Source organism: Neomonachus schauinslandi, chromosome 1 (genome assembly GCF_002201575.2).
Source record: "Neomonachus schauinslandi chromosome 1, ASM220157v2, whole genome shotgun sequence".
NCBI lineage: Eukaryota > Metazoa > Chordata > Mammalia > Carnivora > Phocidae > Neomonachus > Neomonachus schauinslandi.
The window spans coordinates 57,904,284-57,976,372 of NC_058403.1; the positions used below are offsets into that span (position 1 = coordinate 57,904,284).

Sequence of the window (72,089 nt, forward strand, 5' to 3'; positions counted from 1 at the left end):
AGCCAAAGGCAGAATGGACTGAGCCACCCGGGCGCCCCTGGGGCATTTTGGAGAAGTCATATATTAGCCAAAAACTTGAGTCCTAACACAAGAAATAAAAGTAATCTGAGTTTGGACTAGAAAAGTGAATACAAATGTAGTACATCATCAAATATAGCAGAGTTCACCCCTCCGTGATGCTAAGATCAATGGTTCCCAAACTGGAGAATGCTTCAGAATCACATGAGGGGCTTATTAAAACAGACATTTTCTGATCAATGGGTCTAGGGTAGGGCCCATGAACTTTCATTTCTAACAAGTACCTCGGTGATCCTGACACTGCTGGTCAGGGCCATACTTTGAGACCCACTGGTGCAGCTGGCTCTGAAAGCTGATAAAGAGGGCCCAAAGTAGTGTTACTTAAAACCAAACATGCACCAATTTATGATATGGGATGATAAATATCTTCATAATGTTTCCCAAGCTTGGCTATACACTGGAATCATCTGAGGAGGTTTCTTCAAATATTGTTTGTGTCATACTCCCAGAGTCTAAGTTAAATGGTCTGGAGTGAGACTCAGCCATTGGGAATTTTGGAAGGTCCCTATGTGACTCTAATGGCAGCCAAAGCTGAGAAGCACTGCTTTAGAAAGCCTAAGAATGCAAGCTCTTTTCTCTGTGTCTTTCTCTGTATCTATTCTTGGAGTTTTTTTTAAACTACTTTCGAAGTTTATCAACAAAAACAAATATTAGCAGGATGGGTACTTAAATGTCAGTTCCACAGGTTGCCAGCGAGCACTGGTTCTCAACTCTGGCTGCACATTAAATCACCTTAAGCAGCTTCTTAAAATGTCATGCCAAGGGACGCCTGGGTGGCTCAGTTGGTTAAGCAACTGCCTTCAGCTCAGGTCATGATCCCAGGGTCCTGGGATTGAGTCCCCCTTGGGGCTCCCTGCTCAGCGGGGAGCCTGCTTCTCCCCCTGCCTGCCGCTTCCCCTGCTTGTCCCAAGCTCACAAGCACTTTCTCTCTCTGACAGATGATAGATAGATAGATAGATAGATAGATAGATAGATAGATAGATAGATAGTCATCCCAAGGGCTCAAGGTAGTCAGTTTGGTCTTTTTTTCAATGCTCCCAAAGTTGAGAATCATGGCTTTTGAAGTTTAAAGGAATATAAGGGGAAAAAGTAAACAGCCAACCAGTTGAAGAACATTAAGAAAAATTTAAGTCCAAAGAATGCATTCACATGAAATCTTGCCATTTGCAACAACGTGGATGGAACTAGACAATAGCATGCTAAGAGAAGTCGGTCAGAGGAAGACAAATACCTTATGATCTCACTCATATGTGGAATTTAAGAAACAAATGAGCAAAGGGAAAAAAGAGAGAGAGGCAAACCAAGAAACAGACTGTTAACTATAGAGACCAAACATGGTTACCAGCAGGGAGGTGGGTCAGGGGATGGGTGAAATGGGTGATGGGGATTGAGGAGGGCACTTGTGATGAGCACAGGGTGATGTATGGAAGTGTCGAATCACTGTATTGTACACCTGAAACTAATATTACATTGCATGTTAACTAACTGGAATTTAAATAAAAACGTCAAAAAATTAAAAAAAAAAAAAAGAATGCATTCACAAGCCAAGCAGAAAACTTGACATTAATGGTATTAAAACGGTTTTATAGGGGCACCTGGGTGGCTCAGTTGGTTAAGCGATTGCCTTCGGCTCAGGTCATGATCCTGGAGTCCCGGGATCGAGTCCCACATCAGGCTCCCTGCTCAGCAGGAAGTCTGCTTCTCCCTCTGACCCTCCCCCCTCTCATGTGCTCGCTCGCTCTCTCTCTCTCAAATAAATAAAATCTTTAAAAAAAAAAGTTTCTTATTAAAAAAAAAAAAGGTTTTATATTCCAGACAGGGATAGTATTTATTAAAAACCAAGCTTCAAAAAAGTACAATACAGATGGAAGAATCTTCAATAATGCAAATGAATACAGATGACTTCATGTAAATAAAATCAGTGATACCAGAGAAAAATTATATTTTTGCCACCACAATGAAGAGGCCCAAATGAAAGTTGCATATGACACTTCGTAGAATATGAAAAACTCCAGGAGGAGGGACAGTGTTGTCTGAGAAAGTTCCCCAAGTAGTTTCAATGTGTTTCCCCTGCCCTACTCCCACTACACCAGGTTGAGAATTTCCATCCCAGTGAAAGGACAGAGATAATTTAAAAAGCAAGTTAAAATAAAAGCCAGTGTCTGAGAGCCAAACAGGTGCTTTGAAGAAAACAACCCTGGGGCACCTGGGTGGCTCAGATGGTTAACCGTCTGCCTTCAGCTCAGGTCATGATCCCAGGGTCCTGGGATCGAGTCCCGCATCAGGCTCCCTGCTCCTTGGGAGCCTGCTTCTCCCTGTTTCTCTCTCTCTCTCTCTGTCTATCATGAATAAATAAATAAAATCTTAAAAAAAGAAAAAAGAAAACAACTCTGAATGCGTAGTAGATTCAGGGCGGGAAAGTTGACAGCAACCTTTTGTACTCATTTCTGTTTCAAACACTATATCAATGTTACTGCATTTAGACACGAGCTCTATGAGCATTATTTATTTGATGTACATTACCATTATTGATGACATTGTCACATTTAAAGCCTGTATAAGAATTTTATGATAGGGCGCCTGGGTGGCTCAGTTGGTTGAGCGACTGCCTTCGGCTCAGGTCATGATCCTGGAGTCCCTGGATCGAGTCCCGCATCGGGCTCCCTGCTCTGCGAGGAGCCTGCTTCTCCCTCTAAACCTCCCCCCTCTCATGTACTCTCTCTCTCTCTCATTCTCTCATTCTCGCTCTCTCAAATAAATAAATAAATCTTTAAAAAAAAAAAAAAAAAGAATTTTATGATATATACAACCACTCTTATCTGCATAAACAAATATAAACAGATGTTCCCACACCTACTTTTTAAAGCTATACATTCCACTCAGTGGAAAAAGCCATGGACAACAGTAACTTCCCTCCCAAAAAGAAATCAAAGGGAGTGTTAAATTTTTCTGAAAGCCAGACTTTAATCACCCAGAGCCATTTTATTGTAAGTTACATGCAAAGCAACTTAATTCTTCAGAAAAAAATAAAAGAAAGAAATCATTTAAGATATACTAGACCAAAAAAAAAAAAAAAACCTGAATAAAGATAAAGGAAAAAATGTGTTACTCAGCAAAACTTTACAATACTTATGAAATTATTAGAATATAAAACTTCAATTTCCCTATAATCAAAATTTTATTCACAGGAGGTTGTACATTGGTTAGTTGTTGGAAATTCATTTGAAAAGATCCAAGATTTAAATAATTTTATTCTTTGTTCCATAAGTACTAAGTTACAAGATCTTTGTAGGTTTTATCTAAAAGGACATGAAAACTTGAAAGCAGGAGCAGGGAAACGGGAGTGGAAGCTCAAGAATATACTACTGAAAAAAAATTCTGTACAACTAACTTCACTTATGACACGTGGGTAGAAAGAGCAAACCAGCCTTCTTCATTCTGTTTCTCAATCTGTTGAACAAAGATGCAAGACGGATTTAGAATCAGAAACATGAGCCCATTTAAGGTTTATAATTATTTAGACCAAGTACACAGAAGTTATCCTTTGTCATCAAATGGTACTGAAAATTAAATTGCTACTGGCAGTTTTTATTCTCTAAAAGAGCCACTCCCAAATAACTGATTCCCTGGTCAACAGGTCCCCTGATTGATTGAGGAAACCTAATTTTTAAATAAAGGAATTTAAATTCAGTATTTTATACAAATTATAGGTACAACTTTTTAAAAATAACTTTTTAAAATAAAGTTATTTGATCTTAGTAAATTAAAATTGTTACTAAATTCCAGAAACTAAGGGCAAATTATATAAAACAGCCTCTTTAAAACTTTTTTAGGGGCGCCTGGGTGGCTCAGTCGGTTAAGCAGCTCAGATCATGATCTCAGGGTTGTGGGATGCAGCCCTAGGCTGGGCTCCACACTCAGCAGAGAGTCTGCTTGAGAGTCTCTCTCCTCTCCCTCTGTCCCTACCCCATTTGTCTGTGTGCCTACGTGTGCGCTCTCTCTCCCAAATAAATATTTATTTATTTATTAAAACTTTTTTAGGATATAAGAAACAGCAAAGAACAAATCTTCTAGGGCTAGACAATGGGGATATCTGAGAATATAAATTAATCTGGGCTATAACTATTCAATATTTACTGAAGCACTCACTATTTGGTCTAATCTACAGCAAATCAGAACACATGAAGAATATGTATGACATTGATTAACCACAACTTCTCTAACCAGTGGCACACTCAGATATAGCATACTAGGTTAAGTGACAAGGAAAGTGGCCCCAGGGCTCTGGATAACCCAATCCCACACAGCCACAGCAAGCACTGAGGGAACCAATATCTCAGTGTAACTACTACTTCAAGGCACACCTGTATGTCCTGCCACATTATTAGAATGCTTTGCCTGAAACCAGTAATTTCCAGTCTATGTTGAAATCTTATTGAATTTTATCTTATTCCTTAGCTACCCCAGAACACAAAAGAGACTATATGGCTTAAAGGTTTTTTCTAGTAAAGGTGAATTAGGAATTCTTTTCTTCTGAGAATTTTATGTCACCTGTAGGATAACAAGAATTTAATTAAGAATGGAAATCACTAGGGGCACCTGGGTGGCTCAGTCGTTAAGCATCTGCCTTCGGCTCAGGTCATGGTCCCAGGGTCCTGGGATCGAGCCCCGCATCAGGCTCCCTGCTCCGCGGGAAGCCTGCTTCTCCCTCTCCCACTCCCCCTGCTTTTGTTTCTGCTCTCACTATCTCTCTCTGTCAAATAAATAAATAAAATCTTAAAAAAAAAAAAAAAAAGAATGGAAATCACTAAATCAGCCACCTTCCCCCACCCCACTCTCCTGACCCCTACACACATTTCACAATTACATTTTATCACATACCTTTGCTCTTGGATTAACAGGTGTGAATCGCCCACTTCCTGAGGTGGCGTTTAATGGAGAACAAGAATTACTAGTAGCCCCTGAAGATCTATTTACGAGAAATAAAAGAGAGTGGGAGAGTGATCTATCATCATTAACCTTCAAAAAATTATATAAGACTGACAAATCTCAGTATTGGCAATGGCTGAGTTAGGTCCAAATGAGGTAAATTATTTGTAACATATTTTTACCACCCTAAGTTGTTTTGTTTTTTTTTAATTATTAGACTTCCTTTTTTAGAGTAGTTTTAGGTTTACAAAAGGATTAAGTGTAAAGAACAGAGAGTTTCAATATAGCCCTCAACTCCCCCACACAGTTTCCCCGAATTATTAAGACCTTGCATCACGTTGCTACATTTATCACAATTGATGAGATAATACTGATACATTATTAATTACATCCATAGCTCGCATCAGGGTTCACCCTTTTGTTATACATTCTATGGGTTTTGATGAGTGTATAATGACAATATCCACCATTACAGTATCATGCTCTAACATTTCTAACACTAAAGGGGAAAGATGCATGTGCAGGGGCGGGGGGAAGGCCCGGCAGCAGAAGAGTAAAGAGCCCTGAACGGCAGCACAGTGTCGAGGTAAGTACAGAGAGTGGAGACAGAAGAGCCAGGTCCATCCTCAGTGCCACCCTTTACCAACCATGTGACCCATCTAAGCAAACCACCCAATTAGCTCAATGAGCTTCAGTTTCATTTATTGTAAAGGAGAAAAATACTACTGGTCAACGTACCCCCGTCATATGTTATCTCCTAATTTTATAACCTATAAAGCACTCTATATATGTGCCATTATCCTATTTTTGTCCTCAATAGCCAACCCACACTGTTCTACTTAAGGCTTGTTCCTCACTCTTTTTTTTCCCCAGAAATTCTTCTCTCCAATTGCTTTATTTTCTCCACAGGAGTGAGTCTGTCTGAACCTAAGTCAAATACTGTGCACTTCCTTTTTTCACAAAGAGAAAGAAACACCACATTCTTGATTTTTTAAAATAACTGTGCATGTTGTAACCCTACCTTCTTGTATTTATCCCACTGGTAGGAGAGATAGTACTGCATTTTGAGCTTTCTGGGGCTTCAGCTCCTGGAATAGATACTTCAATTGTCCTCTTTCCTCCTTCTAAAATATAAAAATAAATATTAGTTTCATTATCTTTCATTAAAATAAAATAAAAATTTAACTTGATTTCTATCTTACTGCAAATTTCACATTACAAATTTGGAGATTCTTTCTATATTTTCATTATGGCCCACAGACACCCTTGAAGGATTTTTTTCAAAATGAACTGTGAGACAAGAAACTTTAGTTACTAGTGTCAATTCAGTAGCATGCCAGTTCATAGAAAGCCAGAATCTTCAGACAAGTGGTATCATGTCAGATCTGGAAGTGAAAAACAGAAATTAAGAGCTAGCCCTAAAAATCTTAAGACTTTTGTCAAAAACAGCTTATCTAAAATTTTCAAAAAAATTAAAAAGAAAAAGGAAAATTTCTGAAGTCATTCAATAAAACTTTAAATCCTCTAAATCTACTATATTATTAGATTCCTGAAGGCACTAACTTAGGAGGGGAAAGTTGGCTGAAGAGTTCATATGGCCAATGGCAAGTATAACTGTGTTCATTTTCAATATTTCACAAGTTAGATTATCAATTAACAAATATTTACTAACTATCTACTAAGACTTAATGTCTATACTAGACAGTTTCACAGAGGCTCTTATGAATCACTACTTAAAATCAGTGATCTTCAGGGCTTTAGTGCGTAATGAAACCGTATTTAATTGTACAACATATTCCTCCATTACCCTAGAAACCAAAGAGGTTTTGTATGGCATATGATTATATCTTTATCATCATAGCGCACAAAGGTACCCGTGACACCAAGAATTTTACTTTTAAAAAGGAATATCTTGGAGATATTACCAAAAAGAATATTCTGGAGATATAACCACTGGAATGAAAAGAACACAGTTTGCAAATTTACCAATTTGCTTTAGAACTTCAGAAAAATCACTTAACTTCTTTTCCCTCAGTTTACTTACATATCAAAAAGCTATAACATCAGCTCTGTCTACTCTCAGGGTGTGTTGGGGACTAAATAAGATAATAGACATGAAGTACTTTTAACCTTAAAGAACGATTGAAACAGAAGATGTCTAATGTAATTACAAAATTATTTTTTTTAAAATATTTTATTTATTTACTTGAGAGAAAAAGCAGAGGGGAGAGGTAGAGGGAGAGGGAGAAGCAGGCTTCCCGCAGAGCAGGGAGCCTGACGTGGGGCTCGATCCCAGGGATCCAGGATCGTGACCTGAGTCGAAGGCAGACACCCAACTGACTGAGCCACCCAGGTGCCCCCCCCAATTACAAAATTATTCTTAAGAGTAATTTGCTTTATTCTTCTTCATTGCACTTAGCGCCACCTAACATTATCTCATAATGCTGGACAGGGATTTGTCCTGTTCAAAGCAGTTTCCCCAGGGCCCAGAATAGGGCGGCAGGTAGCAGATGTTCAAACGTATCGAGTGATTTAATCAGAAGTTGCCTCTACGCTTCGTGACTATGAAGAACAGCAGACTAAGCTGTCATTTGAAGAAGCCTAGAATAGCAAAGAGAAAGGGCCCTGGGGAAATGCATTATCTGTCATTTTCCAGTAATTTTTAAGAGTCTACTTTCTAGGTCTGAAGTTTCAAAAAAGAATGATTTGTAACTGAGAGAAAAAGTCTCATGAGGGAGGTGGGTGGGAGGATGGGTGAAACAGGTGAAGGCAATTAAGAGCACACTAAGCACTGAGTAATGTATAGAAGTGCTGGATCATTATATTGTACACCTGAAACTAATATAACACTGTATGTTAATTATACTAGAATAAAAAAATTTTTTAAGTCTTATTGGCAGATACCTTAAAGAAAGCCTACTTCAGCCAGCCTCAGGACAGATGAATACCTCTAAAACACCAATACTTGAGCACCTCAAGGAACATACTCCTTACTGATAGAATTATTTTCTATCCCTCACAATTAGAACCTTCTTTTATACTGGGCCAAAATTAGTCTCTCTATAGCCTTCATACAGTTCTATCCCTTAGGGTCTTAGTAATTCAATTTTTGCCAAAGAACAACTTAAGATCTACTTCATTTCATCAATATTTTTTTGTATGTAAATATTATGACAACCAATTTATCAGTTACTATTCTGTTATTCAGAATCCCCTCTAGTTTATCACATTCTTAAGAAAACAACAGAATGGGAAGTTTAATTTACAAATGAAAATGTTTTAACTGGTTTTAATAAAATAACTTGTAATTTGTTGCTGATGAAATTCTAAATTAACATTTTGATGCTGATGTTTTATACTTAGCCACTACATAGGTCCTAAGTGAATCATACACTGTAATGAATCCCATTTACACATCAGGCAACTTAAGAACTTAGACACCAAAGATTAACTGCAGGCACCATGGAATAGCTTTCTGCCAGGAGATTGGCCTTCTAGTCTTATTTCTGTCACTTATTCTGTGACTTAGGTCTGTTTCTTTCTATGTAAAATTGAAGGCACTGAAATATATGCTTTGAGATTTCTTTCAGCTCAATATATACTCGCACAATCAAGAAAGTGAAAACTCCCATGTGCCTGGCTCTTAAATCATGAATTTGTGACCAACCAGTCCATGCTCTGAGAGGTGATGGAATGGGTGACACCAGTGGAGAGGAAAGATTCAGGCCAATAAGTTTCTGCTGCTCTATTAACTGCAAGAGTTTTCCACGAGCCTCCATACTCTGCCGATTCAATTCTGCAATCCGTTCCTCCATGCTACTTGGTGTTAGAGGTTGTGTTGCTGGAAAAGTCTTAAAAAAAAAAAAAAAAAAGGCACAAATTCCACATTAAAAACAATCCAAACAATTTTGACTTTTTGTAAAAATTAACTTTTCCACTAAGAGCCTGCTAGTTAGTATTCACAGCCCTTACTATATGTAACCTTGAATAGCAGGCAAAGAATAAAAGTCATTTAATTGAAAAATTAGGGCTAAAGGAAAGGGATACTAATCCTTCTGATACTCGTACCACATAAGCCCTCTAGTCCCTTTGTCCACGAGAATGTCTGTGGGACAAAGCTTCCCCGAATCTCTTCGGGTCTGTTGAGGTACACAAAAGATCCCATGAGCAAAGACAGTACTGCTAGTGACCTGCCTTCTAAGTAACAGGTCTATTAATGATAGATCTGTGGTTTGAATCTCAATACAGAAAAGAGGATCTGCTGTACTCGAGAGATGCTTCTATCATCCCAATCGTCATATATGCACCATGAGTTATTTGGCAAAGATTTCTAGGAATCTTATCACTCTTCTTGACCAGGGGTCAGCCGCCCCAAGCCATGTTTGGCCTCAGATATCTAATTTGAGAAATGTGGTGACCAGAAAGGAATATGAGAGGTAGAGTAAAAAAGCCACCCAAGGAATATAACAGAAGTTTAATATGAAAATTCCTGAGAGGAATATATGTGTCATTCTTGATTATTTCATTTAGTTAAATATAACCCTTTGGGATAAAACAATTCCTAATAGAAATCACTATTTTATAACTTATGCACATTAATAAAAAAAAAGAGATAAGCAAAACAGTTTAAATTAAAGATCACTCTGAAATTCAGATTATGACAAAGAGGGTGGTGAGGACAATAATAATAGATTGTCCTCACTAGCCTGATCTATATACGAATTAGAAAAGCAGGCAAGCTCAATTTTTAACTCTGTTGCCTTTTTAAAAACCGAGAGTTACCTGTTTTGAATAACTTTCAAAATTCTGCAAACACAGAAATGCCTCCAATGACTCAAAATTAAGGCAGTCTGTACTTACACACATCTACACCAATGGCTGCTGCCTACTCCTAAGACTTCTTCCTGGTAAAAGACTACCAGTCCCTTCTGTGACTCCACACTCATACTGCCCTTACTTCCTATGAGCCTGTGCTGACAGAGGTGGCCTTTATCCTCCACCCCCACCCCTTCCTAAACTTCCTCATGAAAGCCCTCAATCTACCATTGGTAAAGCCCTTTATAGAAGCAATCACCTCTGGAACCCCTAATCCATAAAGCTGCCCAGCTCCTTCCCACTGCTAAAACACTCTTCCATCTCCTATCAGAACCCTGACAGGAGCCACTCTGGCTCACAAAGGGGTAAAAGGAAGTATCTCCCATCACTGGCACCAGTATGAGAACATATGTTATAAACACTCCCCAGCTGGAATTTAGAATCCCTTTTCTCCCCACGAACGAGAAAATGAAGATTTAAGTTACCAGGTTAGCCTACAAAATCCCTTCACTATAATAAGCAGATTTTTGCTATTCAAAGTATAATCCTCGGTCCGGTACCCTCTGGGAACTTGTCAAAAATGCACAGGTACCATCTCAGAACTGCTCAATCAGAAACTGCATTTTAGCAAGATCTCCAGATGATTCATACATAAAGTCTGACTTTAATAATCCTTTAAAACATCATTTCTATAGGAAAATGCATTCTGTGTCCTAAAAAATTAACTCCTCATGAATTGAGGGCCAGCTACACTTAATCCTCTTGTATGAGCCCCTGTAAGAGTAAAAATGCTTTCAATTAAAATGTAGTTGTATGGCAGGCTTTCAACTCATACTAATTCTGCCTTTTATATTTATAATTTCATTTGCAGCTTAATTTCAGCTTTCCTACACATTTTACCTTTGTCCTATTTTTCTCATTCATTTTCCTCATTTTCTATTTTATGTTGTCCTCTTTTACTGTATGTGTTAAATAAACTGATAAATAACTTTTCTTATTTCGTAATGAGGACAAAACAAAGCATAAGCCTTCTACTAGCAGCCTTGAAGATATCCAGGATCACTGTGCTCCAGCAAAGTACTTAAATTCCTAAATGTCCCTAGTCAACCCTTAACTGGTACTCACTGCAGTCATGTCGCTCACGTGACTTGTCTCTTGTTTGTTTAATTCCCGAACTCCATCCCCTTGCTCTCCTCCTGGCCCAATATTATTCAGATGTGCCTTGATAGCTGAATTCTGCAGTGTCAACTCAGCAATTCGTGCCATGATGTCTTTTCTTTGTATTAACGCTTCATTTGTTCTAAGCTGCTGCCCGTCTCCCAGTACCAGGGGCTCTTCTGAGAACTCGGGGATTCTGGCCTGCTGAGTGTTTGAATGGGAACTACAGAAGGGCTGTGAGAGGTTAACAAAAGGAGCCTGGGCTTTGTTCTCCAGATCTTCCCCCATGTGAGACACCCTCCACCTCTGAGTGAAGAGACGACTCTCTTCACTTGAATTCTGATTGTCTGTGTCAGTAGGTAAGGTCTTCTTTTCCCAATTTTGTTCCTTCTCAATTATTTCCACAGTTGGAGGAATTCTTGGAGCAGGACGAGTTTGAACAGTCCTCCTCAATACTGTAGATAAAATTAAAACAGAATAAACATGCATCATTTAGCCACAGACTGGCACCACAATCATCTCATTATTCATCATGGTAGTTAGAAGTGTATTCCAATAGAAGGGTCTGGCTTCTAAATGCCTAAATTATTTTAGCAGGGAATATACCAGCAATGCCACATCAAACAATCAAATACAGAGACTTTTATATTCCTTAAGGCTTTATTGGTATCCTTGTAAAAAAGTCTGCCAAGTTCACATTTTAATACATGTATTAACTCATATCTGGGAATCTTGGGGGTGGAGGGAGTATAAATACCTACCGTAAACTGAAGATGATCAGGAAAGGCATCTCTGAAGAAGTAAAATTTTTAAATGATTACATATGTGGCAGAAAGCAGAGCAAAGAACATTACAGGCAGAAAGAACAACATATGTGAACTCCCCAAAATAGGAAAAAGCAAAGAAGTGAGGCCAATTTAGTGTAACACAGCAACAAGGGAGAACTGGAAAAATATGAGATTGGAGAGGTGTACAGAAACTATTTCATACAGAGCTTTTTAAGCCATGTTAAGAATTTTATAATTTAATCCAAGAGCAATGAAACATGGAGAAGGTTTGGCAATGACTCAATTTATATTTCTTAAATGCTGTGTTAACTGGAAGATCCAGGAATGGAAGTAGGGAGACCAGTAAGCCATTGTGGTAGTCTAGGAGAAAGATGATGATAGCTCCAATGAAGGTATTTTGGCTACAGAGATGGAGAGAAGTGGGTAAATCTGAGAACTATTTTAGCAAAAGATCTAAGAGTGATGAACTACAAGTAGGGAGTAAAGGAAACACACAGATCAAGATGGCATGTGCAACTGAGTGGGCAGTGATAAGATTTATAGAGATGGAGAAGGTAAGAACAGATTTAGGGGAAGGGAAGCTATCAAGAATTCCACTTTGAACAGGATAAGTTTAAGTGCCTGATGATTTATCCTAATATCCGTCTAAGCAGATAGACTCGTGAGTCAGAAACTCAAGAGAGTCATCTAGGCAAAGATACAAAACTGGAAGTCACTGGCATATAGACAGTACTGGGAGCAATGAGAATGACTGAGATTATCTAGAGAAAAAGAATCAAGTAGGAAAAGAAATCAATACTGACACATGAGGAAGTCAACATGTAGAGCTGCACAGAGAGGAGAAGCTAGCAAAGCAGACTGAAATGGAGCAGCCAGAATGGTTAGAGAAATACTACAAGAATGTAGTATGAAGGAAACCAAGAGGGAGTGGTTATCCATATATATTACCGTAAGACCTAGAAACACAAAGACAGAAGAAAAGTACACTGGAGTTACTAACCTGGAGGCCACTGAAGCCCTTAGGAGTAGTTTAGGCGAAATGACCTATTAGGGAGAGAATTGGGGAGACAGAGCTCCTAGTTCAAGACTACAGACTCACCTCCTTTCACCGACAATGAGGAAATTAAAAAACAAATAAACCCACATCAGTAAAGATTATGGTCTAGGAAGAGAGTCATTAGCAAAGGACATATTTAGACACATTTCTGGAAGACTGAAAGTGGATGGGAAGTGTATGAAAGAATGAATTGAACAAAAGCCACAGTTCTGAACATGTATATGTTATAAGGAAGCTACAGGTAAAAGCCAGTCTTTCTGGGAGAACCCAAAAAAGGCTGCTAGCTCAAAGCTGACTGTACAGAGGGAGAAAGTGAGAAGTAGGCTAAAAATTGGAGAATAACTTGGAAGTTCATCTACCTTATAGTTATGTTGGTCAAGCGGTGCTCACTACTTGCCCCACCCATTCTCAAAAGCAAAAAAAACAGCATTGGGGAGAGCAAATGTGGTAGCCCCAGTGAAATAGCTGGATACTACTTACATACCCTAAAAGGAAGCCTGCAGTTAACAGAGCATGTCCATATATACAAAGCAACTGTTGAAGGGAAAGCCTATTGGGAAAACAGACCTAGATCGACCTACACCCCAGAAGAGAAAACCTATGCCAACCACCTATAACATTCAGTCTAGTCATTTATTCTTAACTATGATGGGCAATAAAGAATCACCAGACATACGAGAAAAACCAACACAACCAGCACAAAAGAGAAGAACCAGGATAGGAAAACAGAACAAAAGACTAAGAAGAGAAGGAAAATTCAGATCAGAAGATAATAAAATTCTAACAGGTATACTCAGAAGAGAGTTCCTGGAAGATAATGCAATGTTTTTGTTTGTTTGTTTTTATTTATTTATTTGAGAGAGTGAGAGAGCACACAGAGGGAGAGGGACTCGATCCCAGGACTCTGAGATCATGACCTGAGCCAAAGGCAGCCACTTAACCAACCAAGCCACCCAGGAGCCCCAAGATAATGCATTTGTAATAAGCATCAAAGAAAACAGGACAATCATGGGCGCCTGGGTGGCTCAGTTGGTTAAGCAACTGCCTTCGGCTCAGGTCATGATCCTGGAGTCCCTGGATCGAGTCCCGCATCAGGCTCCCTGCTTGGCGGGGAGTCTGCTTCTCCCTCTGACCCTCCCCCCTCTCATGTGCTCTCTCTCATTCTCTCTCTCTCTCAAATAAATAAATAAAATCTTTAAAAAAAAAAAAAGAAAAAAGAAAACAGGACAATCAAACACCAAAAAAGGTCTCTTGCTTAGAAATTAAAAATATAATTTGGTATAATTAAAAAAAAATAAAAGACAGACTTGACTATAAAGTGAAAAAAATCTTCCAGAATATAAGAAGCAAGATATAAGGCTTATAGAAAATGTTCCAGAAGATCAATATACTATTTTCTAAAACTGCAGAAAGTCACATGTCTTCAAGTCCAAAAGCTCCCACTGGTGCCTCATAGTGCAATGAGAGGAGAAAAAAAAAAAAAACATATTTAGACACACCTTATGCAAGGTCAGAATAAAAATAAAGGAATCCTAAAGCTTCCAGAGAGAAAAAGTACATCACATACAAAGAAATAAAAGTTAGATATTACATCATACATCTCAACTGCAACAGCAGATACAATAGAACAATGCCTCGAATTTCTCAGGGTAAAGGATTATGGACCTAGAATTCTATATCTAGCCAAATTATCAACCAAGTGTAATAGAAAAGTAAAAATATTCTCAGATTTTTAAGAACTTAGGGTTTACCTTCTATACACCCATTCTGATGATTTCTTTCAGAAACTTGAGGGAGAAAACCAAAGAGGAAGAAGTGGGATCCAGGAAATAGTAGATACAACCCAGGAGTGTGACGTTAGCAAGTCCCAGGATAAGAGGTGTGCAGTGGGCCCAGCAAGCAATCAGTGCCGACTGGAGCAGGGGTCAAAGAGCTTTGGGAATTATCTCTGGAATGAAAGCGGATTCCATGCCACAGACAGTAACTAAAGGACTAGAAGATATTATTCATGTGTAAACAAGAGGGTAAAAGCAATTCGAAACTCCGGGAAAAACAAAAATTGAACAAGAAAGTCAGTATAAATATAGAGCAAACTTAAATATTCTGAGCAACTGATTAAATGAAATAAAGGAAATTCACTTTGATCTTCATACTAAGAACTTTTTCCTTCCTGTGGCACAAAGATTGATAGGACAAAACAGTAATTTGTTTTCAACTTTCAGTATCCATCTATAGACAAGACACAGAAGACATAATTGTGGTAATAGAACAAAGTAAATGTCACCAAACTTGATACGGTAAAAGGAAATGTAGGCTGAATGAAGGTGAGAAATGGAAGCAAAGGAGAGCCAGAAGGGAAGCGGCTCTCGTAGAGGAAAGCCAAGAGATACTGCATAGAGTTAACAGAGAAGACATAGAAAGTATTTGAAGTCACAAAGTTAAGCAACAGAAGAATTAAGCATTAAAATATAATCATCCAAATTAGATAGAGAAGGGAAGTAGGAGTTAATATTCATTAAACCCTCTTGTTTAATAAAGGACAGTCTATAATTATTGTCTAAAGTTAACATTTAAGAAAAAATATATAAAAATATTTTATATTAATTATGGCAACCACCACAAGATAAGTAGAAATCAAACTGGGAAAAAATGCATCCCTCTTAGGACAGGCCTAAAGATGAAAGAGGAAGAGACCTTTGTATGTGCTTTTTTTAACCACATGAAAATATAAATTAGAGCTGATGCTTGAAAATGAAGAACGGGAGATAAGAAAATGAAAACAGCATATATACACTATTCTTTCAAAAAGTGTGGCTGTAAAAGAAAGTAGAAGTCAAACAGTAGCTAAAGGAAATGATCTATAATGGGAAATTCTAGAGCAATGCTGGCCATTATAACAGTCTCTGGCCATATGCAGTTATTCAAATTCAAATTCATTAAAGTTAAATAAAATTAATAATTCAGTTCTTCAGTCACATTAGCCACATTTCAAGTTCCCCCTTATGCTAGTGGCTACCACAATAAATGGAGCAGACACAACATTTTCATCATCACAGAAAGTTCTACTGGACAGAGCTGTTCCAGAGCATAACCAAATAACCAAGGGCCCGATGTATCTCCCACCTTTATCCACATGTTCAGCTTAACTCAACAATTCTTTATACGTGAGCATTCTAAATAAAATGCCGAAAAATATGATGACAAAACTTCACCAACTAAGAATACATGTTCAAAGGTTATTCCATCTACACACTGTGAAAGAAATGTGTGGCATTATTTTCAACACAAATCTGCTAACAAAGGGGTGTCTATAACAGTCCCCAAATAATTTGCTTTAGTGAACATTTAGCATATTTGTAATCAGAGTAAAAATATTTGTGGTAATTGTTTCTTTAAAAAAACTTAGGGGTGCCTGGGTAGCTCAGTTCGTTAAACATTCGACTCTTTGATCTCAGCTCAGGTCTTGATCTCAGGGTCGTGAGTTCATGCCTGTGTTGGGCTCCACACTAAAAGTGGAGCCTACTTAAAAAAAAAAAAAAAAAAAAAAGAACTTCAAGTTATCTTACTATCACCAGTGGGAAATAATTTACAATACCTCAAAAGAGATCATTAGACAAGCTTATTAATACCATGTAAACATTTGAAAGATTACTTTGAGGAATGAAAATCTAACCTCAACAGAAATCAGAACTGAAATCATATTTCCTAAATATTTCCTAGCCAGAGTTAGTAATACTCTCTAGCCTCTGAAGAGGAAATACCAAATCACAGAACTGTATAGCTGGAGGAACATTAAAGATAAAAGAAAAATCTCTCATTTTGGAGCTAGGAAAATGAATGCAGAGAAGGTAAGTGTCTTAGCTCTAAGCCTCCCAGATAGTCATCGGATGGGCCAAGAGTCTAGCACTTCTGACCCTCAGCCTAGCACTGTCTCCTTATACCACAAAGATCTGACAGACTTTACAATTGCATAATAAATGCCAAAACAAATTTTATAATGGCAAGGACTTGTCATTTTCTTTAACCCTTATGGCCTCTTCATGTCCTTTATTGAAAAGGTACAGAAAATCTGACCAAATTTCTAAGTTCCAATGACAGTAAAAGTTATTACTCTGTTCCCCCATGTAAGAAAGTAAACACTTGAAGAAAATAAAGAAATAAAAATGTATGCAAATCAGGGCTGAATAACATTTTTCTAAAAACAATGGAGGTGAGTCTAAGGTAGTTTTTTTGACTGAAGAATTGTTTTGAAAATGGAAAAAAAAAAAAGGCTCTATAGCTCCAGAAAAATGCACAGGTGGACAAATAAACATAATTTTCCAAAAAATGAAACACTCCATGGTACTTCTGAAGACCATCCAGGAGCCCCCAAGTTAAGAATCTCTGGGCTAAGGATTAACAATAAATTTTTTAAATTTTATTCTAAACTCTATATATGTCCTGCAAAAAGTGACCTGAAAGCTATTTTTAATTGTCCATCAACTTTCATTATAGAATTACCTCAACTGACTAAGCTAAACAAGTTTCAGTGATAAAGAGGTTAATAACCAAATCTGATTTACAAAATCCTTATAGTCACAGTTCCTATCTTTCCTTAGCTAAACTTTCATTACTCTCTCTCTGGAGTATAATCTGTTTCTTACCCTTTCCTATGCTCCTGGACCATAGGGAAAAGAGGATTTCCCTTACTCCACATTTCAATGCTGAGGACTTTGATCTTTTGGTTTGATTTAGTATTTACAATGTCTAATAGAACAGATACTTAATGAAATTTAATGTGACATTTCACCATAGGTATAACACACATGATAAAAATTACCCTGAAAAATCCTCCTTTAGCTTAAAGGTTATGTGTGGCAATCAGTATCTTTCAGAATTCCGTTTACAGGGTAACAATGGACACCATATGTTACATATATAAAGCATAAAAAAACAACCGTCACACAGCTTAGAGGAAGCCTGCTTACCGTATAAAGCATAAAAAAACAACTGTCACACAGCTTAGAGGAAGCCTGCTTACCGTCCTGCAAGGGAGAGAATCCAGAGTTGCTCTTCTGCCTGGGTGGTGTTAACAACACAGCCGGTTCAAATATATGCGCTGGAAAACTGTTGGTCAGATTCACACTATCTGGGGGAGTTGGCACCTGAGACAGTTTAACAGGCAAGTCTTCCTGTGCGAATTCAGCCAATTCTTCCCCTCTGAACACCAATGGCATGGAGACATTAGCATTTACAACAGGGCCCTCTGAAGAAGATGAGAGGCTATCAGCACTTACAACCATGGATACATTGCAGGTATTTATACTTACATGCATTTCCAAAGAAAGCAAAATCACATGGACTCTAGAGCCTTCACTTTCTAGGCCATATCCTCCTTTAGCTGTAACTCACACCCAAAGCTCCCGAGGGGCCAGCACTGGGAAGAAGAGGCTGTTTTTGAGAAAAGCACTTAGTCCTTGAGACCTGCCCCAGCCACTGAGTTTCTCTCATCCAAGTTAAATTTTAGTCAGCCACTTCTTAGAATCCCTCCTGAGAAAACACTCCTAAATACATAAAATACTTACCACACATAGATACTCATCAAAGTATTACTTAGAAGCAAAAAACATGAAAAAGCCTAACTGTCCTTTTCAGGCTCTGACATAGGGATGGCACAGGAAGTGAAGAAAGGCTTTCCAAACATCACCACAAATGAACAAAAGTTGTGCATTTCTAAAACTCAGAATTTCTTTTTCTTTCCAAGACCATCTCCTCTCCTCTTGAACCTGGTGCACAGTGATGAAAAGTGTTGGCACTAAAGCCCCACTAGTCTAGGAAGCAAATTCTGCTACTTACTAGTTGTGTGATCTTGCTAAGCTACCAACCCTCCCAAAGCCTTGGTTTTCTCATCGTGCAAGTAGGGATAACAGTGATACTTACCTCATAAAACTATTATGAGGACTAAATGAGATAATACACATAAAACACTTAAAAAGTGCCTGGCATAGAGCAAGTACCCAATAAATATTAGCTGGAAATAGTGATGGCAACTGTCATAGTGACAATGCTATATATGTATATGTGACCAATAACATGTAAGTTTACAGTTTTGTTTACTCTGTGTTTTAATACCAACCTGGGATAATAAGACCACACTCACCAGGATTGTCTATAATTTTCCTACTCGTGGATCCCCTTTCTGATGCCTGACATTCTTTGTTGCTTTTTATCACTGGACAGTTCTTCATGGCATGTGTGAGCGATATAAGTTGCTCATCTGTTGTGACCATGTATTGCTGAAGTCTTGCCTGGAGAAAAAAGAATGAAATAACATCATTGGCATACCAGACATCAGATCATCACCTAGATATGTAGAACTGTATCATTACTTTAATTACTCTAGGAACTCCGGACTTTCATTCAAATACTAAAATCATGCATTTGTAAGAACACATAATCATAAATGTTTTAAAAGTCCCATGACAGAGGAATGGTTAAATGTATCATGGAATATTATTAATTACTAAATACACTACAACAACAATAAGAATTAACCTTTTTACAGGGCTTCTGATCTATAAAACCTTTTTAGATAAATGATATCAACTGACTCAAGATAATTTAATAGAATATATAAACATGACCCTGTAAGAATTTATGTAATGTATATAAAATAATGTTAAGAGAAAATATATACATAGAAATAAGAAATATTATACACACATATATATGTGTGTATATATATCCATGTATATATATATATATATATATATATCCCTGTATGTGTGTGTATATATATATGTATATATTTCCAAAATGTACAGACATTTGATAAAAATCACAGATGGTCAGAAGTGAGAAGGATTATTAGTGGGACTACTGAATGAAGTATACTAAACAATTTCATACCAGCCCAAATTTTTCCCAAATTCCACAATCATTTCCAATGACCTACTCAGCAGCTCCATCTAGAGATGGAGAACTCACTCACATAGGCTTCTCAAACTTAACACGTACAAAACCAAACTCCCCCTGAACATTCCCACCTCATCAACAGCAACTCCATCCTTCTAAATGCTCAGTCCCTAACTGTGGAATCACCCTTGACTCCTCTCACATCCTCTCCTTCACCCCATATCCAACCCATTGGCAAATCCTACTGCTTGCCTTTAAAATATATTCATAATTTAGTTACTTTTCACAGCTTCTCCCACTTCCAACTAGACCAGACTGCCAGATCACCTGAATTGTTTCAATTACTCCTATGTGTAACACTCTGCTTCTATGTCTAACCACCTACAGTCTAGTTCTATACTGTTCCCAAAAAAGCTTGAAGCACTTTGGGGCACTAGAGTGAACTCACAGGGGCACCACAGGACATTTTAAATTTTTGAGGAAAACACTGCTGTTCAACATCTGTCAGGCACCAGTGAACCAGTGAACCAGTCTGAGGTAGCTCACAGCTTCAATATTAGATCAAAATACATTTCTTTTGATGATGTCGGATCTTCATGAAACAGGGTTTTCATTAGCTGCCATGCTAAAAAGCAAGACTGTGTAAAAATTATTGTGGAATAAGAAATAAGAGTGACAGTATCCAATACGATTCCGAGCTTTGATCTTTTTTCCCCCAACAGTCTCCCTTAATATTTCTTGCAGGGCTGGTTTAGTGGTCACAAACTCCTTTAGTTTTTGTTTGTCTGGGAAACTCTTTATCTCTCCTTCTATTTTGAATGACAGCCTTGCTGGATAAGTATTCTTGGCTGCATATTTTTCCCATTCAGCACACTGAATATATTCTGCCACTTTCTTCTGGCTGCCAAGTTTCTGTGGACGGATCTGCTGAGAATCTGATCTGTCTTCCCTCGTAGGTTAAGGACTTTTCCCCTTGCTGCTTTCAGGATTCTTTCCTTGTCTGTGTATTTTGTGAATTTGACTATGCTATGCCTTGGCGATGGCCGGCTTTTGTTGAATTTAATGGGAGTTCTCTGTGCTTCTTGGATTTTGATATCTGCTTCCTTCCTCAGATTAGGGAAATTGTCAGCTATAATTTGCTCGAATAAACCTTCTGCCTCTTTTTCTCTCTCTTCATCTTCTGGGACTCCTATGATACAAATGTTACTCCATTTTAATAAGTTACATTGTTCCCTAAGTCTACCTTCATGTCCATTACCTTTGTTTCCCTCTTCTTTTCAGCTTCATTATTTTCCATGATTTTATCTTCTATATCACTGATTCGTTCCTCTGCTTCGTCCATCCTCATTTTTATGGCATCCATTCAGGGCTCCATCTCAGTTGTAGCATTTTTAATTTCTCCCTGACTAGATTTTAGTTCTTTTATCTCTGCAGTAAGGGATTCTCTAGTGTCTTCTATGCTTTTTTCAAGCCCAGCTGATATCCTTATAATTGTTGTTTTAAATTCTAGTTCAGACATCTTACTTATATCTGCATTGAATAAATATCTGGCCGTCATTTCTTCCTGTTCTTTCTTTTGGGGTAAATTCCTCCATCTTGTCATTTTGGAGTGGGGGGAAAAAAGCAAAATAAAACAAAGTAAAAATTAAAAAATTAAAAAATTAAATTAAAAAATAAAATACATACAGGAAGCTAGATGCTAGGTGTGTTTTGGTCTGCTTGTTAGGAGAAGCTCGATAGAAAAAGGTAGAAAGCAAGAAAAAAAGAAAAAAAATTTAAATTTTTATATATATATAAAATAATAAATTGCTTTCTGTATCTAAAAAACAAACAACAAATAAAAACAAAGACAAAAAACAAACACACACACACAAAACCCCAAAGGACGCTAGATCCTTTTTCCCCCAAAGCTGAAGCTTTGCAGCACTCTATGATCAGTAGACTCGGTGTGGCTGGTCTTCTGGGGAAGGGGCTGCGGCTCAGATTCTCAGGTGGAATTGCCCTAGTGGAGATGTGCCTGCATGTAGCAGGGGGGCGGGGCTTAGTGTAGCAGCTCCGTTCTCCACTTGGTGGCACTGTTTATTTAGCTCACTGAGGTGGGTCAAGCTGGTGGGCATGGGGAGAAGATGGTTCTACCCCGTTCTCTCCTCTCCAGAGCAGGAAACGCAGGCCACCCCTCTTCAGTAAGCCCTCACAGACGCTAAAACAGCAACCCCTCCTGTGTTCGTGGTTTCTGTCAGATCCCTGCCTTCACCCTGTGTGTGTCCGAGCTATCCACTGCCAAATGGTGAAGCACTCTTGTGTCTTATCTTAGACTCAGCTGTGTCTCAAAACCCCACACTTCAGAGACCCCCACAGCACTGACAGGCACTGATCCTCTGGAGGAAAGTCTCCCTGCATTGTGACCAGTGCCAGCTTGTCCCAGAAGACAGCCTACTACTCTCCCTTTCCCACATTCCACTCCAGTGGTTTTTTAGCTCAATGGCCATGCTTCCACCTCAAGACCTTTGGACCTGCTGTTCTAGACTGCCTAGATTGCTCTTCTCTCAGCTATCACTCACTTCTTCACCTTCTTCAGGCCTTTGTTCAAATGCCACTTCCTCAAACAGGCATGGCCCATCCCAATTACTATTCCCCACCCTAGGTACTTCCTGTGCCTCTTATCTGCTTTATTCTTCGTTACAGTACATATCACCATCTAACTTACAATATACTTCACTTTTTTTTTTTTTAAGGATTTATTTAGAATAAGCTCCACAGAGCAAAGATTTCTTCTTTGTTCATGACTGTATCTTCTGCACCAAGAACAGTGCCAGGCCCAAATCAATAAAGATTTGTTGAGTCAATTAGTACATTTTAAAGCTGCTCATCTTTCCAAGAGAATTGATAACCTAAGTTCACACAAATACTTGTACATGAATGTTCATAGCAGCATTATTCATTCATAATACAGAAAAAGGTAGAAACAACTCAAATGTCCATCAGTTGATGAATGGATAAGCAAAATGAGGTATATCCATATAATGGAATATTGGTGGGCAACAAAAAGGAATGAACTACTGACATGTGCTACAACATAGTTAAGCCCTGAAAACATTATGCTAAGTGAAAGAAATCTGACACAAAAGATCACATATTGCATGATTCCATTTATATGAAATATCCACATTTGGCATATCTATAGAAACACAAAGTAGATTTCTAATTGCCAGAGACTTCAGGGGGCACAGAATGAAGAGTGACTGCTAACAAGCTTGGGGTTTCTCTTTGGAGTGAGGAAAATATTCTGGAATTAGATAATGGTGCTGGTGTACAACTCTGTGAATATAGTAAAAACCACTGAGCTGTACACTTTAATAAGATAATTAAATGGTATGTGAACTGTATAGGTCAATAAAAAATTGCATTATATCTAATGTCCATTGATACAATACAACTTGCCTACTAACTATTGCTTTTCCAGTCTCTTTTGGCTGATAAATAAAAGTAATAATAACTGTCAATGGAGAACAAAGAGATGAATAAAACCATCTCTGCCCTCCAGCAGCTCAGTCCTTTTTTTTTTTTAAGATTTTATTTATTCATTTGTCAGAGAGAGAGAAAGCACAAGCAGGGGGAACAGCAGGCAGAAGGAGAAGCAGGCTCCCTGCTGAGCAAGAAGCCCAATGCGGGACTTGATCCCAAGACCCTGGAATCATGACCTGAGCCGAAGGCAGACGCTTAACCGACTGAGCCACCCAGGTGTCCCTCAAGCAGCTCAGTCTTGATGACAGGTATACATGTATGTTTAACATAATTTGGTAAATGCAATGAGAGCAGTATCCAGAGAGTACCAAAAGGGCACAAATAAAGAATATTTAATGCAGCATTGAGGCAGTACGATTAGTTTCTAGAAGAAATACTGTGTAGTCTTTAAAAAAAAAAAAAGGAGCAATTAGCTAGACAAGTGTCAAAGAGGACTTATCTAATAAATATGAAGATACTGCAAACAACTTTAAATGGCATATGATTACAGGAAGCTTTCTAAATGGTATCCTCTGCTGTTTTGAAATTAAAAGTCGCTATCACAACATTTACTTCACATTTTGGATAAACTGCTATAATATTGGTAGTTACCATTTAAATGTACATTCTGTCTTCCCCACTAAATAGTATGTTTCTTAAAGATAGCAGACTTATTCTGCACATTATTTGTAGCTCAAGTTTCTACTATAGTACCCCCAATATAATAAATGTTCAATAAAAGCTACCATTGATAATAAAGAAGTGATAAGTAATCACATCAGCACAACTAAACCAAAGGCAACTAAAAGAGAATCTTATATATTCTTAAAGATGTTTTATTCTACTAAACACAGAAAAGTTTGGGATCTCATCTAAGTACCTGGGTAGCAGTATTTTCTTCTCTAAGAAGAAGAATTTCAGCTGTAAGAGCATCAATGAGCTCCCGATGATCACCCAACATTTGCTCCAGTTGCTGCCTCGTCTCTACTTCTTTACGCAGTTGGACCTCACTCTACCAAAAAAAAAAAAAAACTTCCATCAATAATAAGATAAAATTCCCATCCAAAAATAAACTCCCATCAACAGCATAAAATACTGAAAACTAAGAGTTTCTACTCAAAGCTGTCAAAGAAAATACTTATGAAGTACATATTGTGTGACAGTAATGAGAATTACATATTTTTATTAAAAGGTTTATATTGCATTAAAACGAAATGTTGTGGGGCGCCTGGGTGGCTCAGTTGGTTAAGCGACTGCCTTCGGCTCAGGTCATGATCCTGGAGTCCCTGGATCGAGTCCCGCATCGGGCTCCCTGCTCGGCAGGGAGTCTGCTTCTCCCTCTGACCCTCCTCCCTCTCATTCTCTCTGTCTCAAATAAATAAATAAAATCTTTAAAAAAAAAAAAAAACGAAATGTTGTGTCCTTTTCCCTTCTTTATATAGAACACAATGAACAGAATGGTATACAGACTTATATAACTACAATTTTTGTCGAATAAAGTGGAGGGAAGGACAAACATATTGCTTGAATATACACAGAGCATCTCTAGAAGGATACACTTGTATCTCATAATGATAGCTAGCTACAAGGAAGCAAACCGGTTAAATGGAAGTTAATGGTGGGAATCAGAATTTTCATCTATATCCTTCTATTTCTTTTAATTTCATGCCATGTGATTATAATCACCAATTCAAGAACTAAGTTTGTTAAAATAAAATTAAAAATAAATGACAATAGGCTTAAATGGTTTTAACTTTGTAAAGCAAGTGATTAGCTAAAAAGTGGAAGCTACTAAACTTGTAATACTTTCAGAGAGCCAAAAGTACACTCCTGGAGACTCCTAACTTAAGGATGGAATAATGGTAAGACTTTCATAAGTCTGACAGTACAATAAATATTTCACTAAAAAGTAATTTTAGGAAGACAGCTCCAGAGAAATTGAAACATCTGAATTAGAGTGATGAATCAACTATTTTATTTTTTTCAAGTTTTTTTTCAAGATTTTATTTATTTATTTGACAGAGAGAGAGAGCACAAGCAGGGGGAGAGGCAGAGGGAGAGGGAGAAGCAGGCTCCCTGCTCAGCAAGGAGCCTGACGTGGGACTCGATCCCAGGGCCCTGGGATCATGACCTGAACCAAAGGCAGATGCTTAACCGACTGAGCCACCCAGGCACCCCTGAATCAACTATTTTAATAGTAAAATTTCCTTGAACATTTTTTGTTGTATTTGTTTAACAAACTTAAATTTATAAAAAATAAGTAAGTTTAAATAGATTTTTTGAAAGGTGAAATGTAGAGCTAACTCTAATCCCACAGCATTCTGAAGGCTGATTATTCAAAAATGAATTACAGAAATAATTCTTGCTTCTCTTATAAATTATTTTCACAACAAAAGATCTTCCACTTCAGACAAAGCCCAAGTAGTCACACAGATAACATGAAGAATTTCCCCCATCTGTGTCTACAGATTACAGGCATGCCACTCTCCAAACTAAAGTGGGAGTAGGAACACAGAGAAAAGCAATAGAACAAGGACACGTTTAGTAGTTCTATTGAATTTAATACTGCCAAACAATAATATTCAATGTCAGCAATGATTTCATTTATAGCAGATTTACCTTACCAATTACAATTTACTAAAACTCATATTAAAATCAACATCACTTATACTAGATGATACATAAATCAGCATGTAGAGGAAAATTAAGAGGATAAAGCTTTACTGCAGATAATCTAAAACTGAGGTATTTTAAACAAAGCTATTCAAACTTGACTATATTTCATTTGGAAATTGCAATAAATTAAGTGTAGAGGGAAAAAAACTCTGAAGAGGAGACTCTAATAACCTCTTGCTCTTACCTCTTTCAGGTACCGAACCAGGCGACAGAGGGAGCTCACCAGTGACAGAGTGAAGCCTGTAAGGCCCTGACTGCGCTGCAGTCCCTTGACCTCACGTCCTGTCCATCGTTCATATTCTTCCATTTCATGTTCCACTTCATTTATCATGTGTTTGAGGACATCCAGGCTGGAACTGTTGCTATTTGGTAAGTCTGTGGAGGCTGTGCTAGCTGTTAACATGTTCTTCTTCTGCTTGGAAGGAGCATGAGAATCCGCTTTTCCTTTCACTGATAATGACAGAAGTCATTCTATTAGAAGACCAAGAAAAATTATACCAGCAAGCTACTAGAAAAACCACTGACTGTTATTCACAGTTTATAAAAGGTTTCTATAGAAGTAAAGAACACTTTACTTCTATATAGTACATGGCTTGGTCCTTACTGGTTTCTCTCTCCCGTGAAGGAGGTTGTCCTCGGAACACTTCACTGAAGTAAAGTGTTCTTTACTTTTCTTTACCATTTCTCATAAAAAATCCATACAGTTTAAACCAAGTTTACACTATCTATAATGAATGTACTAGAACCATCTAGTACATGTTATATTTGGAGGCATTTCTTAGCTACCATTCAACAAAGTCTTAATTAGTTGGCTCCATCTGGATGAGTTTACGGGAAAAAACTTAACTAAGAGATTAAGGAAGCTGTATCAAGTTATGTGCTTAATAATTCATCTTTGTAAATTAAGGGACTGAACCTTTCTTTAACAACTGTTTTTGCTTCCTTGAGTTCAGCACTTGTCCCACAACATAACTTGAGTCTAGAGTCTCAGTAGATTCTTCAGATTGAAGCCTGGTCTGGATTCTCTTGACAGCATTGGTAGCATTCAGAGCAGCTAAAAGAAAAAATATTTCCAAAAGAATCTCAAGTGAACAACAAAAAAAGTTTTAAGCATTCCAATTAACAGATCAATCAGTATTTCATTCAATTAGGTAAAGTCAGTCAAAACTCAAATAACAGTCCTTTAAAAATTACTGCGTTTAAGAAAGAACATAATAAAACAAGTCACTATTCTGTGAGAAATAATACAATGGGGGAAAACAAACCTTTTTGTTCTCCTGATGGAGCAGCAGGTGATGGAGTTCCTGGAGGCGTTTGTGACTGTGTTGATATTTTCTGCTGAGTATCAGTCCACAGTTTATTAATTAACTCATAATTATCTTCCTTTAGTTGGTGGAGAAACCTATAAATTATGGGGCAACAAGCTATATTAGAATTAATAAATGCTATCATTTAAACTGTTCAACTGCTTACATGTTTGATTGAGGGCACTTTTAGTAATTCATAATCAAAGAAAAAATACATTTTGCTTTAACTGATAAGACAGCTAAAATGCCATTCTTCTTAGTGTTAGAAGAAATAATTCCATCTTCCTCCCAGTTTCCCACCTACCTTGGCTCCTACTCGCAGGAGCAATTTCCCCTTTCTGAGTTTTGTGGTAGGGGCCCCATTCTCCTCTCTCTTTCCCAGAGAAAGTACATGGCTTGGTCCTTACTGGTTTCTCTCTCCTGTGAAGGAGGCTGTCCTCAGAACACTTCACTGAAGTAAAGTAACTGGAGCAGACTCTGCCCTGAGTCTCTGGGAGCAGGGAGAAGGAATGGGAAGAAGGGCTGCAGCGTAGGGAGTTAAGCCTTTGGCTATAATCATCTTTCTCATTGATAAGGCTGATAATTTAATCTCCAACCACGTGATTCCTTCATCTATTTCTCAATTGGACTGAGACTTAAAAGAGGTAGGTGACAAAAAAGTGGAAACAACCCAGATGTCCACCAATTGATGTGTGGAGAAGTAAAATGTACTACATCCACACAACCATAAAAAGAGCCAGAAAACATAGCTGAGTTACGTGGAAAGCAGAACTCGTAAACAATGAACTTGGATATTTAGCTGTGGAGATTTCCAAGCAAAGTGTTGAAGGTGCAGCCTGCTTCTTACTGCTGCTTAGAGTGAAATGCAGGAGGAGAGAGATACACTGCGGGAAGAACTATTAAGCCAAAAGGAACCAGAACTTGAGATTTGGGAAATTTTCAGCCTCCCCAGAATGCAAAAGATGCTCAAATTAGGCGACACTACACTGTTAGGAAAGCATGCCCTGGAGAGAAGGACAAGTGCATTGCTAGACAATGTTTTGCTAATCTGAAGAGATTAGGCATCTGACTCATGGATCCCCTCAATGATCTCAGCAGAAGCCAGCAACATAGATGGGATTATCCAGGGAAGATCTCTGGAGGGACTCTTGTCTAATGGCATACAACATACAAAGGAGACACACAAGGTCTTTTGAGAATGTTGTACCAGCAGAAATACTGCAGCTTGGACTGAAAAGGACAGAGATAGGATAAAATGAAGGAAGAGTCAGACTCCCAAAATTCTAGAGTCAGCCAACAGGCTGATAAAATTACTCAGCTGTAAACATGGGCTTCAAGGAAAAGGAAGACTGACTTCAAGGCCAGAGCTGCAGATACAGAGGCCAAACCCACGGGTACCCAGGCTAAGGCCAGAGCCACAGGCACAAAGGACGGAGCCATGGACCCAAAGGGTGAAGCCTCAAGACATAGAAGATTATTACCAGGCTTTGAAACCTAATGGAATTTGCCCTGTTGGGTTTCAAAGTTGCTTAGGACAGGTGACCCCTTTCTTCCTTGGATTTTCAAATGGGAATGTCTATAAATTATTATCCTATGCTTGTTCCATCATTGCATTTTCAAAGCAGATAACTTGTTTTCTAGTTCCACAGGATCATATATAGAGAGGAATACTGCCCAGGATGGGTCTTATTCAGAGCTTACCCATACCTGCTTGAGACGATAAGATTTGGTTTGGGCTGATGACATTTAGATGAGATTCTGAACTTGAGTTTCATGCAGAGACACTGGGGAATATTGAAATGGGGGTGAATATAAATTTTGCAGGTGGGTCACTGAGCGGACTATGGTAGGATGTGAAGATATGTCCATGTTCTAAGCCCTGGATCCTGTAAATGGCCAAAAAGGGTCTTGCAGGTATGATTAAGTTAAGGATCTTGGGATGTGAGGTTATCCTGGGTGGGCCCTAAATGGGATCATGTATATTTTTATAAAAGAGAGGCAAAGGAAGACTTTAACATACACACAGAGGAGAAGGTGATGTGAAGACAGAGGCAGAGGCTGGAATGATGCAGCTGTCACAAGCCAAGGAAGACCAACAGTCATCAAAACCTGAATGAGGCAAAGAACAGATTCTCCTCTAGAGCCTCTGGAGGAAGTGTAGCCCTGACAAAACCTTGATTTTGGTCCAATGAAACTGATTTCAGATTTCTTGCCTCCAGAATTGTGAGAGAATAAATTTCTGTTGTTTTAGGTTATACAGGAATATATATTCAGAGAAATTTTCAAACCAGAAGGCATTTAGTCTCCAGATACCAAGTTTAATGCATCTTCTGATACCTCATGTTTAATAGTTAACAAGTAACATTTTGAGACATAAGGTATTCAAAACTGGAAACCACCTATTCACACAACCAATGGGATAAAACTAACTTTGCCTGACCAAATAAAAAAACAAAAATTTGATTCAAATGTAAAGAATAAAAGCAATGTTGGCACAAGATTAGTTATATTTGGGTTCTGAAAGAAAAAGTGGCTTAAAAGATGATACATGTTTCCAAGTGTCCTTAAGGAAACAGTGACCAGCTAAATTTGAATCACTCCACATATCTTCCAAAACCCACTAGACAGGGCAACAAAAAGAGCAAAAATAGCACATAACCCATACCTTCTACATTATTGGAAGACAGAAAATACTACTAACTTCAAATTATCTGTAAGTAGAAAAATACACACTGAACTCCAGCAAAGATATTTCTTGAGCTCCTGTCAGAAGCCCTAGCAGGAAGGGAGGGCAGTTGAAAATGACCAAACAGGGAAGAAAGCAGAGAGCCTAATGGTGACAAAATCACCTCCAGAAAGAAAAAGTCCACTCTAAGTATGCAAATACTTAAAAAGGAAGGAAACACACATACACACACACACACAAACCCCAAACCTGGGCAGTCAAAATACTACCAAGAAGTGTGTAGAACCCAAGGTGGTAGGTCTTGGAAACGCATCACTTCTTGATGTGAACAGGAAGAAAGAAGAGTTCTTAGGAGGCTGAGTGCTGAAGGCAAAAAAAAGAGTGTATTATCGTAACACACTTAACTAGGGAGACCAGTTCAAGACAAAAAAAAAAAAAAAAACAGTATTGGAGGACAAACCCAACTTTCACCCACTGATACTTAAAAAAAAAAAGGCATCCATTAAAATAACTGTGCTGCACTATAATTGAGAGAAGACCCACCCCAAACTCCCAACCCTCTCCACAAAATGTACAAACTAAAACAGTCTACACCCATACAAGACAATATAACAAAACAGAAAATGTAATTGAAATATTCCAACTAATAAAAATTTCTCCCCTCCCAAGAAAAAGCAGAAGAAACAAACATTTTAAATGGAATTAAATATACTTAAACAAGCATTTGAAGATATATATCTTGAATCAGAAGTTCTAAAACTAAGAGCAGAGGTGGACAAAAAGCAGGAACAAAATAAGAATTGATTGGACTCAGAAAAAAATACGAAGAAAAAGAAAAACTCAGAAATAAAGATTAAATTACAATGTGCCCAATGGATAATTGTTAAATAAACATTTAATAAGGAAGACTGAAGAATTACAGGAAAATAACAACAAAAAATAAAGAATAAAAAAGGTTAGAGATAAAGTACTTGAAATAGAAAATAAGGGGCACCTGGGTGGCTCAGTCGTTAAGAGTCTGCTTTTGGCTCAGGTCATGATCCCAGGGTCCTGGGACTGAGCCCCACATCGGGCTCCCTGCTCAGCAGAAAGCCTGCTTCTCCCTGTCCCACTCTCCCTGCTTGTGTTCCCTCTCTCATTGTCTCTCTGTCAAATAAATAAATAAAATCTTAAAAAAAAAATAGAAAACAAGAAACATCACTTTTATATATATATGTAAAAGGAATCTCTGAAAAAGAAAAAAAAAAACCAATGATATCAAACTAATATTTGAAACCATAACCCAAGGAAACTTCCAGGAAAAGAAAAAATAAGAAAGAAAGAAAAGAACTGAATCTACACACAAAAAAAGCCAACTGTGTTGGAAAAACTGACCTGAAAAGGTAAACTCAAGACACAGCTTAGCCATGTTTAAATTTTAAAGATAAAAGAAATAAATTTTAAATATAAAGGAAATCAATACATAAAAATGCCAAATTATTTATAAGGGCAAGAAGATTATTCTAGCATCAGACTTGTCAAAGCAACATTCAAAGTAAACCAAGAGTGGAGAAGCATTTTCAAAAAAGTTAAGGAAACAAAGCATCAAAGATTTTATATCCAGCCAAGCTGTCCTTCAAATATCAAAGCTATAGAAAAACTTTTAAGCTTTCAAGAACTCAAAGAATAAAACTCACAAACCCTACAGCATGAGTTTGTCTAAATGAGTGATCCAACCAAGAGTTAACTAGGGAAACATCATAAAAGGACTGATGATGAGCATTTAATATATTTAACTGTAGCTCCAAGACTAAAACAAAAATAGCAATACACAGGGAAGAATAATATGTAAATGTTTTATGTCCTGTCAAAGCAAAAAAAAATGCAGCTAAAAGAGAAGAAGGACAGAGGGAAAAAAGGAAAGAATGAGAATATAGAATAAATTATTTGTGCAAAGGCCATAGGTGGAAGTCAAAGCATACCATTTAAAGCTAACACACCTGAAAGCAAAAGGTTAAAGAAAATAGGGGACTAAATGGCTCTATAAATAGTAGATATAAAGGCAACCAGCCAAAACAAAATTACAAACTTCCTAAACACCAAAAGAAATGTTTAAGAGAACAGAAAAAACATTACATAGAGAAGGAAAACTATTATTATAGTATAATGTACATAGTACTATAAAATAATATGATGAAGTTGACATCAAACACATCAACTATATCAATAAATATTACAAGCTTACTTCACCAATTAAAAAAAAAGATTTTCAAACTGGCTGAAAAGACAAGACCCAATTCTATGTTGAATACAAAAGATACACCTAGTACACAGTAATTCAGAAAAGCTAAAATAAAAGAATGAGCAAAGATGAACCAGGCAATTAGAAACAAGAAGGCAGAGCTTTCATTCTTGATATCAAAGTAGAACTGAAGCCAAAAGGCATTAAATGTGACAAAGGATACTTTATAATGCTAAAAGCCATAATTCACAATGAAAATACAATACTTATGGATATCCATGTACCAAAAAACACACCAATCAGGATGGAGGTATTTACCTTCAAACAGAATTAAATATACTTGAACATCATATGCAAAGAAAAATAGAAACACACTAATGGATGGGCGCCTGGGTGGCTCAGTTGGTTGGGCGACTGCCTTCGGCTCAGGTCATGATCCTGGAGTCCCGGAATCGAGTCCCGCATCGGGCTCCCTGCTCAGCAGGGGGTCTGCTTCTCCCTCTGACCCTCCCCCCTCTCATGTGCTCTCTCTCTCATTCTCTCTGTCTCAAATAAATAAATAAAATCTTTAAAAAAAAAAAGAAAGAAACACACTAACGGAGCCTTTAATACACTACTCTCAATATAAGATAGTGACAAAAATAAGTAAAGACACAGAAGAAGTAAACAACATCATCAATGAAGTAGATCTTAAGGATACACATATAGAACTTTATACCATGTTAATATAGAATATACCTTCTTCTCAAGCACACAAGTGGAACATTTACAAAAATTTAATCATATATTAGGTCACAAAGAAAACATCATTAAGTTCCACAAGTAGAAATATTATAAGCACATTGTACACCTTAAACTTACACATTATATGTCAATTATATCTCAATAAAGCTGGGAAACACAAGAAATGGCCTTGGAAAAAGGGAAGCCCTGTAGATATTTATGCCATATATACATACCTATCTACATTCATATTTGACTGAGAGTTTAGAGAGTTATCCAATTCATTCTCACTTTCTTCGGACTGGCTGTTACCAGTTCGTTCTTCATCATCATCTACTTCATTAAGAGCCTTTCTCAACATAACAATAAAAATAAAAACACAAGTTGGTCATATGTACACTCATCCTTTGTTTCTTCTTGTCATTATAATAGAGAGGTCCCTCCTTCTACCGCTAACATCTCCACAAGTGCTCTAGGACCTAAACCCTCTCACCTCCTTCCACTCCATCAAGTGCCCCTTCCCTCTCCTGCATCTTCAATCTCTCTATACTGGCTTCAGCTCATCCGCATTTAAATGTGAACAAGTCTCTCTCATTGTATCTTCTCTCTTTTACCACCAAACTTCTTGAAAGAGTCATCCCCCACTTCTCATTTACCACCTATGCCCTACAGCTTTGCTTCTGCCCTACCATTCCACTCAAACTGCTGTCTATAAGGTCAACATCCTTTTTTGATTTGTTCCTAAATAAAATATTTTTCAGTCTCTGCCTTCCCTTACTTCTCTGATTCATTGGACATTAATGACCATTCCTTTCTTTCTTTCAAGATCATCTTGATACATTCTTCCTTTTAACTGCCAAGATACCATATTTCCCTGGTTTTTCTTCTGTTCTTCTGGCTCTTCCTTCCCAATCTCCTTTATTGGTTCTTTTCTTTCTGTCCTTTCTTAATATCTGGTGGGACTCAAGGTCCTCCCTTTGGACCTTTTCTCCTCTCATCTGACTCCCTTTCCGAATGATTATATCTAGTTCCAAAGCTGCAATTACAAGTCAAATGCTGTGAGTTCTCAAATTTCTATCTTCACCCAGATTTCTCAGGAGTCCTAGACAATTATATCCAACTGCCTAAAGGATATTCCTAGTAGACATCCTACACACATAAACTAAACATGTCCAAAACTGGTCATCTTCCTAAGCCTCTCCTATCATTCTTCCAGAAGCTTTATTCCTGCCATATTACCTAAGACCATGAACAGCATCACCATCTACTGAGAAGCTCAAGCCAGCAAACTGGGAGTTATGCTTCTTTCTCATCTGTCACACCCAATCAGCTACCAAATGCTGTCAATTCTATCCCTTTTTAATCTCTCAAACCTATCCCTCTTCCCCTCTACCTCCTTCTCTGCCATTGCTTAGGTTAGGCCCTCCCACTTCCACTAAAATTCTAACCTAGTCTTCTAACCAGATCCTCTCACCAGTCTTGTTCTTTCCCAAACCCTGCCTCCACTCTACAGTTGATTTCATCATGACTCTACTCTTCCTAAAATCCTTTGGTGGCTCTCCTCTCTTTCTGGTTCTTTAGCCCTAGCTCCTCCCTGTCTCTCTAGCCCCAGCCCTGCCATTCCCCCATTCCCATAATAGAGACCATGATTATCTGAAAGCTAACATTTTTACTTAAGTGCCAAAACATAATGGCTTTGGCTGGAGATACGGCTAATGGGTTTTGGCTATTTAAAACATGTAACATTCTACTTAATTGCCTTTGTAAGCAGAAAACAGTAGACTTAAGATTTTTTTTTAATGATTCTGGACTTTGTAATTCCCTAGGATCATCCCTCTAATTGACGATTCTCCTTTTTTCATAGGACATATAAATAACCTAGGAAATGGCACTAAACAGGTATTGAGTCCTAGTCAGTCCTAAGAAGTTGTTTTATTTTAATATTAAATTCTTCATGAGCTTTTAAAAGATGTTTCCCATTTCAAATTCTAAACATTTTAATTAAGTTTCAGTTAGATTAGGATATAGCTAATTAACATTTTACTACAATAATATAATTTTCCCACGTAACTGGTCAATAAATTCCAAGTTTCCTGGGTAGCTACTTTCTAAACACACTATTAGAAGAGACTAACATTTAATGAAGAACTAGTCTCTGGAATTACACTAGACACTTTACATAACTTATCTCCGCTCATCCTCACAACAACCATAGTGAGTATATTCTATTCCCATTTAACAAAAAATCAACTCAAGATCCAACAACTAGGACTAACAGAATGTAAACACAGATCCGCCTCACTCTACAGTGGAAGTGAAAAGACTCCCCACTGTTTCCATAATGGCAAATGGAGCCTCAATTTGAATGCCATCTCTGATACTAACTAGCTATATGATCTTGGACAAAGCACTTAATTTTTCTGAACCTCAGTTTTTTTTATCTGCTAAATGGAGGTCATGATAGTACCTACCTCGTAGGTATTATTATCCAGTCCTATCTGTTTGGTACAAACATTACTCACCGAAAGTGCAATATGCTTGAGTAAGAACAATTGTAGCAACCATACTTGGTATTTGTTGGTATTTAAGTTTTTGAAATGTTTACCACAATACCTACATAAACTTAATTTCAACATAAGCATGATGGCTATAAGGACAGCACATTACCTGAGGCTCCATGATGGATTCATTAAGAATGGCCTGCGTGACAGGGTCTTGATTTACCAAAATAGGACCCTGAGAGGAATCAGGAGCCATAGTTACATTCGGAAACCCTGCAGAAGGAAAAGAAGTATGATGATTTTACTTCATTTAATTAAATTGACTTCGCAAGCACTATCCACTGCCATAGGTTTGTATTAGCACATAAAAATCTTAAATAATAATAATAGCAGCTCACACTTAGATAATGCTTACTATATGTCAGGCACTGTTCTAAATGCTTTTACATATATTAAATCATTTTACCCTCACAAAATCTGATGAGGTTGTTACTATTATTATTTTATAGATCAGTAAATTGAAACTCAGAGACATGAAGCAAATGGCCCAGAGTCACATTAATAAATGGTTAAGCCAGGATTCAAACCTTAAATTAAAAACAAATGATCTGTTTTTAGGGATTAAAATAAACAATGGATTATATACACATTAAAGTGAATAATGCTATGTATCTGACAAGAGAGAGACTGAAGTAGCCTTAGGCTTCAAATTAAGCTTTACTCAAGTTTTATATAAATAGATACTTTTGTGGTAACTTAACATTAATAACCTGGAAATTAAGTCATATTTACAATAAAATCTTATACATTGCACCATAAAGTATACTAGTAAACAATAACAACTTACCTTTGCTTAGCTCTGTAATTTGTAATAGTTAATATTCTTAGTGAAAAGCAAACAAATTATAATGAATCTATGCCAAACAACTCCTGTATGCTATCCACTCCAGACTACTTGTACTATAAGTAATGTGATGCCCAAAAAAAGATTTAAAATTCTTCCAAACAGCCATTGTGGGCTATGATTAATAAGAAAAAGAAGCGTTTGTTTGAATGAAATACGTTACCTGTGCGCCTACGGGGAAAATCAACAAACAGATCTTTTGCTTCAGCCATCAAATGATCAGATTTTTCTAATACATCCTGCATCTGGTATTGATCAGAAAGAATCTAGACATGTGTTAATGATAAATATTATTATTCAGAAAAAAATCTATATATATACTATGAAATCACAAAGGAAAAGTCCATACAAAGGCACAGAGCATAAAAATAACCATAGGCCACTATCCTCCTAAAATCCTTCAGGGGCAATATCCATAAGTACCAGTAGATGGGGCTATTACAATAATTAGATTTCATATGCTTGGCTGCAATCCAAGTTAAGAAATATATTATTAAACTGTGACCCAGCATACACACAAATGTAAATGTATAACAAAATAAAAGTCTTACTTAACCTTACTTTTTGAGAACCACTCTGATATTCTCTTTTAGTTTCTATTCTATTTTTTAAAATAATGGCTACAACACACTAACTCAATTTCACAATCCACTAACAAGTTGTGATCCACAGTCTGAAAAACACTGATTAAAGATATAAATCTCTGAGCCATAAACTCAGAGGTGTTTCAACCTTTAAAGTGATTTCATAATCCGCTAATGGTTCATGATCAACAACTTAAGAGAATATGAGGTAAGATGTGAGTTTGGGGGCATCAAACAAAGAAGTAACACTTCCGTATTTACAAACAAGCTGGATTTTTATCCTGGAGGGATGAGAACTCAAAAAATACCATAACAGTAGTTCCTCTAATTAGGCACTTTCAACTTAGGAACTTTCATAATTATAAGCAAGGAGACACAAGCAAGTCAACTCTAGCCACCACCACCAGATGGCATTCTTAAATTGAGAGGCGTCACAAAATTGGATACTCCCCAGTTTCCAACACTGATTCAAAGCAATAGAGAGGAGCATCTGGTAACAAATGCTCTCACCAGAATCTCTCTAGCCCATGGAAACAAGTATATAATATGACTTCAGTTATTGTTTCAGGACACCGAGAAAAGTAACAAGAATCACATTCTGACTTTTTCCCTTTCTTCTGCTGTAGCCAATCTGGTTGGCTGGCTCAGTTGGTGAGAATCAAGTCCTGAATTTGTTCCTTCCACAAAGAGTAAGTTTTGGAATGGTATAAAGCAAAGAGCACATTCAGAGACAGAACACTGGGATCCCAGGCCCAGTCAAGGGATACTAAGCAAAATCCAATCTCTTTAAGTTTAGGTTCCTAATATGTAAATGAAGATACCACCACCTTCCCTAACCCAAAGGGGTGTTACAAGAATGTGGACACACTGAAAACATGTACCATTCTAGAAATATTTGGAATGTTGTTACAATGTAAATTATATTATCCTATGAACCAAATTTCTATCCCTGGTTAGCGATCTTGCAAGTACACACAATTAGAGCTTAGGCAAGAGAGTAAATGGAGCATTATAATCTATCATTTAAACTAGAAAAATTACACACAGAATATTTCCTAAAGGCAGTTTTGAGTTTACCATTTAAAAAAAAAAATTACTGACCTTCCATCAAAATAAAGAGATATAACTGACAGAAGCAGATTGAAGAGGAATAATTTTATCATCTCAAGACCTGATGATCAAATATAATGAGGTCTCCAGGAAAGCCGCTACCCTATTGCACTTTGCCAGTCTCTGCCCAGCCTTCTTGGGGCAGATGGGTTGAGAGGCCACAGATCAGTGTACTGGCTTTCTTTTGCCCTCTCTAGATTTATTCATCACTTCTTTCTGATAAAACTCATCCTCTTGATAGGTAAACCAATCTCTGCAAGCCCATCTGTATACATTACTTCCCCAGATGGGTTCACAGAGCACAAAATCAAACTTATGAATAGTGGTACACATCTTGGATTTGCAAAGGATCAGCCAAAGGTCCCTTCAAAAACATTATCAAAAACTTTTTACCCTAGCAGTTCTGTTCTCTGATAATAAAAACCAGATAGAAACAGGAAATTACAGAGAGATTTGGGAAGTTATTATACTTTTAGAATTTATAAAACTTTATCAAAGTTTCCCTCTCTCTGAATTTGGACCCTCATTTGCTGATTCCCATGACATGAATGCATCATACAGCAAATGATTATGCTAGCCAAAGAGCTTTTCTCTTAACTTTGTTAATCTAGGACTCCAGCTCTGGGGGATGCACTGGTAGCTCTAATACATAATGATACTGCCTAGGTGAATATGCCCAAGGAGGCTTCTTCATTTGGTCCCATCACATCCCTTAACATAGACATTACAAATTTAGCAACATTGAAACAATAGATGCACATATCTTTGACTCAGCAGTTCCACTTTTAAGAATTTATCCTACATGGGTGCCTGGGTGGCTCAGTCAGTTAAGCATCTGCCTTCGGCTCAGGTCATGATCTCAGGGTCTTGGGATCAAGTCCCACTTTGGGCTCTCTGCTTAGCGGGGAGCCTGCTTCTCCCTCTCACTCTCCCTCTGTGCTCTCCCTGTCTCTCTTTCTCTCTCAAATAAATAAATAAAATCTTTTAAAAAAAGAATCTATCCTATAAATATAGTTTTACATGTATTTAAAAACATATTCAAGCATATTCATTGTATTACTTACAGTGACAAGGCAGGTAACAATCTGTGGGTGACAGACCTGCTACTTACCCACCAATGTCCCCTCTTTTAATTTTCCTTTTAACAACAGAATTCCCAAGTTTTAGCCAAGTACACAGCTAGATTTCCTAACCATCATACTAGGTGAGAATGGTCATGTGATGAATTTCTGGACAGTGGGATATAAGCCAGAATTTCTGGGTGATATGTAAAAGGAGTAGCATGCATTCTTTTTCCCTTTTCATGCTGGCTGGAATACAGCTGAAGGAAGCTGGAACAGCCATTCTCTACTCAGTGATGGAAGTCCTGGAATAAAGGACCCCAGAGATCCTACCAACTACCAGTTACCTCTGAACTGTTTCATAGAGAGAAAGAGATTTCTATTTTGTTTAAACCACTATATCTTCTTAACCAGAAGCCTAAACTATAGTCCAGTACACTTCCTAAGTTTGCACAAATAAAGCACTGGATAAATACATTGTGGTACATCTGTATATTACCTGGCCATTAAAAAGAAAAGGTAGATTTCTAAATACTGACATGGGATAACCTCCAAAATATATTGTTAAATGGAAATACTTATCTTAATAATAGCAGAGGTTCTCAACCCTGGTAAGGAATTAAAAGTACATAAAAACTGTCTAAAAAATACCTAAGTGGGGCCATATCACATGTCCACTATATCAGATTATCTGAGTACAGATATATCTGAGTCCAGATATAGTGATTTTTTTTTTTTTTTTTTTTAGATTTTATCTATTTGACATAGAGGGAGAGATAGCACAAGCAGGGGGAGCAGCAGGCAGAGGGAGAGGGAGAAGCAGGTTCTCCACTGAGCAAGGAGCCCGACATGGGGCTCGATCCCAGGACCCTGGGATCGTGACCCGAGCCGAAGGCAGCCGCTTAACCGACTGAGCCACCCAGGCGCCCCTACAGTGATTTTTTTAATGGAAAATCTCAACACTGACTGATCTAATGTGCAGTCAGCATTGAGAACCACAACATCAGAGCCTGAGGAATGGGACTGAAGGGAAGGCAGAGAGACTTCACTCATCCTCTCCCACCACTCTTCCTTCAATCCCTACTTCAAACACATCCATTCCTTCAGGACATGAGCAATTCAGGACATGAGCAGGAGCCACTAGAGATGGGACACAAAAGCCCAGAGCTGCCTCAAAGGGGCTGCCTTTTTTCCTGGTCACTGAGAACTACTACATAATATTCAAATATGTATACCTTGTCCAAGATTATCAAAAGATACTTATCTGTAAAGAACCATATGGTCTCAATCTACTGGTCTTTTTACAAGTCCATGTAAACATTTATTTGGGAGACAGAATTCTTCCTCATGAGATATAAGATTAAGACTTTTACCTTTCACTAACAAGCCTAATGAATTCCTCAAAAGACAGAGTGATTTAAAGCTGCAGTGAAAGGTCACCCAGACAGCCAAGTGCCATAAGCTTCAACAATGAACAAGAAGCAACACTACAAAGTATATTTCTTTTTCAATGATTTCATCCCAAATCAAAGGTTTTTTGCTGTAGTTTCCTCTTATTTGCCATATTATTTATTCCTACACATCTGATTACTTATTCAAATACCCTACATCTGGCAAAAGATTAAGCCAAAGACAAGTGGCTTACTAACTTGTTGGACAAGCACACATTTTTTTTTTTGCAAAGTAATCAATCTAATAGCACTGTGTGTGAACTGAGAAAAGTAATTATAGCACTATATATATATATACATATATATATATATATATGGCACTAATTATGTGCCAAATGATGTACTAGTCAGTTTGTTAGTACGTATCACTGAAATCTCATAACAGTACAATCAGGCAAGTCACATAAACAGTAACTTTCCGTGCTGGAATTCAAACCTCCAAACTAGACCCTAATCATCCCTCTGCTGCTTTTTTCAGAGTCCATGTGTACATCATTGTATAAGGATGCAGTCATTTACTAAAGTCCTTCCAATGTGAATCAAATTTGGGAGGGAAAGAGAGAAATCTATTTATCATTTTCTTCTCTAACTCTAAAGATAATGCAGTTTAGCATTACCTCCTTCATTATAGACAATCTTCTTCTCTCAAGATTAGAAATTTCTGGTTTCTGCCTCTTCCATTTTCTCTTCAAAGCTTTTTCTTGGAGTTCCCAGTGTACTAATGCTCTGTTCTTTGATTTGTGTATTTCATGACGACGTATCTGTACAAAAGAAAAAAATATAAAAGAATGCTTCAGGAAAAAAGAAGTTGCCTATTCAGATGGTGGGACCACCTAATCTAGTTCATCTTTAAAAAATTTTTTTCTTGGGGCGCCTGGGTGGCTCAGTTGGTTAAGCGACTGCCTTCGGCTCGGGTCATGATCCTGGAGTCCCGGGATCGAGTCCCGCATCGGGCTCCCTGCTCGGCGGGGAGTCTGCTCCTCCCTCTGACCCTCCCCCCTCTCATGTGCTCTCTCTCTCTCTCTCTCAAATAAATAAATAAAAATCTTAAAAAAAAAAAAAAAAAAAAAAATAAAAAAAAAATTTTTTTCTGATCCAACATGTGTATATTTATACATATTCACAACCAAAATTTTCAGTCTTCTAAATCTTCAAAAGTGATTTAAAAAAAGAAGAAGTATCTAGAACTAGTAGACCTAGCAAAAAGACAAAATGAAAAAAATATTAATTTCTACTTCCTTTGTACAGACAATCCAATAAAATGTTATTTTCCAATCTATAGGCCAGGATTCATTTAATGGGTGGTAAAATCAATTAGTGGGTCAAACCAACATTTTTAAAATAAAACAGAATACAGAGTAGAAAATATTAAGAGTAAATCACACATAAGAAAGTTAAGAATTGTTCTGTTAAACTTTTCAGTTACACATGTTTGTACTGTACAATTACATACACACACACACACACTGAGTACAATGTAAAAGGCACAAAGTCCACTGACTCATCTTTGGCAAAGACACACCCATTTCGTAATACACACGTCACCACCAAAAACTTACAATGCAGTACGTTTATAGCCCTGCAATGGCTGCATTTGGAAGTGGGTCACTGGAAATGCAGAACTCCAGAAAAATGGAATTCCTGAAGCAGAGATATGAGCCACAGCGTAAGAGTTGCAGGAGAAGAGCTCACTGAGGCGGCTAAGGAGTAGGAGCAGACACTGGCTGTACAAGCACTCTGGTATTCAGAGCTATGAAGATGAATAAAATGTACTGCTTTGTTCTCACCATGTAAATAAGAAACCAGTCCATTAAGGGACCAACAACCAAATGCTATGTAAGGGTTCTGAACACAAAAAGCAAATGAAGATGATATTTTTGAGATAATTGGGGTAATATGAATATGGACTTGGAATGAGACAATACCAAAAAATTATTGTTACTTTTGTTATGTGTGATAATGGCATTGTGGTTATATAAAAAAGTCTATATTTTTAAAAATGCAAACTGAATTATGTTGGCACAAGATGACATGTTCTCTGGGATTTGCTTCAAAATGCTACAGTGAAAGAAGGAAAGGGTATGAAAAATGAAGAACTATGGCAAAATTTTAATAACTATTATATCTGGGTAAACAGTACCTGGGAGATCTTTATACTTTTGTCTCCATTTTCATGTAAATTTGAAATTTTTCATAAAAAAAAATTTAAGTCAGTAGGGCATCATTATTATCCTCAACAAATATTTAACAAGTAACTACTAGGATTAAGATTTCTAGGTCCACAAAGACATACAAGATATAGCCCTTATGCCTCAAAAGCATTAACAATCTGCCCAGGAAGATAGGGCACATACGGTTGACCCTTTAATGACACGGGTTTTAACTGCACGGATCCACTTGTAAATGGATTTTTTCCAATAAATACATAGTACTGTAAATGTAATTTCTCTTCCTTATGATTTTAATAACACTATCTTTTCTCTAGCTTACTTTTTTGTAAGAATACAGTATATAATATATATAACATACAAAATATGTGTTAATCAGCTGCTTATGTTATCAGTAAGGCTTCCTGTCAACAGTAGGCTATTAACTTTTGGGGGAGTCAAAACTTATACAAGAAATTTCTGACGCAGGGGGTGGCACCCCTAACCCCCACATTGTTCAAGGACCAACTGTACATATAAAGATAAATGAAATGCCTTAGATAACACATACACAATGCCTCATATAGACAGTAAGTATGAGAACAGTTTAGAGGAGATACCAATTGTTGGGCAGCTTCAAAAAACTTCAAACTTAGTACAAAACTATAATAATCAAGACAATGTTGTGTGGCATAGGATGGACACATAGATCAGTGGAATAAAACTGACAGTCCAGGGGCGCCTGGGTGGCTCATTCGTTAAGTGGCTGCCTTCAGCTCAGGTCATGATCCCAGGGTCCTGGGATCAAGCCCCACATTGGGCTCCCTGCTCCACAGGGAGTCTGCTTCTCCCTCTCCCACTCCCCCTGCTTGTGTTCCCTCTCTCTCTGTGTCTCCCTTTGTCAAATAAATAAATAAAATCATTAAAAAAAAAAAAAAAAACTGACAGTCCAAACTAAACCCTTATGTTTACAGACAATTGATTTTCAGCAAGGGTGTCAAGATAATTCAATGGAGAAAGGACAGTCATTTTAACAAACAGTACATGGACAACAGGATATCCATTTAGAAATGAATGAAGATGGACCCCTATCTCACTATATACAAAAATTAACTCAAAATGGATCAAAGACCTAAATATGAGCTAAAACTACAAAACTCTTAGAAAGAAACATAGGTGAAATTCTTTGTGAATCTTGGGCTAGACAATGGTTTCTTAGATATGATACAAAAAGGACAGTTGATGAACAAATAAATAAACTGGAGTTCATCAAAATTAAAAATTTTTGTGCTTCAAAGAATACCATCAAGAAAATGAAATGACAACAAACAGAATGGGAGAAAATATTTACAAATCATATACCTTATAAGGAACTTGGACCCAGAATGTGTACAACTCAACAATAAAAACACAAGTAATCCAATTTTTAACTGGCTAAGGAATCTGCATAGACATTTCTCCAAAGAAGATAATACAAATGGCCAATAAGCACACAAAAGGATGTTTAACATCATTAATCACTAGGGCAAATCAAAAACACAATGAGATTCCACTTTACACCCACTTAGGAAAACTAAAACTAAAAATATGGTAATAACATGTGTTGGCAAGGGATATGGAAAAATTGGAACCCTCATGCCTGCTGGCAAGAATGTAAATAGTGAAGCCACTTTGAAAAACAGTTTGGCAGCTCTTCATAAAGCTAACTGTAGAGATACCATATGACCCAGCAATTCTACTCCCAGGTATACAACAAGAGAACTGAGAACATATGTTCACACAAAACTTGTACACTAACGTTCAGAACAGCCTTATTCATAACAGTCAAAAAGTGAAAACAATCCAAATGTCCAGCAACAGACGGGTATATCCATACAATGTAACAGTATCAGCAATAACAGGGATGAAGTACTGACACATGCTACAACATGGAGGGGCCTTGAAGACATTATGTTAGATACAAAAGGACACACATTGTATTCCATTTACATGAAATGTCCAGAATAGGGGCGCCTGGGTGGCTCAACTGGTTAAGCGTCTGCCTTCAGCTCAGGTTATGATCCCAGGGTGCTGGGACCGAGTCCCACATCAAGCTGCCTGCTCAGCAGGGAGTCTGCTTTTCCCTCTCCCTCTGCCCCTCGCCCTGCTTGGTTCATGCTCTCTCTCTAAAAAATATATAAATAAAATCTTTTAAAAAATAATTAAAAAAAAAATGTCCAGAATAGACACATCCATAGAGACATAAAGAAGATTAGATATTGAGGAAGAGGGGCATATGGGGCATATGACTGTTAACAGGTACAGGGTTTCTTTCAGGGAGTGATGAAAATGATCTAAATTAGAAAATATGAATATGAATATACTGAAAACCAATGGATCATACACATTAAAAGGGTGGATTTTATGGTATGTGAATTGTATATCAATAAAGCTGCTTTTTTTTTTTTTTTTTTTTTTAGTCTATAGCAGAAACCTTTTTAAAAGTAACACTTGAACTAGGGTAAGGGAGCAAAGTAAGATTTGAATAGGTAGACAAGAAGGTAGAGAAACTGTTCCAAGTAAAGAAAATCACATGAATTGAGGCTCAACTGTGGAAATATACATGGCATATTCAAAGAATAAATTAGTACATTGACTAGACCAGTATGCTTGCATACGGAAGTAACAATAAATAAGGCTAGAGATACCTACAGATAGTAGAAGACAACAGGTGTATACAGGGCAATACTGGAGAGATTTGAACAGAGAGATTTGAAACCAAACCTAATAAAATTTTAATACATGCTAAGTGACATTCCTAGGTAAAATCAGGAAGTCCAGATGATATGCTTTTCAATTTCATATAGACATAAGCAAGATTAAATATAACTGAAGAACTTCCAGGAAGTACCTCTGGTTTCTATTCTGAAGGTCAGAAACCCAATATCAAATAAAACATTGAACAAATCTTAACTTTTGATATTAAACTTACCAGATCTTCAGGAGTTGCCCGATGAACTGTTAGGTCATTCACAGTATTCTGCAAAAAAAGAACTTTCTTTAAAGAAAAAGTTTTCTTACAAAATATTAGGATATACTGGATTTTTTTAAAAATAGGATTTCAATGTTTATTCACTTTCTTTGGGTAATTTTCTTACAGGAAAAATTTTCTTTAAACTAGGTTAAAAACATTTAAAATCAATTTTAGTTTATTTTTGATAAATTCATTTTCCTTTTTTTTTTAGAGGCCTTTTTAAAATTTTTTTAACTTTTTTTTTTAAGTAATCTCTATGCCCAACGTGTGGCTCAAACTCATGGCTCTGAGATCAAGAGTTGCATGCTCTACTGACTCAGCCAGCCAGGCACCCCTCAAAAGCTTTCTTTTATTAGTTTAAGCCTGGTACACCTTTTTTCTCCCACATGCCAAATGGGCCTCAGTTAAAAAATCATGTACTTAACTAAGCATGCTAACCTCCAAGAAACCTTTCTTTGAAGAGTTAAGGGATTTGTCTGATCATCACATTTAGCAAGATAAAATTGCTATTTTAAATTGAAATAAAATTATTTCTATTTTTACATACTATATAAAAGTGTTTATTTAAATTAAAATGAAATGTTAGTTTTATTATTCAAACTTCTTACCATATTTGTTCACATTCTTCAGAGAGTTATGTCACACCTATGAACTTACATTGTTCATTTATATGTGGTCAGGTATGAGTACATACTAGATTTTAAAGGCTGAAAACAGGGGCGCCTGGGTGGCTCAGTCGTTAAGTGTCTGCCTTCAGCTCAGGTCATGATCCCAGGGTGCTGCGATCCAGCCCCACATCAGGCTCCCTGCTCCGCGGGAAGCCTGCTTCTCCTTCTCCCACTCCCCCTGCTTGTGTTCCCTCTCTTGCTGTGTCTCTCTCTGTCAAATAAATAAATAAGATCTTTAAAAAAAAAAAAAGTCTCTTAAAAAAATAAAAATAGGGACGCCTGGGTGGCTCAGTCGGTTAAGCGGCTGCCTTCAGCTCAGGTCATGATCCCAGGGTCCTGGGATCGAGTTCCACATTGGGCTCCTTGCTCAGCAGGGAGCCTGCTTCTCTCTCTGCCTAAAGCTCCCCCTGCTTGTACTCACTCACTCTCTCTCACCTATGCTCTCTCTCTAGCAAATAAATAAATAAAATCTTTAAAATAATAATAATAATAAATAAATTAATTAAAATTAAAATTAAAAAAAACAGAGGCTGAAAACAGATTCAAGTCCTGGGATGAAAAAGACTTCCTGCCCAGGAACCAGTATTCTCAATTTAAATATTAATATGGATTATTTTTAGTTTTCTTATTAAAAAATAATAGGCTAGGGCGCCTGGGTGGCTCAGTTGGTTAAGCGACTGCCTTCGGCTCAGGTCGTGATCCTGGAGTCCCTGGATCGAGTCCCGCATCGGGCTCCCTGCTCAGCAGGGAGTCTGCTTCTCCCTCTGGCCCTCCCCCCTCTCATGTGCTTGCTCTCTCTCATTCTCTCTCTCTCAAATAAATAAATAAAATCTTTAAAAATAATAATAATAATAATAATAGGCTATTTTTAGGTATCTTACAGAAAATAAGCACTAAATTTACCAAGCAGGCATATATTATATTAAAACAACGAATAAAACAGGGTAGTTATGTAATTCAAAATGAGTAAGTTTAACTAAAATTGTAGTTTTCAAACTGCATTCCAGAGAATGAGGCACCTCTAAAGATTCCTAAAAGATAAACTGTTATCACTATAGAGGGGTTAAATTTGTGTGCATGCAAACAACTTAAGCATAGAATATATCATACATAATAAGGGATAACGTTTGAGGGCACTGTATAATTTCATAAAACGTGAAAACAGTCACTTATGTAAAAGGCACTAAACCAACATGGCAGGTCTACCACACCCCACAACCCCAGGAGCTACCATTATTATTCTGGTCCATGTAAACAGTACCCCTTGGGATTGTGCAATGCATAACCTACACAGCTTGAAGTAGCTGCCCAGCAATCTGGCCCTCTCCAAAGTGACTTCAGCCATTTTGTTATACAGATTTGGTAAGGCAGGAAATAAAACAAGTTAGAGTTCTACTTCCAACAGATACACAGAGAACTGGATCTGGTGAAATAGATTCTGATATATTCAAAGACTTAACTTTTTGGCCATAGTTTATATTTAGCTCAAGGGTTTTCTATACTAAAACTGTTATTCCTTTCATATTAATTTAGAAAAGCACAAGATATAACCATAAGATCTTGAGATTTTTAATAATCATAATAAAATTCAGGCATATAAGGGATATGCTTGGACTTAGTTCTCATGGGCGAAAATATAATTTCATTAATACTACTACTGCTTAAAATGATTTTCTTCTGAAATGGCTTTTAAATATAATTTATAAGCCATTTCAAAAACCATCTCACTATTTTTATCAAAATAGTATTATTCAGTTTGATCTCTCCTCCTTCATTTACTATTTACTCCCAATGACTTAAAACTACTTCCAAGCTTAGTCTACAAAAAACAGATTTTTCCAGCACTGGAGATAATAAAAAGCAAATGAGGAAAATGCAATTTCAAATGGTGGGTTTCAATTATATTTTGAGCAATAGCAGCAAATCAAAATAAATACTAAACTTCCCATAGTAACCACTCTGAAGTGGATAACTTTTAAGTTATCACATGCATTTTTTTCCTTTTAATCAGTTTCATTGCCTTAGAATCACACCCTAATAATATTTTATAGCCAATCAGATGACAACAAAGCAATATAAACGTAGGTTAAGTCCCCCTGAGCCACTTCAAAAAGGCTGTCAGTTTGCCCAGAAGTTTCCAAGTCCAAAAGAATCCCTGAGATCCAAAGTAGTCCCTAACTAGTTGCTCTCCACAACAGAAAGAAAAGACACCTAAAGTGTCACGGTTCAAACTAAAGTACCAAGCTGTGAAAGATAAAGATCCCCTTGATAATACCAAACAGTAATCAGAGTGGGAGCCAGGGATCATATCTCCCAGGTACTTGAGACTTGTCTTACATCTTAAGAGAATCTTTGTACTGAAACTGACCAGCTTCTGGAGGTGAAAAACAAACAGTTCAAGAAGTAAGAGAGCAAGAATCACCCGCTTTTTCAGCCAAAAATGCCGCTCATATGATTATGATGTCACTGGTTGCTATGGGCAAATCTTTAAAAAGTACCAAAAAAAATTCAGACTTCAGTGACACAGGTTAGCTCCAGTTGCCTTAAAGCAGTGTGTTCTCAAAGTGGAGGACAGGGCGACTTTTTAAAAACATACTCCCCACCCTCTTAAGATTCCCTCTTCAAAAGAGGTACAGGTTATGACCTTGACATGTGGATTCTTAAAAAATCCCCGAAGGATTCTGCTCTTCCTTCCAGGATCTGGGATATTAACGCGCCCAGAAATCCATTCCACCCTATCACATTCAGAGCACTGTCTCAAGTGACCAGGGCCATGTCATCACATCTATTCCTCCAGAGCAATCTGACAGGTTTATTATCCCATCTACACTTACATCCCATTCTTGCTTCACTGATGTTTTCTTCTTCTTTACCTTCAGCACTTTCCTTCCTCCTCCCCGAGGACCATAACGGTTCACTCTGACAAGTGACATCTAGAAGCAATAATCATAACAAATTTTTAAAATACAAGAAAAAGTGGTAATTAAGTATCGCTGGATGGGGACAAAGACATCTAGAAAAATAAACTTTAAAGTGTCAGAAGAAAAATTTAAGCATAATGAAAGAACCATCTACCAAAATACTTGGTTCTTTCACTTCACAATTAGAAAGCTGTACTGATAACTATGATAAAACAGGTTTCAAGTTGATAACTTATGTATATTTGCTTAATAAAGAACTCCAGGAATACAAATTATGACTTAAAGCACAGACCTACGACAACAGGCATAAGCTTTGTCATCAGTTACAAACTTCACAATTAACAGAGAAAATGTCAGTCACAGGCTAACAATCTGAAAGCAAAAGGAAAAAGGCAAAGAGCACTTAAAATCACTACCAGATACATATGTGTTTACCTAAAAAAAGGTGGCTAAATTTTAGAGAACAAATGAGTTATATCATTTCTAGTATATTTCCACACAATACTAAGTGGGGGTAATTACTGATACTAAACTAGCATTTGGAAATTGCCAACATTTGCTTGGCACTCTTAAAATAGCAATGCTAAGGACACTGCACTAAATATCACACAAAATTAGAATAAGACTCATAGTCCCTGTACACTAGGATTTTACAATACATATGTGTGACTTTTAACAAGCAACACATGTACATGACACCCTTTCTAAAACTTCATTACACACTTTCATTACAGAACTTTCGAGCTGACCCCCTTATTCCAAATTATCCTAAAATAAAGATGGTAGTATCTTCCTTAAGTACATTTTTAAAAAATGATTTAGTAATTAAAAACATCTAAATGCAAGTATTTTCAAGAGCTTCTCCTCAGTCCTCTTTGCTTTGTCTTGTCAATCACATTGACTCCTCAAACATGTTATCTGTTCTCAGGGTTCACAATCCGGCAAAAGAGATAAGTGACATTTGAGAATAACATTTAATTGGCTTATGGTGACGGTAATGAGGACAGTGGAGGTGGTGATAATGATGGCATTAGCTAACACGAGTCAGGTACTGTTCTAAGCAAGCTCTTCCCACACAGTATTTCCTTTAATCCTAACAGTAATTCCATTAAGTATTTACTATTTATTTTACAGATGAGAAAGCTAAGGGACAAAGAACTAACCAACCGTGAAGGTCACACAGTAAGTGGCAGAACCATAAATGCCATTTTAAAAGATACGGAATAGAGGAGTGCCTGGAACAGAGGCTCAGTTGGTTGGGCAACCAAATCTTGGTTTCCTCTCAGGTCACGATCTCAAGTCAAGAGATGGAGCCTCGTGTCAGGCTCCACATGCTCATCGGGGAGTCTGCTTAAAGATTCTCACCTTCTACCCCTCCCCCCACTCATGTGCGTGCATGCTCTCACTCTGTCTCTGTCAAGTAAATAGAAATACCTCTTTTTAAAATAAACAGGGCGCTGGGTGGCTCAGTCAGTTAAGCATCTGCCTTCAGCTCCGGTCATGATCTCAGGGTCCTGGGATCAAGCGCCTCCCCCGCTTCGGGCAACCTGCTCAGTGGGGAGTCTGCTTCTCCCTCTCCCTCTGCGCCTTTCCCCTGCACGTACTCTCTCTCTCAAATAAATAAAATATTTTAAAAATAAACAAACAAGTAAAAGATACAGAATAGAATAGAACTAAAAATCCAAAACAAACCCTTCCATTTATGGTCAGTTTCTTTTCTTTTTTTTTTTTAAATTTTTTATTTAAATTCAATTAGCCAACATATAGTACATCATTAGTTTCAGAGGCAGTGTTCAATAATTTATCAGTTGCGTATACCACCCAGTGCTCATCACATGTGTGGTCAGTTTATTTTCAACAGAGGTGCCAAGAAACAATTCAACAGAGAAAGAACAGTCTTTTTGATAAATGGTGCTGGCACAACTGGAGATCCATATGAAAAAGAATGAATTAAGACCTCTACCTCACAACATATGTAAAAATTAACTAAAAATAAGTCACCAACTTCAATGTAAGAGCTAAAAGCACAAAACTCCTGATAGAAAACATAAGCATAAATCTTCATGAGGCAATGGTTTCTTAGCTATAACACTAAAAGCACAAGAAACCAAAGAAAAAATAAAGTGGACCCCATCAAAATTTAAAACTTTTGTGCTTCAAAAAATACCATCAAGAAAATGAAATGACAGCTAACAGAATGGGAGAAAATATTTGCAAATCCCATCTGATAAGAAACCCGGATCCAGGATATATAAAAGAAACTTAAAATTCACCAATAAAAACACAAATATTCCAATTTTTAAATGGCTAAGGGAGCTAAATAAACATTTCTCCAAAGAAGATACTACAATTGGCCAATAAGCACATGAAAAAATGATCAGCACCATTAGGCTTTAGGGAAATGCAAATCAAAACTACAATGACCTACCACCTCATATCCACTAGAATGGTTATAATCAAAAAGGTGGAAATAACAAGCGTTGGCGAGAATGTAGAGAAACTGGAATACTCATTTGTTGTTAGTGGGAATGTAAAATAGCATGGCCATGTTGGAAAACAGTTTGGCAGTTCCTGAAAAAGTTAAACTCAGTTACCAGAATTCTAGTCCTAGGTATATGCCCAATAATTGAAAACTTACGTCAATACAAAAACTTGCACATGAATGTTCATAGCAACATTATACTCTTAATAGACAAAAAGTAGAAAAATCCCAAATGTCTACCAGCTGGTGAATGGATAAATAAAATATGGTATATCCATACAATGGAATATTACTTAGCAATATAAGGAAGTAATGATATATGCTATAGCATAGCATATGAACCTTGAGAATATTAAGGTAAGAAAAAGAAGCCAGACACCAAAGGCCATATATTGTATGATTCTATTAATATAAAATGTCTAAGGTTAGGCAAATCCACAGAGACAAAAAATAGACAAGCTGTTGGCAGGGTCTGGAAAGAGGAGGGAATGGAGAGTAATTGCTAATGGGTATGGGGTTTCTTTTTGAGGTGATAAAAATGTTCTAAAACGAGCCAGTGGTAATCAATGCACAACTCTGTAAATTTATTTAAAAGCTCTGAACTGTAGACTTCTAAGGGGTAAATTTCATGGTAAGTTATATCTTAATAAAGCTATTATTTTTAAAAAGACATGGAAAAATATAACAGTTGTTCAGAAACAGTTTCTAATGTATTTTACTCTTTAAATAATGTATTTTACTTTTTAACTCTTTTACTCTTCAATTTACTCTGCAGAAATAAAGAAGAATCATAAAATGTCACTAAATCTGTTGGATGAATTATACATCCATTAAAACTGTATTAAGAAAAATGTTTAGGGGTGCCTGGGTGGCTCAGTCATTAAGCGTCTGCCTTGGGCTCAGGTCATGATCCCAGGGTCCTGGGATCGAGCCCCACATCGGGCTCCCTGCTCGGCGGGAAGCCTGCTTCTCCCTCTCCCACTCCCCCTGCTTGTGTTCCCTCTCTCATTGTGTCTCTCTCTGTCAAATAAATAAATAAAATCTTTAAAAAAAAAAAAAAACTGAACAAATGCCTGAGTATTATTTGTGGGAACGTGAACAGGTTTCAACTTTAGCATAAGAAAATGTAACATCCAAAAAAACCCCATATTCACTGACAAAAACAGTGAATGTGTTCCCCCAAAATTCATGTTGAATCCTAACCCCCAAAAGTGATGGTATTAGGAGGTGGGGCCTTTGGGAAGTGGGGCCTTTGGGAGGCAGAGCCCTCATGAATGGAACCGGGGCTGTCATAAAAGAGGCTCCAAAGAGCTCCCTAACCCCGTTCACCATGTGAGAACACAGCAAGAAGATGGTGGCTAGGAACCAGGAAGACGGCCCTTACCAAACATGACCATCCTGGAGACTTGATCCTGGACTTCACAGCCTCCAGACTGTGAGAAAAAAATTTCTCGTTTATAAGCTACCTAGTGTCCGGTATTTTGTTATGGAAGTCTGAATGGACTACAACAGTCTACTACTGTTCCCTTTTTTTTTTTTTTTTTTTTAACTTCAATTGAGCCTAGCAAAGCTGGCTGTGGTTACTCTAAGATGAAATGCAATGAATAATGCCATCGTATGATCCCTTACCCTTGAGTTTGGACAGGATCCACGATTTGTTCTGGGTTTTTTTCCCCCTGTGATTTGTTTTATCCAATAAAACAAGGCAAATGTGAGAAGAGGTCATTCCTATGATTACATTACGCTATACAAGTCTCTGTCTTACGAGAGCAGAGCAAGAGAGTGTCTCCTGCTGGCCGTGAAGAAGCCAAATGCCACAGTGACTGGCTGTGAAAAGGACCACAGGGCCAGGAACTCAGACAACTGTGGGCAGCCAGAGGGGAAAGTCAGTCAAGAGACCCCTCAGGCACACAGCCCCAGGGAAATGAATTCTGCCAAGAACCTAAGTGAGGTGAGCCTCGAAGCAGACTTTTCCCAAGCTGGGTTCTAGATGAGAATGCAGACCACCAACACCTTAATCAGAACTTTGTGAGACCCTAAGCACCTTACCCAGCTAAACCATGTCCAAATTCCTGCCTCACAGAAATCGTGACATAATTAATGAGTATTGTTTTGAGTCACTAGGTTTGTGGTAATTTGTTATACAGCGTAGGAGACTAATATACTGGCCAACTCTAAATTCCAGCCTGTGTGTGCTAAGATCACAAAGGGAGAACTAAGCTGTAACGTGGGAACCACCCTTGCATTGAGAAGTGTTCTCTTAAACATCATCAATACAAATGGGCATATTTTTCTTAACCCAGGATCAGACTCTGTGGTCTAACAAAGAGCTTTTGAGCTATTTACAGAAATCAGATATCGTAAGGGAGCTATAGTTTACATGCTTAAGTGTGAGACTGTAGAGATATTCTGATGGTTTATAGTACTAAGGAATATAAAATCAGCACAGCCCAGAAAAATCTAGGCCTATTTGAAAAAAATCTAAAATATTAATACTTTCCTAACTGATAAAATTATTGGAAAACCCTTTCCAACTCTAAAGACTCCCACTCCTGTTTCCACGACACTCTTTCTCTCGGTTTCTCTCCTATTCGTCTCCTCTTTGCAGGCTCTGTTGGCCCCTCAGATACCACATAATCAAAAAGCTGCACACAGTTCTATCCCAACCCTCTTATCTTTCCATTGGATACCCTCTCTCTTCATCCAATCATTGTTTTTGAGAATCTATCACATGCCAGACACTGACCAGGCACGGGAGATAAAACAGTAAACAGGTCTAATATGGTACAAGCTCTCATGGAGCTTACTAGAAAGTAAGAAAGGAGTTCACATCTTCCCTCAGTGATCTCACTCATACCCTTGAACAAAGCTACAAATGCACTGGGCACATAAACACACTGTGAAAATGAGCCCCAAATTAAGGATCCACATTTTTCCTCAACACACCAAATGCTCATTTCCAACTGCTTTCTGTGTCTATCTCCCAAATATCTCACATACAATGTAGTCAAAAATACAGCTTATCATCCATGTCCCCTCCCCACCAACCTCTAGTTCTTGATATATAATTGGCATGCTCAGTAAATGTCTGAACTCAACTGAACTTACAGAATTACCATCCTTCTGGTTGCTCCAGTTTAAAACCCTAGCATCACCTTCTATTCCTTCTAGTCTGTTAGCCAATCAGATACCGGAATCTCTTCATTCTTTTCCTGAAATACCTCTCTCATCTGTCCCCTCTTCATCTCTACTACGAATGTTTTTGTCCAAGCTCTTTCTCCTAATTGAACTTCTTCACTCATTTGCCACTTTATTACCCATTATTTCAACAAATATTTTGAAAGCACCTGCCAAGAACCAGGCACAAAATACAACAAGAAAGTAAAATAGTCTGCAATATTTTTTTCAATATATTTTTTACAATAAAAAGGGAGTAAATTCAGTGTCATGTTAATACCTAGCTTACTCTACACAGTAAGAAAAGACCACTATATCCCTCTAATTGCTCCCAAAATGTTTAAGCTGAGAGCTAAAGTATGAATAAAGCTAGAAGTGGGGGAAAGAATGTTCCAGGAGGGAGAAAAGGCATTTACAAAGGGTTTGAGAAGTTCAGTTTGACTAACAGATTTGAAAAGGTGAGAGGCTAGAAAGAGGTTACAAAGAAAGGCAGAGGACAGATCATGGCCTTCTAAGCTACAGCAATTTAAACACTATCCTAAAGAACCCATAGGAAGCCACTGGAGGATTTTAGGTAAGGAGAGTTACGATGAGATTTAGCAAATCCACTCTGGCTAGTGGAAAACCGACCAAAGGGAAACAGGACCCCTTTCCAAACACTGTCCCTGCAATCAGTATTTTACCCCGATATAAGGATAGAGTATAGCCCTCGGCCCTTTACTTTCTTCCCCACAAGATTTTAATGGCTCCCCCTACAGAGAGAAATCCAATATGCACTCGGACCCTCTGCCCTCCTTGTGGTCCGGCTGACCCTCCTTAACAGTCTGTGCTCCTCTCACCCTCCCACACATAAAACTCTCGCCTTTACAAGTCGTTCCACCCATCCTTTCTGCTCCGCGTGGAACACCCTTCAGATTTTCACTCCCTTCTCCAAGCGGTAACTCCACTCACTAATCAAAACTCATTCCAGCGGCCCCTCCTGATAAACTCTTTCCTGACCATCCAGTCGACTAACATGACCCTCCCTGTCCCCAAGTACCCTGGGTAGCCTGTCTCCTGCTAGCCTGCAAATTCCTTGATAGCTACAATACGGTACCCCCCAACTTCCAGCTCTGTGCACAAGTTCCCGACAGCGCTGCGCACACTCAGGGTGCGCCTAAGGGGAGCGCGCTAGACACCAACACACCCAGACACTCATCCTGACACACACAAACACTCGCAAAACACAGAGTCACGGCGCGCTTTCCGATGTAAGGATCCTCCACCCAGGCGCCTAGAGCCCCAGGGAACAGAAGGGAGACGCCACCACCGTTTTCCCCGCCCTGCAGCCCGGTCCCTAAGGCTCGCAGGGGCTACAGGCTGCAGGCCTCCGCCACGTCGTCTCAACCTGCCTTGCCGTTTCCCGACGGCCTCCTCCACCGCCACTAAAACTTCAGGCTCCAGAACCGCCCAGCCCGCCACAGGTTAACGCAGCCCGCAACTTCCGGGATGTTGCCTAGGCTACCCGAGCCCCGCCCCCACTCCCTGGCGTATATCCGGTGAGGCCAGTGCGCAGGCGCCTCCCAAAGTCTGGCAGAAATTATAAGACGAGTTGGCTTCTGTGCGTCCTTCTTTCTTCCCCGTGCTCTCTGCAAGATTCAGGGCAAAGCTGTGGAGGGGTCGGCATGTAGCACTAGCCAGTTTCTCGTGAATTTTGTAAAAGACAGATGTCGCTCTCCACACCAAGCTTCACATATAACATTTACTTTCACCTTTTTTTTTTTTTCCCCAAAAATGTTTATACTGTCTACATATGTGCCACAGACTATGGTCGGTCCTGCGGGACCTAAAAACAGTCAAGATCCCTGTCCTCAGTAGGCTAACTGCATAGTAGTAAACAGCTATCAATGACACTAATGTAAAATTAGAACTGTGACAAGTACTAGAAGATACTTACTAGATACTAAATTTATAGGAGTATTTGTAGGAATTATTCAGGAAAACTGAAAAGTAGATGAGTCAGCTACCAGGGAAGAATAAAACATCCCTGCAGAGGGAGGCACATATGCGAAGCTGTGTGGCACGTGCAAAGAACTGGAAGAAGTTCTGCGTATCTGAAGATGAGAGAGCAGTGGGAGCTTGGTGTAAGGGAAGCTGATTTAATAGGCTAGAGCCAGGACAGGAAGAGCTGTGTGGGCCATGTGAAGGACTTTACAAGCATTTTATTTGAAAACGGAGTTAATTTGCTCCAATATGACAGCTTCCTTTAGTCCCTGGTTTTCTACTGTTAAGACACATCCATACAGGGATCAGCAAATACATATTCAGCACCTTCTAGATGCTAAGAACTGCCTTCTAATAGTTTCCACTCTGATTGGGAAATAGATATTACATCTATTGATGTAGATATATTTGCTAATGAATCAATATAATCATTCCCTGCATACATCCTCAACTCCCTTCCCCTCTCTGAATTACTGTAATACTGGGCAAAGCCACAATTCTGGCCTTAGCAAAACTACATATTAAGTGCCTGCACCTTTGCAACTGAAACTGGAAGAAGAAAAACACCCAACCATGTTGACTTTAAATTCATGATCACTAATTTTAAGTGTGCCCTTTAAGATGCCCAAAAACCATATGAAAGTTCCCCCTCCACTGATTTCTCCTACCTTCCTACATGACAACTTTATACCTTCTATCACATCCAACATATAATCCTCTATCCTCAGTCTCAGCCAGTGATCTTGCTTCCTAATTCATTGAACACTGAAGCAATCTGAAGAGAATTTCCATAAGCTCCCATTGCTAATTCAATCCTTCTATCGCATCTTTACTCACAAACCTGCCTTTCAAAAGCTTAACAAAACCTAAACACAAGAAAGATGAAGAGCATTACATCAGTGTACATAATAAATTACACATTAATAAACAGTGATAATAAAAAATTTTAAAGCACTCAGAGAGAAACATTACAGAGAAACAAAAATAAGGATAACATATTTCTCATTAGAAACATTGCAAGTGAGAAGACAGAACAGTTAAATATATTGAAAGGAAAAAAAAACTGTCAGCCTAGAATTCTATATCTGACAAAAATATCTTTTTTTAAATGAGGATAAAATAAAGATGCTTCCACACATAACTGATAGACTTTATCACCAGCAGATCCTCACTATGAGAAATGTTAAAATAAATACTTCAAACAGAAGGACAGCAATACCAGATAGAAATCTGAATCTACACAATGAAGAGCACTGGAAATAGCTGTAGGAGTAAATATATACAATTATTTTTCTTATTATTTTAATTCTTTAAAAGTAACTATTTAAATAAATATAATAAAAATGTATTGTGAGGTTTAAAATATATGTAAAAGTAAAATGCATGGCAACAATTGCATAAAGGCCAGAGGGGAAAAATGGAAATCTGCTACTATAAGATTCTTATATTATTCCTGATGTGTATAATATTACTTGCAGGGACACTGTAATAAGTTAAATATGTATATCATAAAACCTAAAGCCACCATTAAAACACTAAATACTAAAAATACTAAAAATTACTTGACTAATCTAAAAGTAGGCAGAAAAAGTCCAAAAAAAGGAAACAAAGGGGGCGCCTGGGTGGCTCAGTTGGTTAAGCGACTGCCTTCGGCTCAGGTCATGATCCTGGAGTCTCGGGATTGAGTCCCGCATGAGGCTCCCTGCTCGGCAGGGAGTCTGCTTCTCCCTCTGACCTTCCTCCCTCTCATGCTCTCTGTCTCTCATTCTCTCTCTCTCAAATAAATAAATAAAATCTTTAAAAAAAAAAAAAGGACACAAAGAACAGGTGGGAGAATACAAAACAAATAGCAAGATGATAGATTCATATCAATTATTACATGAAATGTAAATGGTCTAAATACCCCTATTAAATGGCAGAGATTGTCAGATTAGATTTTTTTTTAATTGCTGTCTATTAGAAGAAACATACATGAATATAAAAACTGAATTTTAAAGTACAAAGATGGAAAGATATATCATGCCAACACTGGTCAAATGAAGTTGGAATGGCTTCATCAGTATTACATGAACTAGTTTTCAGAGCAAAGAATATTACCAGGGATTAAAAAAAAAAAATCATTTCATGATGGCAAAGAGGACATTAAGTCAAAAATATATAAAAATCCTAAATATTATTCACTTAATAAGAGAGCTTCAAAATAAATGAAGCAAAAACTGATGGAACTGCAGTATAAAATTAAAAGTCCACAATTACAATCAGAATTTTCAATGCCCTTCACTGAACAATTTATAATACAAATAGGCAGAAAATCAGCAAGGTTATAAAAGACGTTACAACACTATCAACCATTATGACCTGATTGACATTCATAGAACACTAGTCCAACAACCAGCAGAATCCACATTCTTTTCATGTACATACAGAAATTTTGGCAAGATGAACAATAACCTGGACCATAAAACAAATTTCAATAAATGTAGAAAGATTCAAGTCATAGTAGAAATGTCCTCTGATTACAATGTAATTAAATTAGAAATCAGTAACATAATGATTCTTGTCAAATCCCTCAAAATTGGGGGAAAAAATAGTATACATCTTAAAAAGCCATTAGTCAAACAAGAAATCAAACCAGAATGTATTTTGAACTAAATGAAAATGAAAATACAGGATACCAAAATTTGTGAAATGTAACAGAAATAGTACTTCAAGAGAAATGCATGGCACTAAACACCTATATAGAAGAAAAAGTCTCAAATCAATGACTTCAGAAATTAGATAAATTTTAAAAAGTTAAATCCAAAGTAACAAGAAGAAATAAAATAATAAAGATAAAACTGAATCAATAAAATAGAAAGGCAAAATAATAAAGAAAAATAATGACAGTGATAGTTGAATCTTTGAGAAGATTAATTAAATTGCTAAACCTCTAAACAAATTGATCAGGAAAACTACCTATAAATTACCAATATCAGAAATGAGAGAGGTGAAATATTCTACAGACACTAACAGAATGTATTTTGAGCAACTATATGGTAATAAATTTAATAACACAGATAAATGGCCAACTTTCCTGAAAGACATAAATTACCAAAGCTTTCTCAAGAAAAAAAAATGGATAAGATGAATTGCTCTGTAACTATTAAAGGGAGGAAACAGGAGAGAGATATAAAGGAGGAAAGAAACTTTAGAGGGTAATGGATATATAGATAATGGTTTCACAGATATGTATGTATATAACACAGGTGATATGTGCACTTTAAATATGTGCAGTTCATTGTCAGTTATACTCAAGAAAGCTGTTTATATAGATTTCTCTGGGTGGTCCAAATATAAGCCAGATGTGCTCCCCAAACCATAAGATGTCCTGCTTCTACTTAGCCTAATTCCAGCTTCCCTATTCCAACTTCTAATCAGTGTTTCTGAAGTCTTTCTTTATTTCACTATAAATCTTTTTCACTCCCCTCCTGTCTTTGAGTCTCTGCCAAATGTAAGGGATGGTGGCTAAAATCTTTCCTATATTAAGTTCTGAATAAACAATCTGTTTATTCTCATGTCAGTAGACTTTGTTTCCACAACTGCTTATATTTTTTAATGACATTGATTTTTTTTTAATATTAGCAAGATTTATAATAACACCTGATAAGATCCCTTTCAGTGAGGTTCAAGAGCATTTTTTATCCAATGTCTCTTCCAATAGATGAAATTGCCTGGTTGATGACCATAAAGAGCCTATTTAAGATTTATTTATTTGAGAGAGAGCAAGAGAGAGAGAGAGCACGTGCGAGTTGGGGGAGGGACAGAGGGAGAGAATCTTCAAGCAGACTCCCCACTAAGCAGGGAGGCCAACACAGGGCTCAATCCCACACCGCATGAGATCATGACCTGAGCTGAAACCAAGAGTCGGATGCTCAACCAACTGAGCCACCCAGGTGCCCCATAAAGAGCCTATTTAGGAAGTGTTGTGAGAAGCTGGCCTTAACTTGTTCATGGGTATAGTACATGATTCACTTGCAATATTTTGCCACATCTCCATGCTACAGAGAAGAGTCTAATATCAGGCATAAAATTTCTAAATGTATGGGCCTTCCTGTTAACACTTCAGAGGGACATAACCAATGTGTCTCTGAGGGAATGTATCATATGGCCTTATGGACTAGCAGGAGTACCTTTAGCCAAGGGACCTCAAGGATTTCTGAAAGTCTGGCTAATTTTAATTTAAGGATGACATTGGTTCTTTTGATTTTTCCAGAAGTTTGTGGGTGGTAAGAACAGTACAGCTTTTGAGAAGGGGTAATGCCTTACAAAGTTCTTTTAAAAGGTTTTATATAAATTGTGTCTTGGTCATTTGATATAAAAATTGATATACCCTAGGTTGGAAACATAAAATCAAGCAGGTTTTCAGAGACCAAAAAAAAATTACAAGCAAAGGTTTTCAGCAAGGAAATGCTTTAACCCATCCTAAAAATAAACAAATCCTGTGGAGAGTGGAAACTGGAAAAAATTCATCTGAAGGTGTTTAAAGGGTCCTTGAGGCTTTGGCTCCCACCATGCCTCATCTTTACAGTTTTCCCAGGTTGTGCTGTTCACAAGTAACACATGACCCACAAATAACCTCCACTGTCTTTTTAAAGTTTCTCGACCAAGGTTGATTTAAAATTGTAAGCAATTTTTTTTTAAGATTTTATTTATTTATTTGACAGAGAGAGAGAGAGCCAGAGAACACAGTGGGGGAAACAGCAGAGGGAAAGGGAGAAGCAGGCTCCCCACTGAGGAGGGAGCCTGAGCAGGGAGCCTGATGTGGGGCTTGATCCCAGGACCCTGGGATCATGATCTGAGCCAAAGGCAGATGCTTAACCAACTGAGCCACCCAGGCTCAGTGATGAGTCGTTTCATGGAGCAATTCAGCTAATATCCATTTGAAATCATCTAGTGCCGCCAAATGGCCATCTTGAGGGTGCCGAGGATGATCTCAGTGAAGGATATTCTGCGTCCATTTCCAAATCAGGGGCTTAATGTGGGTATTTAATAATGGCCTCTTTGACTCAATCCGGAGATTTATCCTTTGGGGTTTTAGTTAGTATCATAAGCTTGGTTAAGGCAGCTTGTTTGGCAAAATGATCTGCTAGAGGATTTCCCTTAACTCTGTTAGCATGGGCCTTAATCTTTACAATAGCCATCTCCCTGGGAAGTAGAAGTGTATCTAAAAATTCCTTAACTTGTTGTCCACTTCCAATGAGTGTTCCAGCAGAGGTGAGGAAATCTTTTTGTTTCTAAATCATCATGCACTACTCCAGAAGCATGCCTGCTATCTGCATACATGTTTATTTACTCTCAGGTCTTTGGCTGGTTGACAAGCTCTCCTAAGTGTTATAAATTCTGCCATATGGACTAACTTTACCTCAGGTAGGGGACTATCCTATAAAGGGAGTTTAGATTAGTGATAGCATTGGAGATAGCCTAATAACTCCAGTTTCAATTTTGAAGTATGACCCATGAACAAATAGTAGGGCAATATTCTCAATGGGAGTCTCCAATAAAGCTAAGCAAAGTGCCATAAGTCCCCTAACTGAAGACAATTATGAGGTTCCTCTTCTTCAGAGCAGAAGAGTGGTAGGATTCAGGATGCTGCAGCAGTGGATAGGAATGTAAGAGGGAGAGGGCAACAGAAATCCCTAAGAGGTCAATCAACGGACTGCAAGGTGTGCATGTTCTCAAGGAGTAGTCACGTCGGTACTGCATGAGGAACCGTAAGATCAAACAGGGAACCTAGAATTAACTCCACAGAAGCATGGACAAGTTTTGCAGCACAGTATTGCCCTAACACAAAGGGTATCAGCCTTTGCAACTGGAGTGGGGGTGAGGCTACAGTAAGTGATGGGTTTTTGATGGTGTCCATGAAGTTGAATTAAAGCCCCAAGGCTTTAAACCCCAGAACACTCATGCACAAATAGACAAAAGGTTTCTGTTGTTGGTAGGGATGTCCAGGGAAGCAGGCTGTCGAGGAGCCTTCTTCAGATTAAAAGAAGTAACACTTGTGTAACACTTGGGCTCCCAGAAGAAAGTGGATCTTACTAAAGACATAGCCATTTCATAAAAAGGTATCACAGTCTCAGAAAAAAAAATTACACCCATTGTCTGAAATATCAAGTTAGACCTAGATGTCATCTCAGTTGTAATTTTGTGAGGGTTCTAGGGTAGTTTGGGATAGTCTTTATCCTGTTATGAGAGAATGTTTTTCCCTCCTTCAAATAGCTCATGTCCTAAATAATGTACTATGTTTTGACAAAATTGTAATTATCTTTTTTGAGACATTATGCCTTTTTTTCTGTTAAGGCCAAGAGATACAGGCTTCTCTGAACAAAGTACGAAATCACCTGTATATTATATCAGAAATGAAACACAAGGGAAATTTGGATCTTTTAATTATTGATTAAGGGCCTAAGAAAAATAGGAGAGGGTGTCAATGAACCCTTAGGGCCTAGCTATCCATGTATATCATTGTCCCCTCAGATGAAGGCAAAAAGATATTGACTCTTAAGTGTAGGAATACACCCAGAAAAGGCACAGCAATGATCCACTACAGAGAAGGAGGTGGTTTGTGGGGGAATTGATGACAGGATGGAATTTGGGTTAGGTATTAATGGAGAAGGAGAGATAACAATGGTATTGGTGTCCTGAGATCTTAAACAAATCAATATACTTGTCCATTTGGTTTCTTTACTGGCAAGACAGGAATGTTACAAGGGTTAGTGCAGGTTATGAAAAGGACTCTTTTTTTTTTTTTTTTAAGATTTTATTTACTTATTTGACAGAGAGAGACACAGTGAGAGCAGGATCACAAGCAGGGGGAGAGGGAGAGGGAGAAGCAGGCTTCCTGCGGGGCAGGGAGCCCGATGCGGGGCTCGATCCCAGGACCCTGGGATCATGACCTGAGCTGAAGGCAGACGCTCAACGACTGAGCCACCCAGGTGCCCCATGAAAAGGACTCTTGATATAAGGCTCTCAACTATAAATTTGAGGCTTTTCTTGCTCTAGCTTCTAACTTTGGGGAAGTTTGGGAATTTGATAAGATCTATCTGAAATTTAATAGATTCTGTTCCAATTATTTTTCTTATGTCAATGGGAATTTTAGCCCATGAAGAGCCAAGTACAATGTCAAGATCTGTATCAAGAGCATACATCAAGGATAGTGGAGAAGGAAAGTTTTATATAGAGCAGACACAAGTTGATTGGTAATTGATACATCCTCTGAAACCTCAAAAAATAGTCCCTCTGGTGTGCAATTAATATTACAGTTTTATTTGCAAAGTAGATCTCTCCTTAATAAATTTGTAGATGTGGTATCACAGAGCAGAAAGAGATGTTTTTCAATCAGGGACGCAAAAGTTGTAGTTCAGCGCTGGGATATAGGGACAAATCTGTGAGTTGTTTGAAATACTTATACTTTTGTTCTATGTTCACTCCAAGGAAGAGGTTGAGCAAAGATGGCAGGATTTGATGTAGAACGATTAGTGTTGTTGGAAGATATTTTCTATTTATCCCCAAATCTCCTATAGTTTCATTTTTCTATTTGTTTGCATGATTAAATTATGACCCAATCAACTTTTATTAGCAATGTTTCAGGTATGGCTTTTAGGAGACTTTGAATTATTTTTCTGGCCTTTTTCTGACCCTAAGGTTTTTTGTAGGGGATCCTGGAGGTCCCTCTCTAGGTTGGTCCAATCAGCTTTTGTCATCTAGGATTTAGCATCTGAGGTTCTGATCAACATGCATACAAGTTGATATAGGTCAGGCAACTCTGGGTCATGTGCATCCAAAGAATTACAAATTCTTCCATGAATCTTTGCTCAGTCTTGCTTAGGTTTAGGGAAACCTTTCATTATAGCTCTTAATTCATCTACGATCCAAAGTTTAAATTCTACAGTCACCTGCATACCTGGCTTACGGGAGGGATAGACTATTGGAGGCAACTAGCATTTGGAGGTTTTAGAAAGTTGCTGGGAAAAGACCGAGCGTCTGGACAAGGGGAAGAGGAAGGACGAGGTGCAGAAGGAGGGACTTCAGAGGGATAAGGGGGAAGTGAGAGAGCTGGCCACAGGAAGGCAGCTGGAGGACTAGGAGGCAGAGGATTTACTATGGAAATAAATCTAGATTATTGGCTAAGCTTGCCAAATTTCTCATTAGCTTTGACCAAAGAATATTTTAGTAAAGCAACTTTTGAACACAATTCATTTAATCCAAGATTCCTTTGGATCTGAGAAATCTTTATTCTTTTTCTTTTTTTTTAAAAATATTTTATTTATTTATTTGACAGAGAGAGAGACAGCGAGAGCAGTAACACAAGCAGGGGGAATGGGAGAGGGAGAAGCAGGCTTCCTGCCGAGCAGGGAGCCCGATGTGGGACTCGATCCCAGGACCCTGGGATCATGACCTGAGCCGAAGGCAGACGCCCAACGACTGAGCCACCCAGGCGCCCTCTTTTTCTTTTTTAAAGCACCTGTCAAATAAATAATTTTGGTCAAGGCCAATGTTCCACAGAGTGGCCATTGAGGGCTCAGGTCATCCTTGGTGAAATGTCGCCATTTGAAACATAGGTGCAGGAATTAGAATTGTAATGAGTGGACATATAAGAAGTTGGAGCTTCTCCAAAAGGAAGAGAAGAATTAGACTTAGCCAAGCCTGTAAGAGCTAGCAGCTGAAAGTGATACTTGTGCACTTTGAGTGCACAACTTGAAGGTAGCTGCCTCCAAATGTAGACCCAACAACCTACACCTGCAGGCAGGTGGAAAACCAGAGAGAATATTCTCTGTGGATCAAAGCCAAACTCTAAGGACAAAACAATTGAAACAAAGGATAGCCTAGTTTTATAGGTGATCCAAAGCAAAGTTTGTCCAAAAGAATGCTGGACCAGTGTTCTACTCTATGACAAACAATACTTTTGGACAATATAACACAAAACGGAAGCAGGAAAGAGAGCAAAAAGGGATGAAAAGGAATGGCCAGACTCCACCAAAGATGCCAAACAAATGGGAACCAACAACAAAACCCAGGTATCAAACTGAGATGAGATAGCCAAAGAACTCAAAAGCAAAGAAAGCAGAGCTCAGACACAGTGCTCACTCACCATGTCAACATATACCCAACACTGCAAGCTGTAAGGCACGAGGGGCCTTGGTGTGTAGCACACCTGGTTAAAGGTTGGAGTCCATGGTGACAGGTAATACAGACAGTATCTCGTTGGAACCTTCAGGAAAACTATGGAAATAAGAAAGACCACTCAAATGAAAACAGAGGTTATTTATTCAGAGCTTGCTTGCTATAGCAAGCCACCATCACCTGTGCTTGGCCAAGACTCAAAGGCAGGCAGGGAACAGGGAAAGCTTTACAATGAAAAAAAGGCAAGGTTTCAGAATACTCTGATTGTATCTTGGTGGCATAGAGAAGCTGCAAGTAGGCTAACTAGAAGTGGGGTATTTTTGTGGTTTGCAGAGCATATTTGGATTCCTCTGATTGATCTTGAGTTGGGAGCAGAGGCAAAAATTGGGGAAGTTGGCAGTCACTGACCAAGTCCTGATTGTTCTGGGCCATTTGCTACAAAGATTGTGGTTTGGCTTCCCAGACCAGTTGCTGTGGAGTTTGGGGTCAGAGGTCTATTATCATATATGGTCTAGCCATTGTGTGTTCGTATATTCAGCCTGTCACAGTGGAAGCTTGGCATTGTAGATATTCTACAAGCCTGATTGATGGACCATATTTAACTTTTTAGCTGTTGAACTAGGAGTCATACAATAACAATATTTGGTCATACAACATGTTAAACTTTCTAATACAATTTCAAATACATTCTTCTCCGCCCCCCACCCCCGCCCCCTTATCCTTACAGCAACCTTGTGATCCTGGGAGGTTAAATGCCCAAGGTCATTCAATGGAATGAGGATTAGATCATAGTATAATTTGAAATATATAATTCAAATTGTTATATATGTCATCCATAAGGGCTTTAAAATAAATATTTTGAGTTCTTTGCTAAGATAAAGGATCTGTTCTAATCACTTCTAATTTCAGTGCTTAAAGTTAGGGTCATAGCTCCTTCAAATACCTACAAGGCTGTCATGTGGAAGAAGGATTAAGTTTATTCCTATGGCTCCAGAGGGCAGAACCCATGCCAATGAGTGTAAGAGAGGCAGATTTCAATTTAGACTGTGAAATTTTGTTCTAATAATGAGACACTTGCCCCCAAAAGGAGGAGTTACCTTGTGAAAAAGCCAGTTCTTCATCTCTTGTGGTGCTGAGTAGGACTCCATGACCCTCTAGCTGTAGAGAGTGCTTGAACTGGCCAGGCCAGCTAACCTTGAAGGACTTGATAAACTTCAAGTTTATGAAATTTTGTTAAATTCTCAAAAGAGGCATACACATTTTAAATATAGCAGTTTAATGTCATTCAAATTCTGGATGAAATTATTATATTTCTTAAAACAATGAGCTGCACTTTAAACTTTACCCCCAGACTCCTTTTTGAATTAGTATTTTTGTCCTTATACCCATACATTTTCAAGAACATTTATTTAAAAGTGAAAATTGTCCTAATAAGGACTCTCTAACTTAATCTTCCATCAGCATTGTTTTCTGATTGCACAGTTATAAAACATTATACCAAATGTATTGAACTCATTTGTGATATTTTAATAAATTATAGAAATTCAATGAGGTTAAAAAAAAAAAGCAACCTGGGGTGCCTGGGTGGTTCAGTCCGTTATGCCTCAAACTCTTGATTTTGGCTCAGGTCATGATCTCAGGGGCGTGAGATCCAGCCCTGAGTGGGGCTCCACGCTGGGTGTGGACCTTACTTGAGATTCTGTCTCCCTCACCCGCTGCCCCTCCCCCCCCCCAAATAACTAAATAAATCAAACCCTCCCTTTGAATGGTAAATGCTAGGATTTTAATCTGTAACTTAATTCTTTGAACACGATCTTTTCTTCTTCTGGCTTCTCTTTAAATGTTCCTTCAGATTGAATGCAATTATATTACTTTCTAGTTTACAAATAACTTGAAGCTGAAATAAGAGAGTAAGTTCTCTTCTACACCTGAACTATGCTTGTTTGTTGTTCCCCAAGGACTTCCCAGGGATCCTCTTCCCACCTCACCCTTTATCTGCCTCTTCCAACCGTTTAAATCAAATCCCCTAAGTTTTGCCAGAAGGAGATTTCCTTTTAATGGGCTGTAGTTTCTCTCGTTTGAAAAACAATTCAGAATCCCAGGGCTTCTCCCAGAATCTAAGAAGTCATTGCAGAGGTAAAGTAGGCAAGAAGTTGGGGAGGACGGAAAGAAACCCGCTGCAGAAAGCCAGCTTCGCTGAGACGTCCTTGACAACTTCCGGGACCAGATTTCAGGCGTGGTGGAAATTGTCTTCTTTACCCTCTCTCTTCAGTTTTTATGACTGTACATATTTAATAGGGACACAAACAGTGAGGGAGAGAGAAAGCGATGATGTGAGGCTCTCCCTGAGAATAAAAGATGGTAAGAAAATAAAACAGGTGTCTGGCAAGGGGTTCTGTTAGAGAAGGGAGAACTGAGAGTTAGTAACCATCATTCAAACGGGCAATTCTCTGCAGGTAGCAGACAGGAAAAGCAAACTCGTGCACCCTCTTTGGGGACAGGGTCTGTGGCTTTCTGTTTCTTCCCTTGCAGTCAGGGTGCACGTTTACTTGAAACAGACTATTTCCTGCTTCGTGGCTAGTCAGGTTGACTCTTTAAGACTAGTGAATATTTCTATTTTAATGTCTCTAATGCCTTTTTAAATTTATTTTTTATTATGATTTTTTTGAGATTGAGTAGGGAAGAGATCTGTTGAAATCCTGGCTGGGTAAGTGGGGGGATTATGAGAAATGAGAAAAGGGGAAGGAAAAGGACTTAGAAGCCGGAGAGCAAAGCAGCAGCCCCAAGCCCCCGTACCCTCCGCCCCCGCTCCTGGCCCGCGACCTCCCGCGGAGACCCCAGGCGGCTTCATCAATATTTGATCGGTCCTTCGCCCGGGGGCTGCCAGCGCTCGCCAGAGGGGCTTGCCAGGCATCACCCGCGCTGCGCTGAAGCCGGCGCCCAGGCCCGCAGGGGGGCTTTGAAAGGACCCGCTCTGAGCTCGCCCCCTCACCAGGGAGGCTCTCCTTGGTGGCAGGGGCGCGGCGCCCACCATGCGGGGCTGCCCGCGGATCGCGCTGCTCTGCGCGCTGCTACCCTGGCTCCTGCACGCGGCGGCACCCCGGCGACCCGCGCAACCCCTCCCGAGCCGCGACCCCCGCGACCCCGCCAGGGGCTCCGATTTCGATCGCGTCTACAGCGGGGTGGTGAGCCTCACCACGGAGAACATCTACTCCTTCAACTACACCAGCCAGCCGGGCCAGGTAAGACTCTCGCTCTCCTCGCTCGACTCCCAGGAACTTTCCAGATCTCAGAACCCCGTCGCTGCTTTGGGTCCCTTGGGAATTGACCTCGGGAGTCCTCAGGGACCAGCGGACCCTCGTTCCCTTTTCCCTTCAAAGCAATCACTGCCCTGCCCCGGGCTGCCGCATCCTCCCGCAACCGGCCTCGGGTACAACTCCGGTTCATCTCGTACCTTCCCTGGCCGGGTCCCCTGGCATTTCGGGGCTTTGCAGAGGCGCGGGTTCCCTGCACCTTCTGTGGCTTCTGGCCCCCTGCTGGGCCTTTCTCTAGGAAACTCGAGATTTCTATGGTTGCGGAGGGAAAGGACCTCACCTCTGTTCTTAATCTCCCGGGGGAGAAGGAACCTCATTTCATTTGGATGATTCTGCCAGACCCTTCTATTTCATAGCGCATGGGGAGGGAGAGCTGCTCAGAATCTAAAACAGGAATGTGTGAGAATGGACGCAAGCTGCAGAGCGTGTGTGTTCAGTAGTCACTTCCTGCGATTCTGTACTATTGTCACACATCCGCGCTTCCGAGAAGCCACAAGACCTGGCCAGAGATGTTGTTGCAACTGCAGCCGGCCGCCGATCTCTGGGGGGTTTGGTGTTAAATAAGGATGGGTAATTGTGGGAAAGTTCTAGACCTATTTCTGACAAGGATCGAGGTGAGACAAGGGGAGGAAATGACTGTTCCAGCAACTATCCCTTTGACACATATACTCGGATTATATAATGTAGAAAAAAATGCATAGGTAGGTTTTTCCCTCTAATATGGTCCCCTCTGGGGCACAGAGAAAAGAGAAGACTCCCCAGTGTACCTGCGTCTGGATCTTCTTCCCATATGAATGTGTATGTGTGTCCCTTACTGTGCCAGCATTCCATTCCCTGCTCCCTCGGGAGATTCCAGAACCAGATGACTTGGACACCACAATAGACCTCCCTCTCTCTCGCTGAGAATCAGAACTCAGAAACCTGGTAGCTTGGAGTAGTATTGAGCAGGATGGACCAGTGTGCCCACCAGCACTCCCAGTCATCTCCCAACCGTGTGTATCGAGCAAGTTCCCCATCTCCAGTCTGGCCCCAAAGGTGCTGTCGCCATGGCAGCACAGCCCTCACCCTGGCCTGTCCCCTGCTGCCCTGCAGGTTGTATGTCCTCAAGTGAGCAGCGTGACCATGTGCAGAGCCGTTCTACTGGGGACAAGTGAGAGGGACAGTTTTATCCCCCTAATTCCATGCCACTCGCCTCTCTTCCTGTCCAGTGTGCGGTATGGACCAGCTGAGATGGCACGTCAGTTGTGTTCCTAGCCCTGTAATTTGCTCAGAATGAATAAGTCTGAAAAAAATCCATGATCTCTGGGGTGTACTATCAGTTTCCCCCTAAATCGTCAGTAAGGAAACTCAGATGGTATGTGCAAAGTGAGTTCTGACATCAGGCTTTAGTATTTCTTGCACTTCTGCTTAGAAATAGATTGACTGTTTCTTACCTGCTGCTTGGCCTTTCTGCCCTTAGTACTTGGTGAGTTTCTCTGCCAGAGGCGCAGGTGCACTGTCCGCAGGTGGGTCACCTGCCTGACTTCCCTAGAGAGGTGTGAGATACTGAGGACAGGGGCAGAGTCGTGTTCATCTACTAATGTCTCTGAAAAGTGAATAAGCGAAGAAAGATTTAAGGAAACGGTAAACTAAAACTAAGTAAAATAAAATACATACTTGTGGGGGCGCCTGGGTGGCTCAGCCAGTTAAGCGTCCAACTCTTGATTTCGGCTCAGGTCATGATCTCAGGGTTCTGGGATCGACCCCTGTACGGGTTCCGCGGCTCAGCGTGGAGTCTGCTTGGGATTCTCTCTCTCCCTCTGTGCCTTCCTGCCCCTCCTCTAAAATAAATAACTAAATCTTTTAAAAAAATAAAATACACATTTTAGTAGGTTGAAAGGGTGAGATCATTCCAGATAAAAACATTTTTAACAATTGTCATGAAATTATGCCCTTTCCATTTTGCCTATCTACATGTTTAAATGCTTCTTATTTTATGAAACAATGGTGAAAATTCGTTTTTAAAATATCTTTGCATAATACAATAAAAAGTTGACAACCCCAGGAGTCCCTAAAATTTCACTAGTCTGAGAAATACAGTTGGGAACCATGGGACTGGCAGATAACTCAAGTATTTTAATTATTTTAATACTAGTATTAACCAGATGTCCTCACCTCTTACAGCTTTCAAAACCTCTCTTTAGTATGCAAATAAGACAGTGGAAACCTCACCCCTGTTACTTTGGGAAATTACCCCCTCTCCCTCCAGCTGGTATTCCCATTGATTTCTCCAGAGATAGCATTTTTCTGATCTATCTAGCCAAACCATTACACTTGTTTCTCTTGATGGCCTCCTCTCTTCTTGGTCCTGTTTGCCCCATGTTGGATACTAGCAGCCCATCTTCCAATAACATGAAGACCATGTTTTTGGATATAGCAGAATTTTCCTGAAGGTTTGGACTAACATAAGGGAATTGCAGAACAGCACAGGATAGGTGATAGATTAAAGCAGAAATCTAGTCAATACTGTCATAACAGCTTACTAGCTATTTCCCAGTAGGGTAAATTTCAAGATGGTGGCACTACTTTTTAGGCCCTGGTTTATCACCAACTTATTAGCTACTCCCCACCCCAAATGCTGGCCTCTCCCACTCTCTAAATTTTTATTAATTCATGAGAAGCAGTTTGCTTCCATTGCAGATCCCAAACTCACTGAAGGGCTCTGCTAAATAAAGAACTATGAACCCAAGAGCAAAAGGTTGGCCAGGACCTTTTTCCTTTAACCTGACCCAAGCAGTT

The 72,089-nt window shown here is 38.5% G+C and overlaps 2 protein-coding genes across 7 annotated transcripts in view; one reads left to right on the forward strand and one right to left on the reverse strand.

Moving 5' to 3' along the window:
• Positions 1 to 3,161: 3,161 nt before the first annotated feature.
• On the reverse strand, positions 3,162 to 56,296 carry SPICE1 (spindle and centriole associated protein 1). Of its 2 annotated transcripts, XM_021692373.1 has the most exons (18): positions 56,247 to 56,296; positions 49,110 to 49,208; positions 45,566 to 45,613; positions 41,065 to 41,208; positions 36,405 to 36,507; positions 35,504 to 35,610; positions 33,073 to 33,185; positions 27,165 to 27,301; positions 26,816 to 26,953; positions 26,084 to 26,349; positions 24,104 to 24,235; positions 18,965 to 19,112; positions 17,846 to 18,070; positions 10,948 to 11,435; positions 8,675 to 8,858; positions 6,029 to 6,131; positions 4,960 to 5,047; positions 3,162 to 3,528 (listed from the first exon to the last, which is right to left on the reverse strand). In XM_021692373.1, the coding sequence occupies exons 2-18, from the start codon at positions 49,206 to 49,208 to the stop codon at positions 3,475 to 3,477; spliced, it is 2,577 nt and encodes an 858-aa protein (XP_021548048.1). In that variant the 5' UTR covers positions 56,247 to 56,296; the 3' UTR covers positions 3,162 to 3,474. The 2 variants fall into 2 exon arrangements, with proteins under 2 accessions (XP_021548048.1, XP_021548049.1); XM_021692374.1 differs by lacking the exon at positions 24,104 to 24,235.
• A 12,730-nt stretch (positions 56,297 to 69,026) lies between these two features.
• SIDT1 (SID1 transmembrane family member 1) overlaps positions 69,027 to 72,089 on the forward strand; it is an 87,140-nt gene continuing 84,077 nt past the window's right edge. For 4 of the 5 annotated variants that reach the window (XM_021692405.1, XM_021692404.1, XM_021692406.1 and 1 more), the window contains exon 1: positions 69,030 to 69,239. In XM_021692405.1, coding sequence (XP_021548080.1) covers positions 69,030 to 69,239 — 210 coding nt within the window. Of the gene's footprint in view, positions 69,240 to 72,089 lie in introns of all 5 variants that reach the window. The other variant, XM_021692408.1, reaches the window with a different exon arrangement.

Coding starts and splice junctions, on each gene's coding strand:
- SPICE1 (XM_021692373.1), bottom strand. CDS start 49,208: ATGTCACTTGTCAGAGTGAACCGTTATGGTCCTCGGGGAGGAGGAAGG. Junction 41,209..45,565: donor GGGCAACTCCTGAAGATCTG/GTAAGTTTAATA, acceptor TCTTTTGTACAG/ATACGTCGTCATGAAATACA. Junction 5,048..6,028: donor AGTGGGATAAATACAAGAAG/GTAGGGTTACAA, acceptor TCTCGTAAATAG/ATCTTCAGGGGCTACTAGTA.